This window comes from Adiantum capillus-veneris, chromosome 25, assembly GCF_014529385.1.
Source record: "Adiantum capillus-veneris isolate H3 chromosome 25, ASM1452938v2, whole genome shotgun sequence".
Lineage (NCBI taxonomy): Eukaryota > Viridiplantae > Streptophyta > Polypodiopsida > Polypodiales > Pteridaceae > Adiantum > Adiantum capillus-veneris.
The window spans coordinates 116,240,814-116,297,535 of record NC_140955.1 but is presented as its reverse complement, the minus strand read 5'-3'; the positions used below and the strand labels follow the sequence as shown (position 1 = coordinate 116,297,535).

Here is a 56,722-nt window from a genome sequence, read left to right as displayed (position 1 = left end):
AATTATGCCTATGGTTTTGAATTAATGATAAAGGAAATAAAGGCCTAAGGTTTGATCATACCCACAATATTTGATAAGTTCACCCTACTCCTTCCACGGCACTATCTAAAAGGAGATTTCTATGGAGGATGCCACTGAGGAGGAGCCATGGCAGGTGAGGGCATGCAAAGGAGGAATGAGAGAGAGAGAGAGAGAGAGAGAGAGGGAGGGGGAGAGAGAGATCAAATCAACACAATAAAAGGAACACACTATTGATATGTTTTGAAAGCCTTTACAATATAAATAGAGTTAAACTTCGCCATGCAAAACTCTAATGATAACCTATCTCTCCTTTGCATGCCTTAGGATATATTCCCATAGATGAATGGGCTTCAAACCTAACAATCCCCCCCTCAAGCCCAAACTAAATTTACCACTCTCATGATATCTTTAGTTTTTGGTGTGCTCATCAACCGTGAGTTTGAGGTTCTATCACAACGGACTCCTCGCCTAGCTTTGCCAACCACCTACATTTTGATATGCTAGTCGTTGATAAGCTTTTGGCTTCACCCGCCTGGCGCGTTTTGAGAAGAAATCTGCAGAGGCACTACTGAGGAAGAGGACGCCTTGAGCCCAAAATTGCAGGAGATAATGATGGTGTTTTAGAACATCCCTACCTGTGCCTCAAAGCTTTGCCTGCCTACTGATGCCTTGCTTGACCACATTTCCACCAACTTTCATCTATCCACGTGATGGTGTTTCAAAACACTATACAGCATGCTACTCCAGTGTTGTAGACCTACTCTGAAACCACCTGAAAGGAGATGGTTATGGAGGATGCCACCAAGGACGAGCCATGGCAGTTGAGGTCATGCAAAGGAGGAATGAGAGAGAGAGAGAGAGAGAGAGAGAGAGATCAAATCGACACAATAAAAGTAACAAACTATTGATATGTTTTGAAAGCCTTTATAATATATATACAATTTTCCATGAAAAACTCTATCGATAACTAATCTTTCCTCCGCATGCCTTAGGATATGTTCCCATAGGTCAATGGGCTTGAAACCTAAAAATCCTCCCCTCAAGCCTGAACTAGATCTACCACTCTCATGATATCTTGAGTTTTTGGTATACTCGTCAATCGCATGAGCTTGAGGTTCTCTCAAAGCCATAACCTGGTGCTACTGTTAAGCTGCCAACGAATGGAGGATTTGGTTTACTTTCAAACATTGGGTTCAAGGTGTACCCAATAACCTTGTGAGAAGTAGGACAACAGGCTGAGACCAAATGTTTTTGGGAGGTCTTACCACTTATGTGTGCCAGTGTCTATTACCATTACTTTTTTTTTTGACATGGCTATTATTGACAATTTATAGGCTAAAACAACGCTTTTAACATCCCTTGAAAGGCTTTTCACAAAAAATATTGACAAGAGACAAAACTTGAAGAAAACTATGACCCTGAACAAGGAAAAAAATTCAGGACTTTTCATATGTTGATGGACCAGGTTGTTGTTGCAAACTTTCAATTTGGGTAAGGTTCTTGAAACAAATATTCTCTATACTTATGATTGTGGATGTGTTGGAGCATGTTGCAAATCTTCCTTGGCATTTTGAACATGTTTGTGCATTGCCTCTACTGCAATCGCATTCCATAACCTTGAATATCTTTGCCTATTACCTTGTTGTTGACAAGAGCAAGGCTTGCCAAAGGCATCACCCTTCACACATGGTGTCTTTGAAAAAACTCTAAATAAGTGCCTGCAAAATTGCAAAGGTCACTACTTGCCTTGCTGTCATCAAGCCTTGGCTTGCTTAATCTGCACCAATCAATGTTTTGATATGCTGTGGAATTCCCAAGCTCTATTGACTTGCCCTCTCCAATAAGGTGCTACAGATAGCATTTTAAGAGGTTGCTTTTTGAGATGTCTTTTGCAAGATGACGTTTTGGAACACTCTGAGAAGGTAGCAAAAATTGCCAACAATCAGCAGGATTTTGGAACGCTCTGTAGAGAGGACTCCTTGCCTAGCTTTGCCAACCACCTGCACTTTGATATGCTAGTCGTTGATAGGCTTTTGGATTCACCCGCCTAGTGCATTTTGAGAAGCGATCTACAGAGGCACTGCTAGGAAGAGGATGCCTTGCACCCAAAATTGCAGGAGATAATGATGGCATTTTAGAATTTCCCTGTCTGTGCCTTGAAGCTTTGTCCGTCTGCTGATTCCTTGCTTGACCATGTTTCTTGAAACTTCAATCTATCAACGTGACGGCCTTTCAAAAAACCATACCGCATGCTACTCCTAGCGTTGTAGACCTTCTCTGATAGCCACGTGAAAGGAGATGGCTATGGAGGATACCACCGAGAAGGAGCCATGGCAAGTGAGGGCATGTACAGGAGGGGAGAGAGAGAGAGAGAGAGAGAGAGAGAGAGAGAGAGAGAGAGAGAGAGAGAGCAGCTTGACACAATAAAAGGAGCACGCTATTGATATGTTTTGGAAGCCTTTACAATATATATAGAATTAAACTTTATCGTGCAAAACTCTATTAATACCTGATCTTTCCTCTGCATGCCTCAAAATATATCCCCAAAGCTCAATGGGCTTGAAAGCTAACACTATCTTACACGAGAAAATCGGGAGGGGATCAACAATTGGAAGAGCAATCAGGAGGGGATCAATGGTTGGAAGAGCGATCACAGTTGGATACGATTTTGTAATTTTGGGGGATTTTGTAAATTTAGGACGAAAAGTAATTCAAGGAATCACGTGAATTCGAGGAAGCACATAAATTTGGGCCGCGCCACCGAACTTGAATCCACGACTTCCGCTTGTGGACCCATGTGTCCTAACCACTTCACTCATGTGTCTTTTTTATGTATATGGCACTTTTTGTAAATTTGAGTTTAGTTTTTGTAAATTTGGGCCGCCAAATTAACAATCCACGATCCACCTGCTCGCCGAAAGTGACCCCCAACGTAGATCCTCTCCCCCATGCCCATGTCATATAAAGACGATCCTACTCCTTCTCTTCTAAGTTTGGCTAGACCACATGTCCCCAAGTAGCTTGCACTTGCTCTATGTGTGTGTTAGTGTGTGTGAATGTATTCTTGCCAAAGACAAGTCACAAGGACGAGGGGATGAGTTGGCTCAAGATTAGCAAGAAACAAGTGTCAGTTGCATTTTACGTACAAAATTGGCACGAACTATTTGGTCTATTCAGCAACTCATTAATTAATTAGATGCGAAGATTCCTTCTCCCAGTTTTCTCAATCTAAATGCTCGGCCTTGGTCTTGGTTCCCGCTTGCACATACGCCCTAGGCACTACACAAATTTTCTATCCTGCTTTGCCATCGGCGGTTTGGGTGAGCCCATGGAGAGAACACACAGCTTGCCCTTGTTGTTGTTCCTGCACCCTGCACTACAATAGGTTGCACGAATATCGACGCGTGTACCGATGATAATAAGTATGTTTTAAAAATAAAAAGCCGTGGCATGAGTGTCGGTATCAACATCGGTATTGTATTGTCAGTATAAACGTCGGTATATTACTGAACGGAATATACGGTGATATGAGTGTCGGTATACCTGTTTAAATAAGCGTCAAAAATAAATAAAAAATTTCAGTGTTGATTCTGGTGTGCATATCGACACGTATTTCGATGGCCATTTCCAATGCCTATTTCGAGGGCATTTCGATGCCTATTCCAACGCCTAATGGGCAAAGAGGGCTGGGAACTAATGTTGCATGTATTGTAGCACCAGGAACCAACCCTCTCTACCCAAAGGAAGAGTGCAAAAGCAACCGCACTCCACCTACATTGTGACATTGAAGAGCGAGAGGTACATTCAGTACAAATGAGCAAAATTATAAGCATAACAAAACCACAAAAGCAAAAGCTTAAACATGATAAGTTTCCAAAAGCATAACCATAATGTTGACTCCTAAACCATAGGCACAACAACATGAAGATTTTCTAACATAACTAAGTATAACATTAAAAACACTTTCAAACAAGAATTGTACCATGATTTGAAACCCGTAACCATAACGACAAGAAAATTCTTAAACCATAAATATAACATGATTCAAAAACTGTTACCATATTCACAACATAATTACAAAAGCGTAACTATAACTTGATTGCCATACTATAACCATAACATAAGTGCCAAACCATATTTGCAAAACCATAAGCATAACATGATTGCGATACCATAATTGCAAAACCATAACCATAACATGATTGACAAACCATATTTGCAAAACCATAACCATAACCTGCTTGACATACAATAACCATAACATGATTGCCATAATTGCAAAACGATAACCATAACCTGATTGCCAAACCATATTTCCAAAACCATAACCATAACCTGCTTGCCATACCATAACCATAACATGATTGCCATACCATAATTGCAAAACCATAATCATAACCTGATTGCCAAACCAAACCATAATCTGCTTGCCATACCATAACCATAACATGATTGCCATACCATAATTGCAAAACCACAACCATAACCTGATTGCTATACCATATTGCAAAACCATAACCATAACGTGATTGCCATACCATAATCATAAACGTGAACGAAATACAAAACCATAAACATAAACGTCAAGCTATACATGTATACAATGAATATGGTCATCAAGATGACCACAACTACCAAAAATATATATATATATATATATATGGAGGATGTCACGCTCGTGGTAATGCCTCCCAGTCGATGGCCTCTCCGTCCTCCTACACTGGGTCAAAAGGGCCACAAGTCCATGCTTGTACCCATACTTCTTTCGGCAATTTAAAGTGTGCGTATAATACTTACAAACTCATACCGAATAGTGTCGTAGCCCCACTCCTAAGATGTGACACTCCATCAGACTCCAAATGTTCTCTAGCTGCATCTCTCTGCTATTGAAATCTCTGAGGTTGTCTTGTGTCTCTCATGCAATCCTCGCCCACCCCTCTACATCCAACCATGCCAACTTTGGACTGTCGGCCTTGTACCTGTCTCTCGCCTCTGGGCAATCTCCACGCTCAAGATCCAGTCATTCGAGACTAGATCATACCCCTCTATCGGTCTGTACTCTTTGTGAATGGCCCCAACGATGTAATTCTTTCTTCCATCATCCTGATCATCCCAAATCTCCATCATAGAGTGGCCAAACTGAATTGTACAGAGCTGTTGAATCCTCTATCACATGGCCTTTTTGACCCTATCCGCCACAAAAACTCCATCCTTGGTCTTGTACACCTTGTTAGGATCATGCTCATGTGATCCCCAAGGTGTATGTGGTGTGTCAATCAGTGAACTATCTACTAAAGAGAGTGATGGACGCTCTCTTAGTGGTGTGGACATATCGATACAACCGCTACCACAACAACCACCAGCACATAAATCAAGTTCACTTGTTCTCTTTTATTTCCCCGGAACTTAAATGGTCAATTTAAGATGGCAAATGCTTTTGGAAGGTTATAAATTAATTTTCATGACAATATCTAAATGTACAAGTGGGTGTGATTGAGAAAGAGAGAGGAAATGAGAGGGAGAGTGTGTGGGATGACTCAGGAAGGAAAACAAAAAGGTAGAAGGATGGGTGTGTGTGTGTGTGTGTGTGTGTGTGTGTGTGTGTGAGAGAGAGAGAGAGAGAGAGAGATAGAGAGTGGTGGAGGGGGGGGGGGGGGGGATTGAGAGAGAAAAGAGAGTGTGTGGGCTATTTGGAAGAGTATATGTGTATGTGTGTTTTCACAATAAGGAGGAAGAGAAGAGAGAGAGAGGTAATGGGCTGATTTGGGATAGCTAGATAGATTCATTTATCGTACACGGAGGTTAGCCATGACCTATGGGACCAAAAATAGAGCATTACAATGGTTTTTGAGTGAAGGCGTCGGGTACACATCAGTTATGGATTGAGGGTCCATTAGGAGGATAAAAGAAAACAAAAGAACCTAAGGGATCGGGTGAGGAAATGGAGGAGGCCTATTTGGGACTTTGAAACTCCACAGAGAGAGAGAGAGAGAGAGAGAGAGAGAGAGAGAGAGAGAGGGGGCTATTTTGAAAGAGCATGTGAAGAAGACATTTCCCCAAAAAAAAAGTGGGCTATTTTTGAAAGAGTGTGTGTGTGTGTGTGTGTGTGTGTGTGTGTGTGTTTTCACAGCAAGGGAAAAGGGGGGGTGGGAGAGAGAGAGAGAGAGAGTGAGTGAGTGAGTGTGTGTGTGTGTGTGTGTTTTCACAACAAGAGGGTAGGGGGTAGAGAGAGAGAGAGAGAGAGAGAGTGAAAGAAGAGTGTATGGGCTGTTTTGAAAAAGCATGTGTGTATGTGTTTTCACCACAAGGGAAGAGAGAGAGGTAATGGATTTATCATGCTAAGAAAAATCTTTGTTTAGCAACCAATCATGTGAATGAGTCACCATAAAGTTCCCTTTATCGTATTAAACAATGCACACTTATGAATCTTGCAGGTCTTTTGTTTGCTTGATACCTAATTTATTCAATTTTAGTACCCAATACACATTTATTATGTAAATAACTTCGTTCATGTTCTTCAATCTTCTAACTTTCGGATAGTAGGTTTGCTATATGATATAATGATAATGTATCTCTCCTTCTCAAGGTTCCAATGGTTCTCTCCATTTTAAATGTGGTTTTTAAATTAATGATCATGCTATGCAAGGAGGGTGTGTGTGTGTGTGTGTGTGTGTGTGTGAGAGAGAGAGAGAGAGAGAGAGAGAGAGCACTTTAAATGTTTTGTTTAGCATGTAGTGTTCAATGGTAGGTAGACAAAAGTGTTTATATGCGAATGTTTCGATCTAAATAATGTGCAACGAGCGAGACTCCCTCCGTCTTCGGTGAAGTGGTCGCCTCCAACGACAGAAAGAAATCAAAGATAGGCCATACCTCACAATACACATAGATTTATACAAAATGAAAGAAACCATCAAAAGTAAACATATCGCTTCTCATGGCATACATCATTTGGTTTGAATCAAGTGGATATGTTTGCCACAATTATTTGTGGTCATTTTGGTACATGGCACCGCCGCTGGTGGTGCTATACAGATTTTCCCCACATAGGTTGATTTACCACCTAGCTCATTGACTACTTTTTCATAGCCTAGTTTTCTACCAATTCAATTGGCAATCTGACCAATCAAAACATTAAAAACTTACAAACAATCACAAACTTTTTTTCGACCGTGTTAATTGGCATCTGGACGAGTTAAAAACAAAAAGAACTTAACACACAATACTGTTTAGATGCTTATGGAGCAATCAAAGCCCAATCTGAGTAGGAAAGAAGTGCACACACATCCAAAGCATCCCCAGCTTAGAGACTGGCACATGTGCACCGCAATTTGCTTAGGTGTCACTTTGTGATTTGCTAAAAAGTGTACCATCATTAGGTATTGTTTGTCTCCAATGCATCATGAGGTTTCAAAAATGAATTTTTCAACATAGAGCATGAAAATAAAATCCAAACAATATCAAACTTGGTATTCTCTAGTACTCTTGTCACCACGAATTTGGTGCAAGTTCACATTTAAAAATTGTTTGGATTTGCATAATCCTCCCAAAATTAATAATTTTCTTTGAAGTGCCTCTAAACTGGCTCCTCTACCCTAGCAATTCTCTCTTGTTTTTTAGTGCATTTTATTTTTGCCTTTGTAACATCGTCCAACCTCTCTTCCCACCTTTTGGAGATATATTTTGAGTGAGGAAAGCTAGTTTGGCTACTACAATTCATGATTGTTGTGAAACTGTGAAGCCAAGTGAGAGAGAGAAAAAATGGATGAGAGAGAGTAACAATGTTAGTGCAACTTTGCCAAAACTTAAAAAGTTGGGATTAAATACATTTGACATATAGCTAGATTTCTCTATTTGTTTCATCCTACCTCCCTTTTCCCATGGTAGCACATGATGACAGCCCTCATGTAATGCCTATGATGATGACTCTCATGACTGGAAAAAAAATTTAGATGAAAGCATACCAAGTTTTATATTCAAAGTGATGTGTAGACTATGTCGTAGCCTCCTACATGCCACGCCATGAGGACTACTGACATATAGAATTTCACATGTAGCCCTAATGAATAGGTAATAGGGAAATAGGATGATACTCTTTGCAAGTTGTAGATACATTTGTTTTGCACTCTTCGTAGGGTGCCTATTTGTTGTTGGAAGAGATGTCGCATGCTATAGAGATCAAACAAAGAGAGCTAGAGAGAGAGAGAGAGAGAGAGAGAGAGAGAGAGATGGTTGAGAATGGTGGAGACTGTAAAAATAGTAGGCACCTTCACTCAAAATGGCGGTCACAAAACTCAGGGGAACTGCTGAACTTATCCCTTTGAAATATCTAGGGCCTATCAATTTTTGAATCATGAACTCTACAAAAAGGTGAGTGACAAGAAGCCATAGTTATACATGTAGATTGTCTTGATAGGTAGTCCATTGTTTGATGTACTTGTTCTTGTGCACCCCCACTCCCCCTCCCACCATCGTTGCTTCAAGAACAAATATGTCTCTCTATTTTGTGTCTGGCTCTCTCTTGGTTCCTGCAAATATTGTAGAATTCTTCTCTTTCTCTCTCTACTCCGTGCGCCATGCTCTGAGAGAGGACAAGAGAGGTAGTCCTTGGCCGATGTTCTTTTGGAGCATGAGAGAGAATGAGAGACAGGGACTCCATGTGCCACTGAGAGAGAGGTACTCTTGCGCCATGCTATTCTCTTCTCTCTCTCTCTCTCTCTCTCTCTCTCTCTCTCTCTCTCTCTCTCTCTCTCTCTCTCTCTCTCTCTCTCTCTCATATCGTCCTCGAAGGTCAAATATGACCTATGGGACCAAAGTTACATGTGATTTAGTATGTGTGTGATTGATGAGTGACTCTCGATGCTCCAAAATTGTGGTGATGAGAGTCGCAATGGAGAGCCCACACTAAGTCATGGCTAAAAATGTGAGGGAAGCAAGTTCGGATGTCACCAAAAGCTGAAACACTCTAGTAGTGTGGTACTTAGACTCTCGAACTTGCAATAAGCATAATGTGCACACTCGATTTGACTCTTCTCCATTTCCCCAATGCCCTATCTCGCATCAAAGGGAGTGAGACCTAAGCCGAATGGCTGCGATAGTGCGTATCGCTGACAAGGGGATAGGCTCAAGCATGTAAGGTTGAGTACGGTTTCCTCTTTCAACAAAGAACATGGTTTTGTAGTTGGGGGCAATATGGGTGGTGTAGTATATGAAGCGGGACCCCCCAAATTTCTCCCAAGCCATAATACACCGGCGTTGTAGAAAATTTTCATTCACTTGGGAGTCTATTGAGGCATCATGTAGCAAGTGTAATGCATCCCATCTTCCAAACCACTTCTTAATATCTTGCATCCATTATGTGCTCAAGATCTTGCTTTTATGCGTCTTTTGAACTTTTTTGATTGCTTCCCATGCAATTGTAGGAAGTCAACGGGAGGGGTTTTGACGCATCTTTATTATGTACTCTGTCATAATAACTAATATCTAATTCTCCTAAATGATTTTCTCATGTTAAACTGATCATTTAATATGGGGAAGTACCAAGGGAGAAAAAGCTAAATTATTGGCAAGGCTAGCAAACTGGTCACAGTGGGGATCCAAAGGAGGGAAAATAGGGATCCAAAGGGGGACCATCTACAGAAGAGCAATGTGCAAGAAATGGGCTTCAAAGACCTAAGGTTCAGCCCATTAAGACTTCCAAAATGCTAAGGTTCCAAAATTCAAAGGTTAAGTCCAATGGTCAATGTTTAGGAAAATTGGATGCTCGATAGTGTACAAAAAGTCTTTGCAAGCTCCTAAAGAGGAGGGTGCGCCACGGCACTAAAGGGCACAGGTAGAAAGAGATGGGATCGGCAGCGCAGGTCGAAAGGGGGAATCTCGAGGGGGATTGAGGGTGGAAAAAATTGGGCGCCCATGGTGGGCATGGAGACTCGAACCCTCGCCACCACCGTGAGAGCCCAATGCGCTAACCGCTACGCCCGCGACGGGGAAGTTAACATGTGGGCAAACCGGCAAATGATAAATAAACGTGGACAGGTCCCCTTGCTTGTCCAAGTTTACCTTTTGGTGTCCTAGTTTACCCCAGCATCCTACGGCTGCGCGCGTCTTGAACTTCGTGTCCGAACTTCGCTGCCATGGATCCCACCGCTTGAGCTTCAATAAATCTCCCGTGCCCTTTAGTGCTGAGGGAGGGTGCGAGCCCTTTTAGTAGGGGATGAGAGAGAAACACACACACACACACACACACACACACACACACACACATGCAAGCCCCTTTACACAAAGGGCATAGTGGACACATGTCAGCTCCTTAGCCCAGTTGCCCCCAAGATGCATTCAAATCCTATTGGATGGCCATAGAGGTGGAACAATGAGAATTAGGCTAGAGTACTTTTAGTTTAATTCATTTAAAAACAATCAATAAAAGAACCAATAAGAATTAAGCTCTCTAGAAGACTATTGGCCAGTCTCCCAAGGGGTCAAATGAGCATTCAACAGCCCAATGGCTTGCCTGATTCCTATTGGCCAAAAGACTAAGGGGTCCAATGAGAGATTAATTGTATTAATTAATTACCTAAAGCTCTCATAAAAGGGGAAAGGGGGACACTTGTCACAAGGCTATCACTTATGCTTCTCAATTGTCATTGGATAAGCTTTGCAGGGTCCAATGAGGTGCCAGCATGAGTAAATTCCAAGAGGGGTCGACCAAGAGAGAGAGGGGGCTGAATTTGATAAGGCATTATCACACACACACTCACACAATATCATGTGTGAAGCAAGAAGACTCTCTCTCTCCTTCTCAAGCTTTAATGGAAAGCTCATCATCTACTCCAAGCTTGGAGAAGGGAGGCCTACACCAACAACTCTTGGCTTTGTGATGCAAATCCAACCAAGAGCCAAGCTTCAATGCATGCTCATTTCCTCTACCATGCTAATTACTAAGCTATGCTAAGCTATTATGAGTGATTATGAGAGGAGATATACTTCTTTCTCATAAGACTACTCCTTCTTCCTCTCAATCTACTCTCATACCCCGCTAGCTCTCACCATCTTTGAAGGTGTGTGAGGTCTTGGATCTGAGACCGTGAGGGAATTGATGTTTATTTTTAAAGTGTTTGCTTAGTGCTTGAAGCTTCCATCTTCATTGCACTAGCTAGTTATTGAAGGAACACCAAGGATTGTATTGTAAAATGTCTGCCTTGTTGGGGGAAACCTATAATACAAATCCTTTTGGAGGGGGGACCGGCTCCATATAAATCTGGTCCTCAATTGTTGTCAATAGCTTAATTTCTCTCTCTTTTGACGTATTGTTCATGTCTATCTAACTAAGTGTTATGCTTTTTATCTCTCCATCCAAGCACTCTTGCTATGCTCATTAGGAATCTATTTTAATGAGACACTCACTATGTTTATGCTATTTTCCGCTACACACAAGTTACTAGGCCATTAAATGTTACATACTCCACAACCCTTTCCCTACCCATAACCTCAATTAGAAGAGATCCCGACTCAAGAAGTAGGAGCACCACTGATTACGGAGAGTGTCCACTTCCTCTTCCCCTTCTTCACAGGCTCCACCAGCTCGATCCACAATGTGTGTAAGGTAGCTACCATTTGCGATGAGGCTTATGCTATTGCATCATGTGGTGGCCTCCTCAATCTCTAATCGGGTTCTCTCATTCACTACTAGCATCAGAGCTAATGAGAACGTGGTATTTGCATTGCCACCCTCTTGCGACTTCATTGTTGCACCATCTACCCTTGAAAGCTAGAAAATGGGAAGGTATTCAACAACAGTTACAACAGAAGGCAACATAGTTGGCCAAGTTATCAAAGGATGGGAAGAGGGCATCTTGGGTGGTGAGGGAGTCCCGCCCATGCATGTGGAATACATAGGCTCTAAATTCCACCATAGTTAGGGTACTTAATTCTTTCTCATCTCTAAGTCGCTCCCAATTCTGTGGTGCTGTTTGGTGTGGAGTTCATTGGGAAGGCATTTTAGTGTGCTCTCTGGAAAGTGATATGTGTATTTAAAGATTCTCGAGATAGATTGATGAGAGAATGAGAGAGAGAGAGAGAGAGAGAGAGAGAGAGAGAGAGAGAGAGAGAGAGAGAGAGAGAGATGTGTGAAAGAAATTTCTTTTGCGTTTGACAACATAAAGAAGCTTTAGGGATCGTGCTTGGAGACCCTAAAATTGTTGGAATTAGGGTTGCAGAGAAACGCACACAGCTTGGAGAAGACATGCAATGGAAAGATAGATAGCCCTAGAGTGATGGGCATATATACAATGCTCGGGGGAAAAAACCTCCTAAAGAGGGAAAAAATGCCCCGGCGGTCCTAGTGTGTTCACACACATCACTACCACATGTATATGGTAACAAATCCCCCCTGGAGTGATGCGGTGAACGAGAGCTGGCACATGTGTAAAGGGAAGTGCCATGCCCTGAGGACATGATCAGTCCACAAACGGGAGTAAGCCCAAAGCTTTGAGGAAATCTTCAAGCTTCTCACGAGACAATGCCTTTGTGAAAAGATCTGCAAGGTTGTCCTGTGTTGGCACATAAGCCAAGTTGATCTCTCCTGCTAAAAGCCTCTCCCTGACATAGTGGTAATGCACCTCAATGTGCTTTGTGCGAGCATGAAAAATTGGGTTCCTTGCAACTGCCAATGCGCTCTGACTGTCACTGTAGATAGTGTTGGCAGTGTCCTGTCCACACCCAAATCAGCCATAAGGCGTCTAAGCCATACACACTCAATTGTAGCTGTGAAGATTGCCCTGTACTCAGCCTCACAACTCGAAGTAGCCACAGTAGGTTGCTTCTTGCTCAACCATGATATACATGAACTGCCAAGCATGAAACAAAAACCACTTGTGGACACTCGCGTGTCAAAACAACCAGCCCAATCTGAGTCCGAAAACACATGTAAGTCTGGCGGCAATGATCCCCCCTTGGGATAAAACAAGCCAAGATGTAAAGTGCCACTAAGGTAGCGGAAAATCCTCTTGACAGCCTGCCAATGCTTAGACCCTGGGCTATGCATAAATATGCTGACCTATGAGACTCCAGACTAAATATCTGGCCTCGTGTTGCATACATAAATGATGCAGCCAACAGCAATTTGGTAAAGAGTGACATCAGCAGGATTGCCAGCATCATGTAGACTCAACTTCAAACCTGATTCCAAGGGAGTGGCAATAGGTTTGCAATCCTCAAGTCCAAACTTACATAGCAATGTCTCTATGTAACTTTTCTAACACAAGGCAATACCACCATCACACTACTTAAACTGTATACCCAAGTAATGACGCAACAGTCCCAAATCTTTCATCTTGAAAGTAGCATTCAAATCGGCCTTAATTTCAGCAATATGTGTCTCCTTTGGTCCAGTGATCAGCAAATCACTGACATAAAGAACCACAATGAGGAGTACATCACCCTCACGCTTCACATACAATGTTCTTTTTGTTGGAATATTACAAAAGCCTCGTTTAACCAAATGAGTGTCAGTTTTCTCATACCAACCACGAGGAGATTGCTTCAACCCATACAAAGCCTTCTTACATCTGCACACTTTGTCCTCTTGTCCTTTTATGAAAAAACCGCGAGGTTGCGTTACATAAGCTTCCTCAAATATGTCACCATTCAAGAAAGCAGTAACAATGTCTGATTGATGTACATCCCAACCAAAATGAGCTGCTAATGCACATAGAAAATGCACAGTAGTCATACGACAAGTGGGAGCAAAAGTCTCTTCATAATCTATGCCTTTTTGCTGTGCATAACCCTTTGCAACAAGTCGAGCCTTATGGCGATCGATCTCACCATTTGGCTTGCGTTTCATCTTGTAAACCCACTTCGTACCAATGGCCTTTTTGCCAGGAGGCAAATCACATAAAGTCCGTGTGTCATTTTCTATAAGTGCATCATATTCTGATTGCATGGTAGCCATCCAATTTTCTAAATTTTGTGCTTGATCAAAAGACAGAGGCTCCTCAACATCATGTAAGCTAGACACAGCCAAAGCATAACAATCTGATGCATAAGATGCATGGCGAGATCCTGAACGAGTAGGACTAGACAAAGGTGCATCCAATTTACTGTCACGCAAAGTGTGCACCAGCCATTTTGGCATACCTCTAGCTTGCTCATTTTCAGACCTTTCCTCATCAAGTACATCATGTACATCTGCATTAATAATAGGCTGATCTGTAACATTTTTAGAAACCCCTATAGGTTGTACATTTGCCTCATTGGAACTTACATTCATATTTCCACCACTGAAAAGAGGCAACAAAGTGTCATAAATGTCCTGTAAGCTTACATTACTACTTCTAGTACATGACAGCAATAGAATCTTCCACAAACACTACATCCCGTGAAACCAGAATACGCTTTGTTTGTGGATGATATAACCTGTAACCTTTTCTTTCAGCACTATAACCAACAAAAATACAATTGACAGCCTTATCATCCAATTTTGTGCGTTGTGTTTGTGGCACTAAAGCATATGCCAAACAGCCAAAAACACGCATGTGCTCAATAGAAGGCTTTCTATCATGCCATGCTTCATATGGAGTAATAGACTGCAAAGCTTTCATAGGACACCTGTCAAGTACATAAGTGGCACACATGATGGCCTCAAGCCATAAACAATGCGGCAAAGCTTGACTTTTGACCATACATCGTGCCATTTCCATCAGTGACCTGTTTTTCCTCTCAGCAACACCATTTTGCTGAGGTGTATAAGGCACTGTACATTGGTGTTTTATCCCACGACTAGCCAGAAATGCATTAAATTCATGAGACATATACTCCCCCCCTCGATCGGAACGGAGGGTGCCCATAGTACATTTCGAGACATTTTCAGCCAATAGCCAGAAATAAAAACTTCGGACTTCGCTTTAAGCGAAAATACCCATGCATGCCTGGAGTAATCATCAATGAAAGTCACGAAGTAAAGGTAATTGCCCAAGGACGGAGTTTGCATGGGCCCACAAACATCACTATGCACAAGCTGCAACCTGCATGTGGCCCGAACTGAACCATCCTTTGGAAACTTAGAACGATGCATCTTACCCAAAATACAGCCTTCACAAACATGTTTAACAGGTGCTACAAGAGGTGGCAAAGAAGCAACCATATCAGATTTCCGCAAACGCAGCAAACTGGCAAAATTCAAAGGACCAAAACGTGCATGCCAAAGTTTTGCATGTGAAATAGCCCTTGAATTTGCAATAGCATTTGCAAAATTTTGTCCACACTTGTCATACAAAGTGAGCTTATACAGCCCACGACACAAGAGGCCAGATGCAACAATTTCATCACCAAAACTGAGATCATGAACTGTACATCTATCATCCACAAATTTGACTACAAGTCCAAGTCTAGCAAGTGCGGATACAGACAAGAGAATCTTCTTGATCCCAGGTACATAAAGTGCATCAACAAGTGTGAAGGAACTGCCATTTGCAGCAGTAACCACAATATTTCCAACTCCCTGAACCGGATAAGAGGCATTGTTGGCACAAGTGACTGAATTCCCATGAGGGACACACTCGATAGAGGTAAACAATTCACGATGTGAGGTAATGTGCTTTGTAGCACCACTATCGAAATACCACACATGTGAGTCTGCAGCAACAACTGACAAGCATGCATCATGGACAACAGGATTGTAAGTGCACTCTACGCTAAAAGCCCATTCTGCATCAACATCAGCATTACAGTCTCCTTTTATAGAAGACTCTACAATGGCTGCATTTGTAGTGGAACCAGCATTTGCAGTGGAACCACCCTCTTTCTTCTTAGCCTCTTTGGCCTTCAGCTTACGACACGACTTGATCAAGTGATCATTAGCTTTACAATAATGGCAACACATCTTCTTTTTGCCCTTATCACCAGAATTTCCAGACGAATTGCTGCCAGCAAAAGCATTAGGAACATAATTTTTGCCACTCGCAGCAGAACCATAAGAAGTGGTTGCATTGCTGTTACCACCCTTTCTTTGAGAAGCAATAAAAGCTTGTTCAACTGCACGCTGTCTAGTCCTGTTTTTTCTGGAAAGTGACTCTTGCAACAACAATGTGCATAATGCATCAAACTTGACAACTTCTGGATTTCCTTGGGTCATAAGTCTCCAAGTACTAGCAAAAGTCTGGTAAGAATCTGGTAAGGCATCAAGAACAGTCTGCACAAGGGAACTGTCTGAAATGACTTCACCTGCAAAAATAAGCTGCTCATTGATATCCTTGACACTAGCAAGGAAAGTGTCCATATCATCTTCCTCATGCATAATCTTCAACTCCAGCTCTTTACGTAGCAAAGCAATTTTAGCCTCATTGTGGCTTGCATAAAGATCTGCTAGAATATCCCAAGCCTGTTTTGCAGATTTTGTTGAACGGATGTGAGGAACAATAGTGCGCTTCACAGACAATGCAATCAATGCATGAGCCTGCGCATCCTTTACATCCCAACGAGCTTGTTCTGTCATAGGCAAAACAACTCTGATAGCAGCAATCCTTGCAGCAATACCTGCAACATCCTCAACATTGCCTACATCCTCAGAACCAGGATGTACATCAATGCCCTGCACAATATTCGAGATGCCCTTTGACACAAGAACATGTTGCATCATATAAGCCCACATAGGGTAATTATCCCCATCCAACCTGTCCTCAGTAGCAAACATCTTGAACACATATGTGTTGTTGTTGTCAGTCATGGTAAATGCTGACCTGATGTGAAAATTGCCCGAAAATAGGAGAAACGGAACGGGAACAACACTTGCTATATAGCACAAACCGTCGAAGACTATAAGGCACCTGTTATGCAAAGAACGGCACTGACAGAATTTTTTGCACAAAATGACGAAATTGCATGTGCAAAACTGCCTGTAGTGGAAACGGAGCCGAAATGAGCCGACTGAGCAGACTGAGCTCTACAAGCTCACCCAAAATTTTTGTCAACCTGTGACGAATGCTTGCCAAACCTCATTGAAATCGGAGAAAGTGAGAAGGCATGTGCTGACGACTAAGCCCGAGAGGACGCAACCTGCTCTGATACCAATTGTTGGAATTAGGGTTGCAGAGAAACGCACACAGCTTGGAGAAGGCGAAGGAAGCTCAAGGCACACAATAGAGAGTGTGTTACTTAGTGTGCAATGGAAAGATAGATAGCCCTAGAGTGATGGGCGTATATACAATGCTCGGGGGAAATAACCTCCTAGAGAGGGAAAAAATGCCCGGCGGTCCTAGTGTGTTCACACACATCACTACCACATGTATATGGTAACAAAAATCCTCAAAAGAAAATAAGGTAGTGTTGTTAAAACAAACCAAAAACCTTAATCATTTGCAGAGTTGTTAAAAAACCTAAAAATGCTATTATGCTTACCAAATGAAGAGCGCTTTGGAAACGAAGGGAGCGCTCGAACCTCTGCAGGTTTATATGGGGGGGGGAGAGAGAGAGAGAGAGAGAGAGAGAGAGAGAGAGAGAGAGAGAGAGAGAGAGAGCTACTTCTCGTAGATCGAGGGGGGAGAAAGAGAGAATTTGGGCAGTCATCCCACAACTCGAAGCTTGAAGGGGAGATATTTCAAGAGAGAGAGAGAGATTGCCATGCAGCTGCCCACAACTCAAAGGAAGGGGAGGAGAGAGAGAGAGAGAGAGCTATTGTTCGAGGGGAGACAAGGAGAAGCAAATGCCTATGGTTGCATTTGCAGCCATGTGGCATCAATCTTGGCTTTTTAATAAAAGATACCGATATAGATATAGATGGCCTTTTTGTTTTAGGTGGATATGGATAAGAAACTAAAGTACAAGTGTTAACATGGAAAAGCATGCAAACATGTGTGTGTGTGTGTGTGTGTGTGTGAGAGAGAGAGAGAGAGAGAGAGAGGTACAATGACCAAATTCTCTTTACACCAATTAAATAAGGAATGATAATTTTTCAAATATTAAACAATGAACGGTTATCAAGTATGAGTATGTGTGTGTCTGAGGACCATGTGGGTGGAACACACATGAAGTAACACTACTTTCATTTCTCCAACACATTGGTAGAACTATGCCAATAGATCATCGCATGTGGATGGACTTTTAGTGGCGATACTCTCATCATCACTATAGCAATGTACATTGCTATTTGGGTAGGTCAAATTGGCACATGGCTAGAGGTTTTGTGGATCCTTGTTATGTGATTCAGCAACCCGAGTATACGTTGAATGGTCATGTGATCAACGAGGATTTTTAAACCCAATTGTATAATGGATATTTCTCTTTAAAGACTTTGAATTTTATGATATTATGTATGTCAATTGTTGACAAATTTGTGTGTGTATGTGTATATTGCTCTATAAAACAATATCACAACTTGTGCACACAAATTGCACCAGTGTATCCAAACCAAACCTTCTTATTTGTCAACCACCTGATGTGACATATTGATCCTTGTATGGTCAATTTCACAAAAACAAGGTGAGGAGTCACGATGGCCTGGTGAAGGTAAGGGGGAGGGGGTGTATTGTTTTGATATAGAATTGTATTGTCTATATACACACATGATTAGGCCCCTATCACACTAGGCCGTGTGTCCATCATGAGTTGGATGACCATGATCAGCATGCCCTTGCATGAGAAGAGTTCGGATTACAATAGCTAGCACAAATGCTGTCACACTGAGCGCGTGCGAGAAATTAGAAAATTTACTACGCGTCCAATCAAACGGCAGGATTAGTGTTGGGGTTGAAGTTGTGCGGGCATGGGAGGCCGATACAGTTTTGGAAAAAGTGTGTCTCTAAGGTATACGGCCAACTAAGTTGTGGAAACATGGACAGCATTCCAGTGTGACAGGTGACTCCGTCAGCACATCCGTTGATTGGTTGGGAAGAGAATAAACGTTGTCTGCATGTCCCAATGTGACACGGGCGTTTGAAACTAGCGGTTCCACACTGGCCTATTGATCGGTATGGTCCCCACCACTGCCTTCGACAACGGATTATGGATATGGGAAATGCACTTTCCCTTTGTCTCCATCCCCACACAAATGCACACACATCTACATAGAGGTTAAGGTTTCTGTAAATGTTGAAAGAAAAGGGGAGTTTTTTTATGGCCTTCAAAATGAAAAAAAATGAATCATCCTTAAGATGACACTTATTTTTTCCAAACTCTATAAAGAAGTAGTAGAGATGCCTTGTTTGTTAAGATGATGTATCTACTTGCTAAACCTGGCTCGAAAGGTGGAAAGTGGAGAGGGGTGGAGGTTCATGACAAGTTGTTAGCCCTGACGTGGACTATCCTAAAATTGGGGGGCAGTTCAAGAGAATTGGTGAGAAAATGCAATAGAGAAGTTGTAGATCTGCCACAAATTCCCTATTTGATAGAGACAGCCAAGAAGCTGAATAATAAGGGTTTGAATCGACTAGGGCACTTCTGGGACAATGACAACAAGAGTTGAAAAACCATCGACCTTCTGGTTACCCAATACCGGTTGAATAGCTTGGAGGTCTTGCTGGTCCACAAAGTGAGGAAAGAGCTTGACAACATAGTGATGCCTATTTGTGATTCGGAATTTGACTGGAACGCCTAGAAATGGCCCGAAAGCAGTCTCTTATGGAAACCCCATCCTAAAGACATTTACCATACAATGATGCATAAGAAGAATTGGTCTAGCCCCCTTAACAAGATATGGAAAAAACAATGGCCGGAGGAAAGGTGGGAGCAAGTAATGGAGAACATCTGGAAGCCAAAGGTGCCACAACACATGAAGGTATTTTTATGGAAGGTAATTTGGGGTGCTCTACCGACGGGGGTGAAGATTCAGGAAAGAGGGATTGGGTCAGATCGATGCTTGGGGTGTAGGTTGGCTAGTGAAGATCTGGCCACCTCTTCATGGATTGCCCAAGTATCAAAGGCCTCGCAGGGAAAATATGCAAGTGGGTCCAAACAACATGGAAAATTGGTTTTTACAAGACTGATCTATTCCTTGGAGGGAAGAATTCAGGTGGTCCTGCCATTCTCACCAGCACACAAATCGTCGGGTACTTCTTCTTACATAATGTATGGCAGACAAGGAACCGTCGTGTATTTGAAGGAGGTCTTGAGGTGGCAAGCTTCACATAAATTATACAAGAAAGCAAAGTGCTAATATGGACACTTGAACGCAAGCAACACTCGGAGGACTGGTCTAGGACTACTTGTGCCTTGTGGTCAGCAGGAGGGGAAATCTTGGCTTTCGATAATTAAAAAATCTTAGAAGAACATGATAATGGACCTTATGTATCAAGGATAAGGGGGCGAGTTGGTTGGGATGGCTGCCCTGATAGCTGGTGTAATTTTGGTCCCTGGATGATGTCATGGTTCAGCACGAGCATGACAAGACCTTGTAATTATTTGGGTTGTTTAATATAATTCACTCACAATTGTGAGTTTTGTTTTGTTTTTTTAAAAAAAGATAATGGATCTACTTAAGCAAGGTGAAAAGTGACATTTTAAGATAAAATAAAGTAAAAAAGTAAAATAAATAAATAAACAACAAAATAAAGAGACCCGATTACAAACTAAAAAGTAGATCTATAAGCATAGATAATAATTAAACAAATTCTTAAGAAAAAGTAGGTTCAATAAGAATAAAAAATAAAAAAATATTTTCATGGAATGTCCTTTGAGGAGGTCTTAAATGAAAAGATTCTTTTACAAATCAAAATATTACATTATTTCACATCATGTGCTTTTAGGGGGTCTTAAATGAAAAGATTTTTTTACGAATCAAAATATTACATTATTTCACATCATAGGATCAAAATTCTATGAATGTACTACTAAAGCTTTGTTCTTTAAGGTTTTCTAAAGCAGTTCAAATAAACAAAGATAAAATAAATTTTTTTATGAAATGGAGCCCATGCTCTTAAATGAAATGATTTTTGGCCTTCAGAAGGCCATAGGAGAGTGGGTGGATAATTGGTGTAATTTTTGGACAGTTGATTAAGAATCATGGATTGGTGACACATGTCAGGTGAGCTTGTTTTGAAATGTATATGGGTCTTTTCATCATTTTAACTTGGTCCCTTCTATTAATGCTCAATTGACTTCCTTGTTTAATAAAGGTTATATTTTCTTTTCATAATGTAAATGGGTCTTTCCATCATTGTAATTTGGTCCCTTTATTTAATGTTCACTTGACTTTTTTGGCCTGCTAAGGAAAGGCCTTAGTGTTGGGCTTGCTTAGGCATCCTTTGATGGATGGCATCCACGTGGACGGCCAACACTTTTGCACAGCAGGGGCTATAGGACGATGTGAAGGCGTGCACGTGAAAAATTCTGCTTAGAGCTGCGTGAGAAATTGTGCTTACAGCCTTAGAGACGTGTGTGACTCTGCGCGTCCACGTTTTTGCTGACGCTGCCCTCGCATTTTCTGCAATCTAGCTCAGGAGCTACCCACCGGATCAGGTGATGGGGGTGGGCCTGCTATTAGAATGGCGTGATCGGGTAGGGATAGAGGATGCGTCCAATATTGTCCAATATTGCAGCATGATGGCAAGAGAGCGAGTAGTGCATTCTGCTGTAGGGAAGTGAGATGCTATTGGCTAGGTGGTGTGGTCCTCTCTACAACTGCGCCAGGGGTAGGCTGGTGGTGGCTGCTAAGAGCCGTGTGTTGCACGTCAAGTGCGATGAGAGTTTGTGCAAACAAGCTGGTTGGTTCTGAGCCTCCTCAATGTGATTACCTGCCCTCTTTCGTGCCCCATATTTTCTCCATGCCTTCCTTCCAGCTACTCCTCCAGCTGCTCTTAAAAAAAGCGCCCCAATTCTGCTTTTGAATCCGCCACAAGCTTGACATCCTCTCATTATTTTTTGGAACAAATCTAGAGGAGCTTCCGGGCCAGCTCTTTGACTAGCTTGAGATGTCCTTCACATTTGTGGAGTCTGGCTCCTTGCTCGACATACACGGGCTGCCTGCGAGCTCATGGTGTTTTTGAGCCTCTTTTTCTCTGCTGGCACGGCCACTCCCCTCTCTTGCTTCTCGCCCTTTAAGTCGCCATCCTCAAATGCAAAACACTATGAGACCCCTCCCCTAACTCCTTGTGCTAACAGAGCCTCGGCCAACCCTACATTGGTTTCTCTTTTTCAATGCCATCAAAATCCAGTCATCTACTTAATGGCATGGATAGCATGTCGCTCGCACTCAGACAACGCTCACAACGAGTGCACCCTCTCTCTGCTTCTGATATCAAACTCTTTGAATCGCATCTTCAAGGCGCTCTCCTCATGAGAGACTTGGCTGAGTCCCACTGATTTCCCGATCTAGGGCTCTCTAGTGTGGATTGGCAAGTGAGCTACACTTTCACATTCTCCTAACATCCCAGGCTCACTAGGCGTTTATAGCACTTGGAGAGCATGGAGACTAGTATCATTGTTGAAGCCATTGATGATTAGCAATTAATGGTTATGGCACTCATTCTGATCGAGCTTTGAATTGTATTGCTTATTACTCCAATTTTATGGTCAAAAATTGCTGAAAGAACCCAATGAAGCCAATATTGTATGGGGAACCCAGAGGCAGTGCAAGGGGCTCTCCACGAGGTTGTGAAAGCATGCAGGCCATCGTGAGTCCTCACCTTGTTTGTTCTTAAATTATTTTTTTTGTTTAAAGTTTTATAAAGGTTATATTTTCCTTTTATAATGTAAGTGTCTCTTTTCATCATTGTAATTTGGTCCCTTTATTTAATGCTCACTTGATTTTTTTTTAAATCTTTGTTTAGTTTATAAGTGGTCTTTTCAATTAAGGATCTAATTACTTTCTTGTAGCTTTTTGATTTAAAACGTACTTTTTTCCTTGTAAATTTCCTTTTCATTCATAGACAATTTCTAGCTAAAAATTGTAAATTTTCCTTACATGAAAGAATTTTTCACCGCTAAGAAAAAAAAAATTCAACTTTTGGTTTTGATGTGCAAACGTCACCTCATCACTTTAATGCATGTATTATTAGTAGGGATTAGCTTTTTAAAAAATTCACAACTAAGATTTTTTTTTTCAACTTTTTGTTTTGATACGTAAATGTCACCTTGTTACTTTAGTACATGTATTATTATTAAGGATTAAGTTTAGACATTTTCAATATTCATTTCTATTCTAAAAATATTATGTATTTATTTCATTTAATAACATGCATCATTTTATTGTGTAATTTCTTTTATTGATATATTTATACAAGAATTAGATCAATCCCTAAACTCTCACTAATATTTTATATGCTTTATGTTTTCGTGAGGTCAATTAATATAACACTCATACATAAGGGCATAAGGAAACACAAAGATTTTTGGTGCAAGTCCTTTACCATTGAATTGAATTGTTGGATGTTCTCCATGTGGCATTTGAACGTTTTTGGATTTTAATGTGTGCACATGGGAGTGCCCCCCCACTCTCTCACTTTGTTGGAGTCGAGGTAGCTCGCTCTCTCTCTCTCTCTCTCTCTCTCTCTCTCTCTCTCTCTCTCTCTCATTTGTAGGCCGCCGTAAATCTTTACCTTGTTTTACAAACTAAAATAACAAAAAACAAGGTGAGGACTCACGATGGCTTGTTGAAGGGAAGGGGGGAGGAAAGATTTACCAAAACTAGGTCTTAATTAGTGTTGCAGTTGTATTGTTTTAATATAAAATTGCATTATCTATATACACACACAATTACAAACTAGCGGTTTCAGAACGGCTTACTGGTCGATTTGACCCCCACCATTGTCTTCAACGATGGATTATGCTATAAACGCCCTACCTAATGTCTTGTTATTTAAGGACTTCTTTTTTAGCCTCTTCTGGAAACCTCATTCTAAAGGCATTTACCATGCACTAATGCACGAGGAGAACTGGTGTAGCCCCCTCAACAAGTTATGGAAGAGGCACTGGACGGAAAAACGGTGGGAGGAAGTCATGGAGAAGATCTGGAAGCCAAGGTGGCCTCAGTATATGAAGGTTTTTTTGTGGAAAGTGATGTGGGGTGCTTTGCCGACGGGCGTAAAGATACAAGAAAGAGGAATCGGGTCTTCTCGTTGCTCGGGGTGCAGAATAGCTTGTGAAGACCTAGCCCACCTGTTCATGGGATGCCAAGCTATCAGTGGCCTGGTTGGAAAAATATGCAAGTGGATTCAAAGGACTTGGCAAATTAAGTTCTTCAAGAATGAGCTGATCTTTGGTAGTAACGGGATGGGAAGTCTCACTATTATGGTTTGCACTCAAATAATCAGGTACTACTTCTTTCACCATATTTGGCAAGCAAGGAACCGCCGAGTGTTTGAGGGGGATCTGGCTGTGGCAAGTTTTTGTGAAATCATACAAGAGAGCAGAGTGACGATCCATATGATCAGAGGAAAACAAGCCTCAGAGGACTGGTCCAGAACCATACAAATCATGATGACATCTTGTAATAAGTAAAGCCTAGGAGTAGCAGTTGCTCTGCCAAGCAGAGAACTTGTAATCCTCTGACCCTCAAGGCTCGATCTGAGCTTGAGGTTGATGTATATTTCTGATGTTAATACTATCCACTCACAATTGTGAGTTTTGAAAAAAAAAAAGGACTTCTTTTTTAATGCCTTCATAAAAAGAGATAGGTTTAATAAACATAAGTACGTAAATATATAATATATAGATATATGTGTGTGTGTATATATATTTATGTATGTATGTATAGAATTTAATAGAATTATGTAAGGTGAAGCTTCACTTTAGCATTCTAAAAAAATAGAATGCAAGAGAAGTGAAGCCATGTGAGGATGCGAAATGAAAGGTGAAATAAAAAGATCCATTTAATATTATAAAATTTAAATAACATTTAAGGTAAGTCTCAATCATGCCTTTTTTTTTCTCTAATCGATACTCGCTCCCCACAAATGGGTTATATATTATGGAGGGGCCCCAATAATAAGGTAAATGATGTACATTGCACATCAGTATTTTGAAACAAAATAAAACAAAAAAGAAGTAAAATACAAAGACACATTAAAAATCAAAACAAAAGAATATTTTAATGCTTTCAAATAAGCATAGAAAATAATTAAACAATATAGCGAAGTGATTTTTTTTGAAATCCTCAAATGAGAGAATTGTTTATCAATATCTCAGTGTTTGAGAAAGGTGTGTCTGAGCTTAGACTTAAGCCGATTGAAATCGAGATTAGCCGGTTGCAAAGGATGGTAAAGGGAGCAAAACCCGATAAAATATAATAGAAAATAGTTCGAATATTTTACAAATTTGAAAATTTCTACTAGTATTTTCAGTTTGTATTTGTCTAAGGAGGAAATTTACCACTTAGACAAAAAGACTTTCTCGAAGACTGCATCAAAAGATCAAACTCCTATGAATATTTTGTTTAATGTTTTGATCTCTAAAGTCGTTTTCAAACATGTAGACAAAGTAAATGCTACTTTGGAGAATAGCTTTCTATTCCAGAGTTTTAGCTTTCTATCCACAAGACTTTTGAATCCCTTGGGGACACTTGTCTCTCAAAGAAGGTGTAAGGAAACAATTGAAGGGACAATAAAGTTATTTTACAAAGACCCTTACCATGTGGCACTCATCCAACCAAAGAATCCAACAGCCTCGATGTTGCAACAACCTTGCACAATGAACCCCACGGCCTTCCGGAGGCCAAAAAGTGAAAGAGGATGAAAAAGTCTTTGTGTGACTCAATTTTCAATGGTCCTCTTTAAAGAAAAAGGTACACAAATATCAACACCTTTGACAAAAACCTAAAAAAATATTAAAAAACAAACAATTGTATACGTGTCCTCCATCCGATCGACTTACATCCACGGTCCACAATTTGCACCCAAAATCCACCCACCTCACTATGGTCTTCTGCAGACCAAAAAGTAAAATAGATCAATCTAACATACTAGTACGAGAGAATACTGACATCTCCCCTGCAGACTTGTTTAACAATCGTTTGTGATCACATACAATGTCGAATGTGCAAAAAGGTGACTACCACTAAAAGTGTTTAGTGAACAATACGTGTGGAAAGCCATTTCTAGTGAATTTCTTTTTTTGGTTTTTGCAAGGAAAAAAAGACTAGTAAAAGGGAGAACATTATGCATAAAGTAATTTGCACACACTATGTTTTATTTGTAGATGCCTCTTGTCCCATCTCTAGTTATCTTCCAAAAGCTTCCATTAATGAAGCGGCCTACATAAATGTTAACATCGTGGATCCTTAGAAATTCTAAGATAGAATTGTTGCACACACCACAAAGTCTTAGAATAAAAAACAGTCTATTTGTTCTCTCTCTCTCTCTCTCTCTCTCTCTCTCACACACACACACACACACACACACGCGTGCACACACCTCTATGCATTATTTCTACATGTAGACTAGGGGCCTTTATAAGAAAAAAAAAGAAATAAATTTTAGGCACTTGAATCTCCTTCCATCTATATCTTTGTTTTTTTTTTTTTTCCATAAACGCAATGAATATATTAGAAAGGATCAAGAATTACGTGTTGGCAGCCACCACAGGACGTTGTTGCCAAGCAAACCAATCATAGGGGGAGAGGACCTCCTAGGGAAGGGAGACAAGTAAAACAAGAAGCCTTGGATACATAAATCTATCCTCTTATATCTCCGTCTTTGTTATGCTAATACTTGAGATGATCTTAACTTTTCTCTCTCTCTCTCTCTCTCTCTCTCTCTCTCACACACACACACACACACACACCTCTTCTCATTTTATGAGTGCACTACTAGTTCTCTTTAGGAAATATATTTTCCACTAGCCTTTTGATTTTGCCCTTGCCAGTAGTCATATGTGGTTTTTTCTTATCTTGCCCTTGAACATGCTTTGTATTTAATCTTGTACTTTCTCTAAGAATTGGCACCATTTGGGTTTGGGGTTTTTTTCCCAAGTAATAGAAACCAACCACTTTTGAGAGAGAGAGAGAGAGAGAGAGAGTGTGTGTGTGTGTGAGAGAGAGAGATCTACCTTTGAAATGGGGAAGTTAGGTAGTGAGAGGGGAGATAGTGACTTAAAAAACAAGGTCTTAGGAAAGAACTTAACAAGTTGAGGTTGTGGTCGCCTTCGAAAGTTAGGCCTTACAAGGGGAGAAAGTGAGGTCACCTTGGGAAGTTAGGGGTGGCGTGCATACTCATAAAATGCAACTTAATGTTGATTGTGTATTTAGCATAGCTATGTGATAGGCCACACATCAGCCTTAGGAGATACTAGGATAAAGGTGATGGCTAGGCCACATATTAAGTTAGTGTGGGTACCATGAGAGAGGTGATCGATTGGCCACATATTAGGGTAGAGGAGACATTAAAAAGATGGTCTCGTATTTAGGGACATGTCTTGTCAAAGTTGACGATGCAAAATCGTAGAGCAATGGGGAGAATACGAGAGAGAGAGAGAGAGAGAGAGAGAGAGAGAGAGAGAGAGAGATTGTTGAACCAACCAACTTGACAATGAGTTAGTGAGTATACAATGGGGGCAAGGTGTTGCGTATATACTAGCTTGGGGGCTCTAAGTATCCCCTTAGTAAATTGCCCTGCCCAAGACTTTGACAAATAAGTAAAATAAATACTTAAAACCAAAATAAATATTGGGATCACATTGGGCTATTCACTTGAAATGCTCTAACTTTAACAACCTCTCTACATCTCATAGTGGACATATGTAGGAAGACCAAGTTGATGAAGAAGCTACCATGGAGTCCCCAACAAAGGATCGTTTCCACTAGATATACCTCGGTTATGCATCCTCCAACTTTTTTACCTTAGAAGAATGCCATCTTGAGCAGCATTTGCCTCATAGAAAATTGAATTGTAGACCTTATTACATCCAAGAATCCCCATTTGTGAACTGTGAACGAATCATGTCCAAAAATTCCTAAACAATGAACTTTGAAACACATCTTAACCCCATAATCCAGCCAACAACAAAGGATTGTCTGCAACATATCCATAGTGTTTTGTATACGTCATGTTTGTTCCTTGCCAGATGCATGTGCCTTGAACTCAAACCCATGGGTTCAAACACCCATAACTTGAACTCCATCACATGGGTCCCAATCACTTGTAGGCAGCTTCGTTTGCCTCTCTCCGCCACTCACAAGCCTCTTTTGTGACTAAAGCTAGTTGTGGCAACTATCACCTAACTAGAAATCTCACATCATGGCCACCTTGACCGCCACCACGTGTGCCATGCTAATCTCCTCTATCAAATCTTTATCACCATTGTCTCTGTCCAGCTTGCCTTTGCCTTCGTCCTCTTGTGAGTTCTTGCTTTTGCCTTCGGCTTTGCATTCCCAAGCCAAACAAAGAGTCTTCTCCCATTTATAACAACAGCTCTCAGACCTCGTGGGTACTGAGGCAACTAAATTCTAATTGAGCGCTTGTCCTGCCATCCTCATCAAGCTTTCCTTTGCATGCGTCCTCTATCGAACTCATGCATTTGCCTTTGGCTTCACATTCCCGAGCCAAACAAATTGACGGCTTCATTGAGAACTTCACTTGTGCATAGGCCACTAACTGAAAACTAGCCGATGCCCTATCCATAGCCTTGGGTTGGTGTTGGTCGTTGTTGATGCCGAAGTTACATGGAAACAAGCCCTTGCTTATGCCTTTACTACCAAAAATGTTACTCTTTTGGCCTTTCATTTCCATTCCTTTCAAAATGCCATTTCTAGTCAAAAACCGGCAAATCCATTCTTCCCTTGGCATATCAAAACGCAATCAAAAACATCGCTTGAAGCGTTTAAAAATGCTGCTCATTTACAGCCCACTGACGATCTCCCACTCCAACAAACTGCCATGATGGAGGGCTATATTGCTAGCATCTCAAAACACTGAAGCAAAAGGCACAAGGGCACTCGCCATCGATTCCAACTGCCTTTCAAAACATAAGTAGAAGTGCCGTCAGACACCTCCCAAAACACGAAAAAAAACCAACTTGTAGACTCAAAAACACAGAGTGTTTCAAAATGCTGCTATGTGCTTGCTAAAGAGAAAACGCTAGGAACATAAAAAAAGATGCCAAGAACATCCCATCCTCTTCTTCTATTCCCCTTCTCTGTGGCAATCTCCTCCCTCCTTGCAATCATTGAGCCAAGTGCTCTGATACCATGTCAATATATATATATATATATATATATATATATATATATATATATATATATATATATATATATATATATATATATATAAAACCGAAAAGATGTTTGAGTTTAGCCTTATTCCTAACTAGGGGTCTAAAGCTACAAAGACGTTCCGCCTTCGAGGCGTAGCTAAGGCCTCCTTAAATCAGTAGAGGAGTGCCTGCGTCGGCTCCTTTAGCGGGCTAGGACGGTTGATGCAGGGCTCTTCTTTCTCAACGGAGTCCTCGTTCCTCACGAGTCAGGGCGATGTTATATATATATATATATATATATATATATATATATATAGAGAGAGAGAGAGAGAGAGAGAGAGAGAGAGAGAGAGAGAGAGAGAGAGAGAGAGAGAGAGAGAGAGAGAGATCATCTTCACCAGACGCCCTTTTTTTGCATTAAAAATCACATGGTACCCCTACTCACTTTAGATGCTCTAACTTTAACACATCTACCCCCAAAAATTGACACTCATTTGCTCCAGTCTAAAAGCAACTCTAGTTGTGAGCTTAAGTGGTTAGCGTTGTTGAGTTGAAGTCTAGACCTTTGGATCGTGAGTTTGAGCCTTGCTGACAGAATGGTCTCCAAATACCCCTCATTAGATATCCAAATTTTTACACGAGAAAATTGAATGTGGCATCGTCCTTCCTCTTCGGACGTTGTCATTTCTCCTGCAAGTCCTTGCTCCGGACAACATTCTTTTGTACCTCTTCAAGCTCAAATTGGTAGAGCATATTGTGTGTGCAAGCCCTCTCTCAAGTTGGGTGCATCGCCTCGACACTAAGTATATCGAGCATTTAATGTGTGGCGATGAGGGGATCAACGGCCGTGGGATCTTGATGCGAAACCTGGATGGTGCAAAATTCAAGGCGGTACAAAGACTCTAGCAGGCTGTGCGATTCGAGATTCAAACCCACAACCTCGTGCCCCGATTTTGTGATGTATGAGCTAACCACCTCACCCACTCACACGTTGTGTACCCTCAACCGTTTTTATGAGGTTATATTGTGAGTTATCATGCACTACCCGAGTTTTTGGCATGCCTGGGCCTGGCCTATATCTCACACGGGCATGGGAGGAGATGGGATCTACAGTGGGATGATTGAGGACCATAGATGCTGGGCTTCCGTGGACAATGTAAACTCGGGAAAAATGTAAACTTGGGTACAATGTAAACTCGGGTACCCGAGTTCCTAAGTTTACTTCGCCCCCCCCCCCCCCCCCCCCCCCCCCCCCACCCCACGGGATTGAACCCACAACCTAGGGTCTGAGGGCCATGTGGCCTATCCACCACGCCCGCGCACATCACTGTGGAATGTACACGTTTTCATGGAGTTTTGACGTGCAAAAGTATCGGAACGAGCAAAAGTAAACTCGGGTATTTTTGTAAACTCAGGTACCCAAGTTTACAAAAATACCCGAGTTTACTTTTGCGACAAGATCTACGGCATGCGCCTAATGTCGGGGCCCAAAAGTGATGGGAGCCTTTGATCCCATCTTCCATGCCCGTGTTAGATATAGCTGAGGATGCCTGGGTATAGTTTTTGACACGGCACTTATGGTTGCGATCGGCTCGATTATCGTGCGGGAAATTCATCCCTTCACCCCCTTCACGCTGAGTAACACCTTCGTGCTAGATATTGGTCTTCTAGTAGAATGTTGAATGCACGCTCAGTTCCAGCGAAATCTAGCACCCCTTTACTATATTTCAGTACAAGCCGACTACAGAAGGCAATGGCGTATATGACCAGGTTGGATGCCCCACCTCCCATTGCGTGCCGCGCTTTGTTCGCTCCTGATCAGCTCTCGCCATCGCCATCGCCATCGCCATCTTTGCTTTCTTCCTCGCCACCACCATCGGCAGCACTCTCACCGGCTCCTACCGGTAGGCGTGCCGCTATTAAACCCTCGTTCTTCCATCCCTTCTTTTCAACGATACCATCGCCACAGCTGAAACGTCAACGCAACTCAATTTTCAAACGCTTCAAAGCAAGTTAAGTCTCCCCGTTCGCCCACGCACGTTCATCAAATTTATCACCGTAACTGCGGTTTTACGGGTTCCCCAGCAATTACGCAGTTGCGTTTCCTTCGCAACAGCCCCGTCTCACTGCACTTTCTGACAGGTACTGCATTGCCAGCCTTGCTTGCTCAATAGCTAGTTTAAAGTGCAAGATCTCGCTTTTTGGCGGCTTGTGGTTTTCAATAATTTGCTTTGCAGAGAATGTAGGAGTTGAAACCTTGGGCGAGTGAAAGGAGGGTGTTCTGAAAGAGAGTTCTGGCTGTCTTGTGACCCATCAATCACACCGTTCACCAGGACAGTAGCTCTTTACCAAGCCTGCAATTTTGCTGTTCAGTGAATCGATTTGCCAAAGAGGCACAGGATGTAAACTCGGGACAATTCTGTTGCGCTACGTTAGAATAAGTTGTGCAAGTTACAGCTTCTTTGGCGTCTCTTACAAAGAACAACTTTTATGACAGTGTCTGTGACTTCAGAATGCATATCAATGGGCGATCGAGCCAGGAAAGCAGCAGCAAATGGCAGCAGAAGCATTTGGCTTGTTTCACCCTGTCAGAGATGAAAATATGGCTGGGTGGTTTTATGTTGTTATTTGTGTTCATGGTTATTCTGTTGAGGTTCAGGGTTTTGGAGGGACCCTTAATGCGTCCGTACCTGGACATGCTAGAGAATCAGCCATCTCTGTTCTTTTCCTCAAATAATAGTGCACAAGGCAAGCTTCATTTAGATGCTGAAGAATCTTCAACCACAATTGAGCCTCCTAAACAAATAGAGACTGCCAAGGACCCACCGATCATCCGGTTGGTTCTTTCTCATGTTAAGCATTCAGCAGAGGCTTCAGTATTGTCTTTATGGAAGCACTTAAGCCCAGTGCTCTCTCGCTCCGACTGTTTTCCTGAAGCAAAGCGAGGGATGGAAGAGTCTGAGAATAATTGGAGAGAAATGATTGAAGAACACGTGATAGAAAGTCTGCACAAAGGACATGGGTTTGTAAATAGAACTTCAGAGAAGCAGTGCCCTTATTCTCACAGTTCTGTCAATCAGACATTTGTTGATGGCCTAGATGCTGAATTGGAAATTCCATGTGGGCTAGTGGTTGATTCTTCCATCACGATTGTTGGCATGCCATGGGGTGCAGAGATGAATTTTGCCATTGAGCTTCTGGGGCCTAAGTTGCCAGGGGAACCAGAACCTTCTGTTGTCCTACATTTCAATGCCCGACTTCAAGGTGACAGGATCACGGATGAGCCTGTCATAGTTCAGAATACATGGAGTAAGGAGCATGATTGGGGAGATGAGGAACGTTGTCCAAACTCTGAGTCCGTCTCCCGTAAAGGTAATACATTCATTATTAGAAAGCACATGGGTCTATTATGGCTTTAGTCACTAGATTAGCTCGATCAACGTTTCCTACATTCAATTAAACATTAGTACAGAATCTGGGACTCCGTTTGTGGTCTGAAAGAGTTTTGATTTCTGCTGCAGTTGATGGGTTGGATACCTGCACTGAGCAAGTTGGGAAAGCTGTCATAAGGAAGAACAGCACCAGTTTGAAGGGGCCAATGGTTGGCAATGATAAATCCTGGTTTCCGTTCATGAATGGCTTACCATTTGCAGCCACATTATGGGCTGGATGGGAGGGATTTCATATGACAATAAATGGAAAACACGTTTCTTCATTCGAGTACAGGCAGGTAATGAGTTAGTTGCACCTTTGTAGCTTCAAAGGAATCTTTGCAATAGATTTTCATACTATATAAATCAGATTGTTCCGTTCTTGTTTCAGAACTTGAAACCTTCATTGGTGAATGCTGTCAGATTAAAGGGCAGTGTCAAACCTATCTCAATATTAGCAACTGGCCTACCAACATCGGAAGATATAACACATGTTGATTTAAAGTTTTTGAAAGCACCTCCTCTTGTACGGAAGCAACGCAATGAGCTTTTCATTGGTGTATTTTCTACTGGAAACAACTTTGATCGGCGTATGGCCGTTCGGCGTTCCTGGATGCAGTATGAAGCAGTTCGATCAGGGAAAGTTACAGTGCGTTTTTTCGTTGGACAGGTATATAGAGGATGTCAAGCAGTTTCTTTTTTGTTATCTTCCAAAGGTTTGCTGTTTGTAATTTTTTCACCATTTGTTTCCCACCATTCACCACCTTTTTTAAATGTGGACCTGTGTAGAACCTGTACTCCTCACATGCTAGTGTCAGATACGCTCAGTTTGACATGAATACTTTTGAATGCGGACCTGTGTAGAACCTGTACTCCTCACATGCTAGTGTCAGATACGCTCAGTTTGACATGAATACTTTTGAAGTGTGGATGCACTTGCCAAAGGATTTGGTTCACCAAATCAATAGCCGCCCTTACTACTGACATACTAACCTTGGCGAGCTTGAACGTGCTGAAGCCTTTGAAGCTTTTGTTTTTGAGACGTTTTGCAAGATTGGGCCTGGTGCGTAGAGTTTTCATCACCACTTGAAATTGGAGGGCATTTGCCAGCGGAAGTAACAGCTGGAATAGACTTTTATACGACTAGAGACGCTCTAGAACACTTTAGAATACTCGAATTGAGAGATAAACGAACAATGAAGATTCGACGCAAATGAGATGGAGTTCTCTACTCAAATCCATTGGCCCCCTAATGTAGGCGTCCCTTGCGATAACTCTTTTTATTTTTGATAGTTGGTTTACAACTCGAAGCGTGAGCCCCATGGCAAACTTTGAGTGTTTAATGGCTCACCCATCCCTACATATTTGTAGGCTTCTGGCCTCTTGCTTTTACTAGCACTAATAACTCAAGGGCCATTTGCTTTCATAACTAGTACCCAAGACTTCTGAAAAATCAATGCTTTCAAATCTTGTTTTTCAGAAACTGCTGACATGTCAAGCCATTGAAGATCCGAGCCAACGTTCTGATCTCGGCCGAGGGGTCTAAACCCTTGAAGCCGTAGTGGAAGAAGCCTTGACCTACTTACAGTTCCTCGTCGAGAGGCCCAGTTTTACAGAAGTTTATGGGACCCTGTCCGATAGGGGCCAAGTTCCTAAAGCTTGAAAATAAAGCAGCAGACACTCTCACAAGATTTACTTGCGTAAATCTTGATGACGTGCTAGCTGTATGGATCCCATGCGTTTTGCGCTGACTTCCACGTGGCATTGTATAGATTTCCGCAAATCGCATTGACAGCTTGTTGACATGGCACTGTACGAAATTTCCAGATTTGCGCTGCCAGTGTTTGAACCGGATGTTTTTGAAGACCAAATGCTTTTTAGTTGATGCTTTTCATGCATTGCTTTTGGATGGGCCTAGGGCCTTTTTATCTGATTTGTGGGCTCTCTCTCTTGCATTCTACTGCAGGCGGATGCAAAGCAGAGCCACAACGTTATACGAAGTTGAAGCAATATAAAGAAATACTAAAAAGGGCGCCATTTTTTGTGTTGGAACTCTGCCACTCCGCGTCTCGTGTGGTCTCTCTCTCTCTCACACACACACAGTCAATTGTTACTGAAGTGCTTAAAAGTTTGTTCCGTTTGTTCTTTTCTAGTTGGTACATGATGCCCTCCCATTACAATGGTATCAGAGCCTCAGTCGTGTGCTTTTTGGAAAGCATACCGGTCCTACAAGGAACAAACAGAGTGTTATGGATTTGGCAGAGTACCTGCAGTTTCTTCTTGACGAGCTTCGCGACCAGATGGTTTACCCCTTCCTCCAGCACTAGAAATAGCAAGAGCCTCTAACTGGCAACCCTCTCAACCGTCTGTCTTCAGGAACATGGTGCACCCATCTGATCTTGATCTAGTGCAACCGCCTCTGCCACCGCCGTTGCTACCTGTCACAGGACGGGCACCACGTGCCAATAGAAAAGAACAGACTGAATATACTTTCAGCTCTTCAATAACAACCGAATTGAGAGAGAGAGACTACACGCGACACGGAGTTGCAGAATTCCACCCCAGAGAGTATTGGCTTCAAACCTTGGCGCCCCTTTTGGTATTTCTTTATATTGCATCAACACAGTACAAGCCGGTACTCCAGACTCTACACCTTCTCTAGGAAGCATGCCAAAGAATGAGCCCATGGCCTCATATTTAAAGGCCCTAGGCCCAAAAGCAGTTTACATGAAAAGCCTTCAAACTCAAAAGCATATGATCTAAAAGCAATGCCCAAAAGTGCCAGTGTAAATCACGAAAATCTGTACAACTGCCACGTCAGCAACGCAAATCGCGGAAATCCGTACAGGCTGTCACGTCAGCATGTTAGCGCAATTTCCGGAGTGTCCATATGGTTGCCACGACATCAGTTGTTGTGCAAGCCTTTGTGTGTGTGTGAGTGGGTCTTGCTTTATTTTGATTCCTTTATGTCTATGGGGCCCCACCAGACGGGGTCCCATAAGTTGGTAGGACTTCTTCTTCTGCTGTTGCTTGTTCTTCTTAGGGTTTAGGCCCCTTGGCCGTGATCTGAAGGTTGGCTCTGCTCTTCACTGACTTGACACGTCAGCAGTTTGTGACACCACCACATCCCCCACCACTAGTGTCACCAGGGTATAATGGTTGGAGCCCATATGGATATCCTTATTATCCATATGCAGGGTATGCGCCTAATTAGCCAAAGCATTTTAAAGATGCGATACGATGATAAAATTTTTCTCCTTTTTTGGAGTGTGAGATCGGAAGAAAGGTTTCAGTTTCTTCAACAATTCGATAACATCTATGCTTTGGGAAACTATACGGAGGAATCGATGATTTTTTGAGCAGCGAGTTTCCTTAAAGATAATGCTATGCATTGGTGGAGTTCAATCGCTCCAAGGACATGGCAAGCTTATAAGAAACGCTAGGCCTTCAGATGCAAAAACGCTAGATCTGCTGATGTGGGGGAGTCTTGCTGAGGTGTCTGTTGAACCTCGGTTCCTGCTGCCTCTTCTGCCAGAAAGTGCTAGCGCTAGGTTTCTTATATACATGCTTGGCTAATTTGCCCAACCCAATTCCCAACAAAAGTCACTTAAAAATAATAAGTGAAAAATGTCAAAAATAGGGAAAATAGGTCTATGCACTGTAAAAATGCTCCTGATGGGTTCTGACTGAATCTGATGATCATGCTGTGTGCAACCAGAGGATATGCATCTACTCTTAAGTGTCTGGACATGCACGGTCTGCGAGCAGACTACGAAAGTGCCAGATCACTTCCTAATCTAACTGAATTGAACCCATGTCATGAAGTAGCTTGTCCACGTACACAAAGGGTTAGTTGTGCACGTGACATCCCCTCCTTTTCAAAGTGGGAGGTACTGGTACCGAACTGTATGGCGTCGAGGGAGATCGCCAACAACTTCTGGAATCTTGGAAAGGTCTCTTCGCCGGCCCACTCTGATGTGTGGGTCGTGCGATACTTGAACTTCATAAAGGTCTGCAACGCTTGCTTCTTTTGGCCGTGCTGAAAGCGACACAAAGTCGTATGTAGCTCCTTCAATGCTTCAATGTCGTCTATAGTCATGCGTCTACCTTCTTCAAGAATCTCCAAGGATGAAAATTCCTGAAACCACTTTTAACACAAAAACATGAAGATATTCATTCCACGTAAAGTGACTGGAAAAATTCAAAAATTCTATTCTTTCGAAAAAAACTGTTCATGCAATGCAAATGAACAAAGTGACGAAGTGTCAAACTGTTCATCAAACACATGCAAACAATGGGGTCAAAACTTTTCTTTCTGATCTAAATCAATCAACTGTGGCAAAATCACAATGGAAATGCCGATGCTTGATGCTTAATCCTTCTTGTGCTCTTTCGGATACTGTCATGTCAAGGAAGAGACATGGAATGTGAATTCCTTGGGTGCAAGCATTTCATCTTTTCACGAGTAATCCGCATACATCCGTGCTCATTCATGAGTGAATCGTGTTCAGCGTACAATATGTCATGCCCATGAAAAGGAATCACATAAGGACGGTGAATAAAGTACATGAAAGCATTACGAATGAAACACTCGAACAATGCGAGTCAGCATTCGAACACATAATACTTCCTGTGGGGGTTCTTTGGATCTCGACTCGAGAGCCAAGATCGGTTTTGCGTGATCGATCGAATCTGCAATGAGGTTAGCTTCACTAGAAAAAGTAGCAACTAAACCATCATCCTCACATCTTTGTCATGCAAATCATCATGCTCGTGAGATAATCACATCTTGATCATGCAAATCATCATGCTTATCATTATCATGCAAATCATGCGTGTCTTGCTTTGGAGAAGACGAGACTGAGAGAGTCTCCTTTTCCTGAGAGAGTCTCCTTTTCTTGATTCTTGTCAATCTTCACCTGCACATTAGAAATGAGAGATGAAGAATGAACAACTTGCTTCCCACAAATGACAATGGGAGAGTCACTTTTAGCATTGAAAGTGAACGTATTAGCTGCCCAATCAATGAGAGGGTTATGCTCACGAAACCATCGAATGCCTAAAAACATATCACATCCTGAGAGAGGAGAGACTACAAATTTTCTGCGGAAGGACGCTTGTTGAATAGTGAACAAAACATCAAGGCACTCTTTTGTGATGAGAGAGTCCATACCGAGAGCGAAGCCTAACACCTCAAAAGGAGATGTCGTGCTAACCTCCAATCGGGCTCTTTCGACAAGAGTCACTAATCACATCATGCATACTGCCTGGGTCAAACAATATGACAAAACGCTGACCCTTTACATGACCATAACACTTAATGAGAGACTCATCAATGGGAGGATCATGAGAAACTTGGGTCACACTCGTGTTCTCATTTATTGCATTGACAGAGGAAGTGGGGTCTGTGGGTTCTTTAGATTCATTAGATTCAAGCTTAGGACATGTTCTCTTTATGTGACCCTTGATGTGACAATGAAAACAACGACCTTCCTTAGAATAAGTGCTTTGCTTTTCCGATGTGATGTATCCTCCTAAATTCCTTGTTCTACCTTTTCATGTGGAGTGAGCTTAGGTTTAGCAATTGTGTTAGCCTTACCCTTAGGTTCATTTGGAGAGTTCTTTTCTGAGAGACTATTGGAAGATTGGTCAGAAGAGTTACTGTTCTTACGATTCTTACCATTCTTACCGTTCTGAGGGTTCTGAGAAGTCTGAAAGGTACTTGTTGAAGTCTTGTTTTCCTTGGGCTTTCCCTTGTGCTTCATCTCCTGTGCGAGAGCAATCGCTACCGCCTTGTTGAGATCGATTGGGTCGAGGACTTCGACATCAAACCTGATATAGTAGTCCAACCCGAAAATGAAAGCCTCCTTGGGCTCATCATCCGATTTGCATAATTGGGTGCCGAGCTGCAAAATACGATTAGAGAAAAACATAACTGGCATACCATTTTGCTTGAGATTGCGCCAATCGTCTTTCAACCGTGCTAGGTACTGTGGGGGCATAAACTGCGCCGAGCTTGTCTTGGAAGTCGGCCCAATTGAAGGAAAGGGGCGTGCCTTCCTCGGCTTCCTCTAGGTGCACGGTCAACTGTGCCTCTTGCCATGCGTGGTACTAATTAATGGCATCACGGCAAGGTACATAGCTGCCGTCAAAACCTTGCTATTTCCTGTATTCTTAGTTGTCGCAAAATAAGCATTAAATTGATGCAACCAAGAATGAATAACCGTAGCATCCATCTTACCATCATACTTACTGAACTGGATCTTCTCTGTGATGGGGTTGTTGGAGTCCGAATCTCAGCTTGCGCCACTTGATGAACTACCAACATCTTTGGCCGGCTCGAACTTCGAGGTGAGAACCTGTCGGACCAACTCTTGCATGTGTAGGTCTCTCTAGATCTCACGCTGGGTCCCAAGGCCGCTTGTCTTTCTTCGGTCGCCAAGCGCGCTTGCTCACGCTCATGCTCAATAGCTGCCTGTCTTGCTTCGGCTGCCAAGTGCGCTTGATCGCGCTCACGCTCCAAAGCTGCTTTTTTTTCTGCTTTTCTTTCTTTTCGTTCCTCGGCCTAGAGTCCAAGCGCGCTTCACGATCCAAGGTTTTTTGTTTGTTTTGGCGTTCACGCTCCACGGCTTCCTGTCGTTTTGCTTTTCTTTCTAGTTGTGCCATCGCAACGTGATTCGCTTCTTGTTGTTGTGCCATCATGTCCATCATCGACTTGACCAAAACTTCCATAGGAGTTGGTGCAATCCGTGGCGTAGAGGGGAAGGGGGAGGGTCAGAAAAACCTCCTGGTAGGGAAAATTCTTCGTCGCCACTTTCATGCTCATCACCTTCTTGCAAAGTATCCATTTTTGTTCGGGCGATGACCATACACTGAAGTCTTGGGTTCTTAAGTTCACGAGGAACTTGGGTTCTTGTGGTTCTGAGTCTTGAGGTTCTTGAGGGTCTTGAGTTCTTTGAGGTTCTTGAGGGTCTTGACGTTCTTCTTTCGCTTGCAATCTGTGTTAGAGAAGGATCTTCTCTTCACCCAAGCTCCTCTTTCCCGTGGGCGCACCCCTTGGCAGACTTGCGCTCACACCAAGGTTGCTTTTTCCCACCTCGTTGATTGGCCGGCTGCTAAGTGCACGATCCGCTCTCAATGAGTGAAAAGAGGCACAAGGGGAGGCTGGAGAAGCCCTTCTTTCTTGGGATTCCTGTCACTCTTCAAAAACACGATCAGGACTCCACATGCCCAAGCAGACTTGGATTACGTGCGACCGCAACAAGCAAAAAAAATAATTATGTGGTTCTTTCCTTGAGTGACATAGAACACTGCGAAAGCTCTGATACCGATGTAAGGTGCAATGGAAGTGAATGTTGAACTTTGCTCAAGATGAGTGCTCCGAACTGTGCTCAAGGTTCCTTTTACTTACGGAAGGGAGAGCCTTCTGTTCCTTTAGTGAGAGAGTGCAGGGGACACAAACAAAGTGATGAACACTGTGAATGAAGGTGCTGAGACTGAGAGATAAGAGAGAGAAGAATACGACACCAGAATGTTGTCAAACCCTCCTTCGAAGGTCCCTCTCTCTATGGCGAGAGCGGTCTACTATTGATTGCACAAATCTCTACAATGCTTTGGACTTGCCGACGATGTTGACGACGATGAGGACGACGACCAGACGGGCTGAGATCTGAAAACGCTAAGGGCTGAAATCTGCAAATCTTTTATTTGTTGAATTTTGACTCTACGTCGGTGACGATGTCGATGCAACGACAACGCGCTGAAAACGCAGAAGCTGAAATATGCGTTTTCCGGGCTGAATCTGCAAACTACGTTGGATCTGACCGTGTGGCGAGGATCTACTGCGGGAAGGTGAGATTTGCGAGGTTTGGGGGTTGTTCTGCTGTGTCTAAATGCTGAAAACTGAAAACGTTGGTCTATCTTGAGGTTCCGTCGCGGTAGATTTGCAAAATGCCGAGGCTTATATGCAAATAAAAAACGCTAGGGCTGATTTGTCCAGATGCAAAAATGCTAGGGAACTCTGCTGTGTCTTGCTGTCGTCGGGCTGATCTACCGTGCAAAACGCTAGGCTGATGCTGTGGATGAAAACGCTAGGCCTTCAGATGCAAAAACGCTAGATCTGCTGATGTGGGGGGAGTCTTGCTGTGAAGGTGCCTGTAGAACCTTGGTTCCTACTGCCTCTTCTGCCAGAAAGTGCTAGCGCTAGGTTCCTTATATACATGCTTGGCTAATTTGCCCTACCCAATTTCCAACAAAAGTCACTTAAAAATAATAAGTGAAAAATGTCAAAAATAGGGAAAATAGGTCTATGCACTGTAAAAATGCTCCTGATGGGTTCTGACTGAATCTGATGATCATGCTGTGTGCAACCAGAGGATATGCATCTACTCTAAGTGTCTGGACATGCATGGTCTGCGAGCAGACTCACAAAAGTGCCAGATCACTTCCTAATCTAACTGCACTGAACCCATGTCATGAAGTAGCTTGTCCACATACACATAGGGTTAGATGTGCACGTGACACTGGATCTTGTCAGAATGGGACAACTTGTTAATGCTTGCCACGGAGACTATGGAAGACTATAACCAAAGGTTTCTCGACGTCTACCTTCCGATGTCTTTCTTCAAAGTGATTCCCTTGGAGGTTAGTGGAGCGATACACAATTGGACTGCCATCACTGTTACAGGAGTATTGTCTGTCTAAACAAGTATCCACAATGCAAGAGCTTATGGACCATGCCATAGTCGGCTACAAGCTAATGTAAGGCAAGCTAGAGTTTACTACAGAAGCCATAGCTACTCGGAACGAGGACTGGAACGTAACGGGAACGGGAACGGGAACGGGAGGGTGCGGAACGGGACGGGAACGGGAGGGAGGAGGGGGCCGGAACGAGAACGGGGCCCGAATGGTAGACCAAAGAAATCATATATATTATATGTATTATAGGCTCATATGTTAGTGAAAACTATAAGCTAAGCTTTTGAATTCGACCATCCTAATTAGAGCCATATTTAGACACATTTTACGATTACGGAGCTTGAGACAAGGATGGAGTTGAGAGAGAGAGAGAGAGAGAGAGAGAGAGAGAGAGAGAGAGAGGAATGGAGCTTGAGACACGAGAGGGAGGGATGGAGCTTGAGAAAGAGAGTACAAGCCACATTTGTTCTTTAAGGATGTTGCGTTTTCCGCCAAAAAAGAACAGGTAGAAGCTAGAGCTCCATGTCCAAGCTTAAAGCTTTAGCAAGGAGAGTAGCTCAGTAGAGATGTTGAGAGCTTGAGGAGGAGGTGAGACGATGTAAGGTGCAGGGGAATGAATGTTTGAACTTTGCTCAAGATGAGTGCTTTGAACTGTGGTTCCTTTTGTCCTTATGGAAGGGAGAGCCTTCCGTTCTTAATGAGAGAGTGCAATGAACACAAACAAAGTGAATGGACACTGTGCGTGAAAGTGTATGAGACTGAAAGATAGAGAGAGAAGAATACGACACCAAAATGTTGTCAAACCCTCCTCCGAAGGCCCCACTCTCTATGGCTAGATTTGTCTACTTATGATTGCACAAATCTCTACAATGCTTGGACTTGCCGACGATGTCGACGACGATGAGGACGACGACGAGACAGGCTGAAATGGCGACGATGCGACGACGACGCGCTGAAAACACAGCTGCTGAAATCTGCGTTTTCCGGGCTGAAACTGTAAACCTTGTGGGAACTGACCGTGCGGCGAGGATCTGCTAGGGAAGGTGAGACCTGTGAGGTTCGAGACTTGATCTGCGGTGTCTAAGGGCTGAAAACTGAAAACGCTGGTGGTTCTTGATGTTCCGTCGCGATGATCTGCAAAAACGCTGAGGTTGTGATGCAAACCAGAAACGCTAGGGCTGAAATTGTCTTCTGCTGTCGCCGGATGTCCTGCAAATGCAAAACGCTAGGCTGATCTGCTGTGTCGTGTCGACGCCGGGCTGATCTGCTGTGCACAAATCACCAAGGCTGGTCTTGTAGATGAAAAACGCTAGGGTTGTCCTGCTGATACAGAAAACGCTAGGCCTCTTGGGTTCTTCTGAGAAGTTGCCTGTTGAGCGAGTGCTCTTGCTACCTCTTTTGCTAGGAAGTGCTAGCTTTGGTTTGCTTATATATTATCTTAGCAAAATTGGCCTACCTACTTTCCAACAAGTCACTTAAAATAATAAGTAAAAAATGTCAAAAATAGGGAAAATAGGTCTATGCACTATAAAAATGCTACTGATTGGATCTGACTTGAATCTGATGGTCATGCTGTGTGCAACCAGAGGATATGCATTTAAGTGTATGGACATGCACGGTCTGCGAATAGACTCACAAAAGTGCCATATCACTTCCTATTGTAGACTGACTAGACTGAATTGAACCCTGATCATGCTGTAGCTTGTCCATGGACACATAGGGTTGGATGTCGTGACATTCCCTCCTTTTCAAAGTGAGGTACTGGTACCGAACTGTATGGCGTCGAGGGAGATCGTCAATAGCATCCGGAATCCTGGAAGGGACTCTTCGCCGGCCCACTATGATGTGTGGGTCATGCGATACTTGAACTTCATAAAAGTCTGCAACGCTTGCTTCTTTGGGCCGCGCCGAAAGCGACAGAGTCTTTTGTGGCTCCTTCAATGCTTCAACTTCGTCTAGAGTCATGCTTCTTCCTTCCTCAAGAATTTCCATGTCTGAAAATTCTTGAAACCACTTCCAAGGCAAAAACATGAACATACCCATTCCATGTAAAGTGAGTGGAGAAAATCTTGTCTTCCTAAAAGACCGTGCATGCAATGTAGATGAACAAATAGACGGAGTGCCAAACCGTTCACCACACACACGCAAACAATGAGATCGAATCTTTCTCTTCTGATCTAAAGCAATCAACTGTGGCAATTCACATCAGAAATGCCCATGCTTGGTGCTCATACTTTCTTGTGCTTTTTCTACAACTGTGTCGTGCCAAGGAAGAGACATGGAATGTGACTTCCTTGAATGCATACTTTTCAGCTTTTCATGAATAATCCGCATACATCCGTGCTCATTCATGAGTGAAACGTGCTCAACGTACAATATGTCATGCCTAGGAAAAGGGATCACATAAGACGCTAACTAAAATACAGGAAACGATCACTAATGAAACACTTGAACAATGCGTGTTGACGAATCATTCGAACACATAGTACTTCCTGTAAGGGTTCTTTGGACCTAGGCTCGAGAGCCAAGATCGGTTCGTAGTGTTTGATCGAATCTGCCTGGGGGGGGGGGGGGGTTGTTGTGGACCTCGACTCGAAAGCCAACCGCAAACTCTCACCTGTGCGTAACTCTCTCTCTCTCTCTCTCTCTCTCTCTCTCTGTGTTCCCCTCTTTTGTCCCTTGTGCTGCGTGCAACGGTTTCTTTCCTTACATTTTGTTTGTTGTTCTTACGCAGTTTTTGTTTTGTTTTTCTTGGTTTCTGTTTGTTTAAATTGCTTCCTTGTATGCGCCTTGTTTCTCTTGTGTGTGATGCTTGTGCTTGTGGATCTACATGTGCTTGGGATGAGTGCGTTCTGCATGATTGCTTGTGGGTGAGGTGTGTGTGCGTGTAAGTTTGCCTGTTGTGCGTGTGTCACGTGACACATCCAACCCTATGTGTCCGTGGACAAGCTACAACACGACAAGGGTTCGGTTAGTCCAGTCAGTCTAGATTAGAAGTGTTCTGGGACTTTTGTGAGTCTGTTCGCAGACCGTGCATGTCCAGACACTTCATATCCTCTGGTTGCACACAACATGATCATAAGCATTCCCATTTGAATCCATCAGAATCCTTCAGGGGAATTTTCCAGTGCATTTAGCCTATTTTCCCTATTTTTGACATTTTTGACTTATTATTTTTAAGCGACTTTTGTTGGAAAGTAAATAGGGCAAATTGAGTAAGTTTGTATATAAGCAAACCTAAACTAGCACTAATTGGCAGAAGACGCAGCAGGAGCACATGCTCAACATGCAACTTCTCAGCAGAACCCCCAAGAGGCCTAGCGTTTTTGCTCCACAACCACCACCTAGCGTTTTTGGACCAGATCAGCCAGCGTTTTTGCACTTGCAGATTCCGGCGACAGCAGACATCAGATCAGCCTAGCGTTTTGCATTTGCAGGACAACCGGCTGCAGAGCAGAGCAGATTTTCAGCCCTAGCGTTTTTGCATCTGCATCATACCCCAGCGTTTTGCATATTCTCCACGACGGAACCTCAAGAAACACCAGCGTTTTCAGTTTTCAGCCCTTAGCAATCGCAGAAGAACCCCCGAACTTCACAGATCTCACCTTCCTGCAACAGTTTCTCGCCGCACGGTCAGTTTCTGCAAGGTTTACAGTTTCAGCCCGGAAAACGCAGATTTCAGCATCTGCGTTTTCATCGCGTCGTCGTCGTACCGACATCGTCACCGAGATAGAGTCAGAATTCAGCAGATAAAGATTTGCAGATTTCAGCCCTTACAGTTTCCAGATTTCAGCTCGTCTCGTCGTAGTCCTCATCGTCGGCAAGTCCAAGCATTGTAGAGATTTGTGCAATCATAAGTAGACCGCTCTCGCCATAGAGAGTGGGGCCTTCGGAGGAGGGTTTTACGTCTCTGGTGTCGTATTTCTCTTCTTTCTCTATCTCTCAGTCTCATACACTTTCACACACAGTGTCCATTCACTTTGTTTGTGTCCATTGCACTCTCTCATTAAGAACGGAAGGCTCTCCCTTCCATAAGAACAAAGGAAACCTTGAGCACAGTTTAGAGCACTCGTCTTGAGCAAAGCGCAAACATTCATTCCGTTGCACCTAACGTTTGTATCACTCAAGGAAAGAACCACAAGAATCACTGAATTTTCTTTGCTTGTGGAAGTCGCACGAACCCAAGTTCGCTTGGGCGTGTCGATTCCTATTCGTGTTTTTGAAGAGTGACAGGAACCCCAAGAAAGAAGGGCTTGTCCAGCCTCCCCTTGTGTCTCTTTTCACCCATTGAGAGCGGACCGTGCACTTAGCGGCCGGCCAATCGACGTGAGGTGGGAAAAAGCAACCTTGGTGTGAGCGCAAGGCTGCCAAGGGGTGCGCCCGCAGAAAGGAGTAGAACTCGGGTGAAGAGAAGATCCTTCTCAAACGCAGTTGGCTAGCGAAAGAAAGGCTCAAGAACCTCAAGACCCTCAAGAACCTCAAGAATCTCAAGACCCCAAGAATCCAAGTTCCTCGTGAACTTAAGAACCCAAAAACCCACAAGAACCCACGACTTCAGACTGGTCATCACTCGAAGCGGAATGGATACTTCGCTTGGAGGAACTGAGCATGAGAGTTCCTTGTGAACTTAAGAACCCACAAGAACCCACGACTTCAGACTGGTCATCACTCGAAGCGGAATGGATACTTCACTTGGAGGTGCTGAGCATGAGAGAGGCGAAGAAGAATTTTCCCCACCGAGAGGTTTTTCCGACCCTCCCCCTCCCATCTACATCAAGGATTGCTCTAACTCCTATGGAGGCTTTTGATCAGATGTTTATGGAAAGGAAGTTAGAACGCGAAAGCAAGATATGTAGAAAGAATGGTAGAAATGGAACGCAGACACGTAGAAAGAAGAGCAGAAAGAGAAGCAGAACGAGAAGCAGCAAGGAAGGAAGCCAAAGCAATACAAGAACATAGCGACCGACAAAACAAAGAGTTCTGGCGACTCTTCTCAAGTTCAGGCACAGATGCAAGAGATTTGGGGAAAGGAGACTCTCAGTCTTGTCTTCCCCAAAGCTAAACTCACATGATTTGCATGATGATAAGCATGATGATTTAGATGACAATGACAAGCTTGATGATTTGCATGATCAAGATGTGATTTCTCACAAGCATGATGATTTGCATGATCAAGATGTGATTTCTCACAAGCATGATGAGTTGCATAAAGATGATGTGATTGTTCACAAGGATGATGTGTGATTGGATGCTTTTTCTAGCGAAGCTAACCTCGTTGTAGATTCGATCAATCACGAAGAACCGATCTTGGCTTTCGAGTCGAGGTCCAAAGAACCCCCACAGGACGATTCTATCATTCAGGAAGAACCGATCTTGGCTCTCGAGCCTAGGTCCAAAGAACCCTTACAGGAAGTATTATGTGTTCGCATGATTGATACACACGCATTGTACGAGTGTTTCATTCGTGATCGTTTCGTGTATTTTCGTCAGCATCTTTATGTGATCCTTTTCCTAGGCATGACATATTGTACGTTGAGCACGTTTCACTCATGAATGAGCACGAATGTATATGGATTGTTCACGAAAAGCTGAAAAGTATGCATTCACGGAAGTCACATTCAATGTCTCTTCCTTGGTACGACACAGTTGTAGAAAGAGCACATGAAAATATGAGCACCAAGCATGGGCATCTCCGTTGTGAATTGCTACAGTTGATTGATTTAGATCAGCACGACAAGATTCGATCTCATTGTTTGCGTGTGTGTGGTGAACGGATTAGCACTCCGTCTCTTTGTTCATCTACATTGCATGCACAGTCTTTGAGGAAGACAAGATTTTTTCCACTCACTTTACATGGAATGGGTATGTTCATGTTTTTGTGTTGGAAGTGGTTTCAGGAATTTTCAGCCATGGAGATTCTTGAAGAAGAAAGAAGCACGACTCTCGACGAAGTTGAAGCATTGAAGGAGCCACAGAAGACTGTGTCGCTTTCGGCGCGGCCCAAAGAAGCAAGCGTTGCAGACCTTTATGAAGTTCAAAGTACCGCACGATCCACACATCAGAGTGGCCCGGCGAAGAGTCCCTTCCAGGATTCTGGATGCTATTGGCGATCTCCCTCGACGCCATACAGTTCGGTACCAGTACCTCACTTTGAAAAGGAGGGGATGTCACGTGACACATCGAACCCTATGTGTCCGTGGACAAGCTACACCACGACAAGGGTTCAATTAGTCCAATCAGTCTAGATTAGAAGTGTTTGGCACTTTTGTGAGTCTGTTCGCAGACCGTGCATGTCCAGACACTTAGTGTAGATGCATATCCTTTGGTTGCACATAGCATGATCATAAGCATTCTCATCAGAATCCTTCAGGGGAATTTTCCAGTGCATTTAGCTTATTTTCCCTATTTTTGACATTTTTCACTTATTATTTTTAAGTGACTTTTGTTGGAAATTAGGTAGGGCAAGTTGAGTAAGTTTGTATATAAGCAAACCTAGACTAGCACTAATTGGCAGAAGAGGCAGCAAGAGCACACGCTCAATAGGCAACTTCTCAGTAGAACCCCCAAGAGGCCTAGCGTTTTTGCTCCATAGCAACCACGCGTTTTTGGACCAGATCAGCCAGCGTTTTTGCACTTGCAGATTCCGACGACAGCAGAACATCAGATCAGCCTAGCGTTTTGTATTTGCAGGACAACCGGCTGCAGCAGAGCAGATTTCCAGCCCTAGTGTTTTTGCATTTGCATCGTACCCCAGCGTTTTGCATATTCTCCGCGACAGAACCTCAAGAAACACCAGCGTTTTCAGTTTTCAGCCCTTAGCAATCGCAGAAGAACCCCCGAACCTCCCAGATCTCACCTTCCCGCAGCAGTTCCTTGCCGCACGGTCAGTTTCCGCAAGGTTTACAGTTTCAGCCCGGAAAACGCAGATTTCAGCATCTGCGTTTTCAGCGCGTCGTCGTCGTACCGTTGTCACCGACATAGAGTCAGAATTCAGCAGATAAAGATTTGCAGATTTCAGTCCGTCTCGTCGTCGTCCTCATCGTCGTCGACATCGGCGGCAAGTCCAAGCATTGTAGAGATGCAATCATAAGTAGACCGCTCTCGCCATAGAGAGTGGGGCCTTCGGAGGAGGGTTTTACATCGTCTCTGGTGTCGTATTTCTCTTCTCTCTCTATCTCTCAGTCTCATACACTTTCACACACAGTGTCCATTCACTTTGTTTGTGTCATTTGCACTCTCATTAAGAACGGAAAGCTCTCCCATAAGAACAAAGGAAACCTTGAGCACAGTTCGGAGCACTCATCTTGAGCAAAGCGCAAACATTCATTCCGCTGCACCTAACAACGTGTTTACTGCATGTTCTTTTTTTGTTTCATTTTTTATTGTTTGATGGGTGATTTAGGTTTAAAATTGGTTTGGTGGGTGCGTTGGGCAATTTCTACCTCGCCTTAAGATTTGCCCTATATACTGCTTCCGCTTGCAGGCTGAAGAATGTCATAGCCTTGTTGATCATTGCCAGGGATGGGTAGAGGCTCTTGGGGCGGATTTTTGTGCAGGGTCTCCCTGCGGTGATGTCTCTTCTGTTGGAATGCGCATTGTATACGGCCTTGGAGATCCGAGTTCGCTATCGGAGATTCTTTAGTGGAGTTTTCGGCCTTCTCTTGCCATCGAGGTGGCCTGTTTCTGCTTTAGCTCTTTGCTACTTTCTTCCCTCACTCCCCTGCTCCTAGCTTTTGTTGTATCACCCATCTTTTGTAACTTTGTATCATTGGTGGTTTTCCCCTATGGTTAGTAATCATTGAATATCTAAGGAGTTTTTTCACTATCAGATTTTTCATCCTTGTATGCCCACGGGTTGATGTAATGCCTTTGGGTGTGTAACTCTGATTATGTAATACAAAAGGGTACCAAGCCCCACTTCGTTTGAGAGAGAGAGAGAGAGAGAGAGAGAGAGAGAGAGAGAGAGAGAGAGAGAGAGAGAGAGAGAGAGAGAGAGAGAGAGAGAGAGAGAGATGAAATGTTATATTAACGTCTTCAAAAGGCCAAAATGACCTATGAGACCAGTCTGTTACAAAATAGTGAATCTGATATCATTGTATTAGCATCATGCAAGAATAAAGAAAGTACTTGCTCTGGCAACAGAGCAAGGGGACCCTTGAGGGTTTGGGACCCGATATTCCGTGTCGTGTCTTTTCTCTCTCTCTCTCTCTCTCTCTCTCTCTCTCTCTCTCTCTCTCTCTCTCTCTCTCTCTCTCTCTCTCTTTTGTTTAGTTCAGTTCTTTCAAGTGAAGTAAAGTGTCCCTTGTGTTTGTGCGGAGTACTAGATCCGAGCTACATCCATAAACACTTCCGCTGCACCAGACATTGGTATCAGAGCTCTGTGCGTGCTTTGGCTTTGCGAACTCAAGGGAAGAACCTAAAGAAGAACCCCAAAAGAATCAAGAACCTCAAGAACCCAAGAACCATCAAGAACCCAAGCAGAACCAAGAACCCAAAGAACCTCTCCCAGTTTTTTTTTCTGAAGAATCTTTGAGTCCCGACCATGGACTTACCAGATCCCATCTTCATTGCCATGCCTTTGAAGGAAGATGACCATTGGATACACGACAACCCATATCTTTGTTGGGGTGCTTTAGCTATGGAGGCATGGTGGTGCAGGTGGAGATGCAGCAGAAGGCGAGAGAGAGAGAGAGAGAGAGAGAGAGAGAGAGAGAGAGAGCGATGTCGACTCAGCTTGAATAAAACAACGCTACTACTTTTTTATTAAAGGAAGCCTTTTACATAGTCTTTGGAAAGGTGATATCAACCACACCTTTTCCACATCCAAGCTCAACTAATTTGATGGCCTATAGCTGTATGCTTTGAGTCTTGTTCTCACGGGCTAACCGACACGGACTTGAACCCAACAATCCCCCCCTCAAGCCCGAACTAGACAAGCAACTCATGATACCTCGAGTTTTTGGTGTACTCGTCAACTGTGAGTTTTAGGTTTTCTCTCAACCAAGGATTTCTGGTGTATCCATAACCTGGTGCTAGATCAGTAACCCCCCCTTGAATGGATAGGGTGTAGGTCAAAAAATAAGTTAGCTACCAAAAATGGAGTTTTTGGTTCACTGCCAAACCTTGGTTTATGGTGTACCCAGTATCCTCATGAGAGTGCAACAAAAATGGGTTGAGAACTGATAAAAATTGGGAGGTCTTACCACTTATCTTTGTGGTAGTGTCTATAACCCGTACAATTTATTTTGACTAAACCACATGAAAAGAGTTGATCTAGAAATTTCCTCATCAACAAAATATATTGGAGATTCAGTGTCTCCCTCAACCACATGAATTTGAGTTTTACCCTTTTGAAAGCACTTATTTGACGGATGATTTGTTTTACCACAGTGAACATAAGGATTCTTCTTGAAATAGTCTTTCGTCTGATGATTGTTGCGTCCACAAATGGCACAAGATCTGGTTCCATTGAATGGTCGAGATGAAGCTGTTGTAGTAGTACATTTAGTGATTGCATATGCACTGGAAGTATCAGAAGAACTGGTGGGGGGTACGGCATTCGAGACTGTATATGCACTGGGAATAATAGTAGAATTGGTACTAGGTACCCTGCGTTCTTCTTCCTACAATGAATTGATGATACCATCCAAGGATAGGCAGCGGATCTTTCTCTTTTAAAACAGTAACAATCTGATGAAATTTGTAAGTCGAACTTTTTAACAAAATGGCTATGAGATCTTCTTCTGGTACTGAAGCTTCGACATAAACAAGTTGAGTTCTAATACTCTTCAGTCTATTGGCTAAAGCTGCAATATTTTCATCTTCACGCATGCGGATGGAATATAATTCCATTTTTAAACTCATTTTTGAATACTTAGCTTTGGCACCGAAAAGCTTCTCTAACTCTATCCAAGCAGCACTTGAAGAATCAACATCGTCCAAATAATGAATAAAATCGTCTTCTAAGGAGGTTAGGATAATACCAAAAGCTTGTTCGTCTTTCCTTTGTAGCTCGGCAGATAATGCCCTTGTAACTGCAACGGATGTTCCAGATTCGTCGGCTGCGAGAGGCTTGACCACGTTCCATAAATTTTTGCACATCAAATACCCTTTAACTTTGATCTGCCAAGTGTGGAAGCCGGATCTGTTGAATTTATCCACCTTTGAGGCCATATTCGATATGTCAAGGATATCTTGGTCTTGTTTGCTATGCTTGCAGATAACGATCGTCGACCTTGGTTAATAGAATGTTGAATTGCCTTTTGCCAAACCTTCAACACTGCTTGAAAGAGTTGGCAGCAACTGAATTGCATTAAATAGCCTATTTGTAGTAGCTTAAACGTGAACACTGAGCATCGAGCATCGAGCACCGAGCGTGAAATCCCTTTTGCGAGCACGGGGGTGTGACATCCCTTTTGCTTAAAGGGTTAATGGACATTGGCCACTTTGATTAAAGTGTGAAACTGGATAAAAATAACAAAAACTCAAACTATCATGGCGAGTTCTCTGTAGGCGACAGCGCCGTTTACGGTTTGCTTCACAACAGGCGATGGCGAGTGTTTTAGCAGAGGCTGATGTGTCGAAAAAGCCTTACAATAGCAGGGCGATCATGTTGATGCTGTTTGTGGTTGGTTTGCTGCAGGTCGTCACGTTGCTTTCTCTCTCTGTAAGCGGTAGGTCCCGCGAGGCTTCTCGAGCACAGCCCTCGAGGCTCTGATACCAGTTGTTGGGGTGCTTTAGCTATGGAGGCATGGTGGTGCAGGTGGAGATGCAATAGAAGGTGAGAGAGAGAGAGAGAGCGAGGTCGACTCAGCTTGAATAAAACAACGCTACTACGTTTTGATTAAAGGAAGTCTTTTACATAGTCTTTGGAAAGGTGATATCAACCACACCTTTTCCACATGCAAACTCAACTAATTTGATGGCCTATAGCTGTATGCTTTGAGGCTTGTTCTCACGGGCTAACCGACACGGGCTTGAACCCAACAATCTTGAGTACCAGGATCTACTTGCCTCCTATGCGGACATGGAAGGAGTATCACCTTGATCTCTTTTCCCGATCCCTGCATTAGGCATTATGTTCTTGGCATCTAGCTACATCCATTTCCCTCGTCATTGAAACCTTGGAGAAGACTCTAGAACCACACCTCAGTCCATCAGCACGGGGAATGCTTTCTCCACAGATATTGTTTGGGTGTCAGCAAAGACCAGACAAAGTGGTCACATAAATTTGTTGGCTAGTAACCCTTATGATAGGTATTTTCATCCCAAGCAGTACCCGTAGAACCCACAGTACCTGCAGAACCCACAACACCTGCAGTACCCATAGTCACCTGTTTTGGAGGAGTTTTCATCTGTCTATGCATCCACATGCATCACAAGCACTCAGCATCAGAAGTACTGATAGAAGTTCGACAGCTGTGCCTCACTTTTAACAGGGGGGATGTCACGTGCGCACTTCACTTGCGCCACGTGGACATGCTTCTGCCATGGTCTAGCATCAGTCATAGCCTAGCGTAGGACCGAGCCTGGCACTTTGTGAGCCTCTAGCAGGACGTGCATGTTCAGGCTGGTCATAGTTGCATACCCTCTCTTGCATAGTATAGCATTTTCAGCATATAGGATTTTGTACCGCTTGAACCACCTCTTATGTGGTCACTTATTTATTAAGTGACTTGGGGGCAAATAAATGAAATCGTGTGCTGCCTATTAGCCTGCTCGACCCAGCCTTTGGTGGGTATATAGGCAGCCAGGGGGCAGCATTTGTAAGGCAGGAGTCAGAGGAGGAGAAGCACCTGCAGTTTCTCAGCCTCTTGGGCATTTGCAGCAAGATTGCAAGCCCCTCCTCATAGGCCTTCAGCGTTTTTGGGCAGCAGCAGAGCTTGTGCCTGCTCTGGAGTCATCAGGACCAGCGTTTTCAGATTTGCAGCAGCCAGCGTTTAGCATCATTTTAGCCTCAGCATTATCAGAATTCAGCAGCCAGACAGTCAGTGTTTTAGCCCAGATTCAGCCAGCTTTTCAGTCTCAGCTTTTAGCCTCATCGCATCGGTGTTTTCAGTTCAGCCATCGCCGCATCGGCGACAGCAGAATAGTGCCCTTGTCGTCGCCATCGTCGACACAGTACACCATAGTACCCGCAAGACCCTTAGCACCTTGTCGTCGACTTCGCCGTCTTCGGCATAGAACCTGTCGTCGAGATCTCTGTCTTCGACATAGACCATCAGTAGCCCATCGTCGTCGTCATCTCCGTCTTCGACATAGAACCCGTCGTCGACCTCTCTGTCTTCGACATAGTTCCCATCAATACCTCGTCTTCGTGTCATCATCATTGTCGACATAGTCCCCATCAGTACCTCGTCGTCGACATCATCGTCATCGACATAGAACCTCTATACCTCAATACCCTAGTACCTCAAAACCCTTCCGTGTCACAGTACTAATACCCAGCATCAGTAGCATCAGTACCCATTAGCATCAGCATCTCAGCATTCATTCATTGCATCAGCATTGTGCAAGAATAAAGAAAGTACTTACTCTGGCAACAGAGCAAGGGGATCTGAGGGTTTGGGACCCGACATTTGGTGTCATCTCTCTCTCTCTCTCTCTCTCTCTCTCTCTCTCTCTCTCTCTCTCTCTCTCTCGTGTCTTTCTCTTTCGTTCAGTTCAGTTCTTTCAAGTGAAGTAAAGTGTCCCTTGTGTTTGTGCGGAGTACTAGATCCGAACTAAATCCATACACACTTCCATTGCACGTGACACTAGAAAACTCCCATATATCATCATCTAGTATAGAGAAAGGTGACTGTCCTCTGGATGCAATATATACTGACGTACTGGGGGGAAGTAACATATGGCAATGTATAGAAATCGGCCTGTGTCACCTCACCCACATGTATCTAGCATGATCATCTCTCCGTACAATATGTAGTAGTGGCTGTAACTACTCCCTAAATAGCACTGCTGCTCCTCCTGAACCTCTACTCCCATGCTCAGATCTCGCGACTGTTTTCTGGGCTGTCCATGTGGCATAAGCTGTCTAGGGGCTTGATGAGTCTTTGAGAAGCTGTTCTCAAAGGCACCTACATCAAGTCGAAGAGACCCATTACAGGTCCAAACTGCTATTTTAAGTTTGGTCCCATAGGTCTCAAAACCTCATTGGGAGGGTTGGTCCAAAATGATGACCTTCCCTCTGTAGAAAGATAACTTTCTTTCCTTCCTGGCTGTCAAGATGCGTGGCATACATTCCCGCATGTGTACTAGCTGGCTCTGAGTAAGGTCATCCCGTAAAAAGATACCTGTCCCTTTGAGGGTTTTACTTATAATAATGAACTCTCTCCTAGCCTCCAAAGTGGAAAACGTAAGATTAGAGCAGCCTCTTTCGAGGCACCTTCATTATTGGCATGACACTTCTTTTCCCAACTCTCCAAGCACCTGTATGTTCAGGGTTGGTGATGGCCATGAGCCTGCATAACACCTGGGTCTCTTCTTCTACATTTTTACTTTGCTTGAGGCCTGTCACCCTCACATGCAGCGCCCTAACTCTCCGTGTGTGTGTGTGTGTGTGTGTGTGTGTGTGTGTGAGAGAGAGAGAGAGAGAGAGAGAGAGAGAGAGAGAGAGAGAGTCTGGCAGCATGCAAACAAGCAAGTAAACAAGGAGATCTGGAGGGAAGCTGTGACTTATGGGGACATTCAGTTGATGCCTTTTGTGGACTACTATAACTTGATAACTATAAAGACAATTGCCATCTGCATTTTTGGGGTATGTTCTACTTTTGTGAGCTTTGGATACGCAGCAATAGCCTCTTATTTCACCGTGATCACTGATAATGGTCCAAATGGCAGACGGAGCAATTAAGATCAAAGTACATAATGAAGACAGATGATGACACTTTCGTGAGAGTAGATGAAGTGCTTTCAGTTTTGAATAAAGCACAGGAGAAGAAAGGCCTTTTGTACGGTTTGCTTGAGTTTGATAGCGAGCCACATCGAGATCCTAACGACAAATGGTTTATTAGTGCAGAGGTATTTATGTTGCTATTTTGCATCTTTTTAAAACAAAAGATTTTTGGTGGATAAGGGGGTCTTTTTTCTCTGCAGAACCTTCTAGTGAGGGATGGTTTTCATGAATTTGCATCGTCGCCATTTGCAGAGTTTTTGCTTTTGGGAAAATTACAAAAATAATGTTTGCAAGATTATCGAAGGGTATTATTGGAAAAGTGTGAGGGCATTTTGATAGTGTTTGGTAAGATATGAGGGGCATTCTGGGAAATTTTTGAAATTTGAGGGGTATTTTGAGAATTTCCACTAACTCCAGGCATATTTTGGTGATTTTCCCTTTTTTTGGGTGCTTTCAAAGAGTCGGTCTGGATTGCAGGAATGGCCTCATCCCTCCTATCCACCATGGGCTCATGGTCCTGGATACATCATTTCAAGGGACATAGCCAGTTATATTGTACAGGGTCATAAGGACCGAAGTCTTAAGGTCGGTTCTGCTCCGTTTCACCTTTAGCATGTATGTAAGGCGATTTCTCTGTCTAAGTTGGATCATGTTTTGGTACAGCTCTTCAAGCTTGAAGATGTATCCATGGGAATATGGATCGAAGAGTACAAGAAAAAGGATCGTGAAGTCAATTACGTTAATGATAATAACTTCAACAATGCAGGATGCAATGATGGATATGTCATTGCACACTATCAGAACCCTAAGCACATGACATGCTTGTGGGGCAAGCTAAAGGAAGGGGCAGGGGCTATTTGCTGCAATGACCCATGACGACTGCCCATTAACCTGTCCAATTTTAAAGAGGCGGCACTAACGCAGAGTGTAACATATCATTGTTGCTTGACCCTTTTTGGAATGGCAAGAGTGGTATTTCTAACCCACACACGGGAAAGCTGAAACCCCCACCCCAGGGGGCAACATTTTGGAAGGTGTCAGATGTAGTGCCTTCTGCTGATCAAAATGGATGTAAAGGTGCCCTGAGAAGGGTGATGTATAGCATTCTCAGAGTAATTTGTATAGCAATTAGTCATTCTTGAAGGAGACTTGTTCTTGTCTGGTGTAGTATGTGCTCTCCAAGGGTACATGAAGTCAGACGGCATTCTCATAAATTGTTATTTGCTCATAAGTTGATTTTTTTTTGGGTATTATTTGCTCATAAGTTGATATATTTTACGAACCCTGCTCTACTTTCTTTACACGATTATTGTTCTGTTTATAAGTTGTCCTTCAAGCATCTTTATAAGTTCTCCTTCAAAAAATTTCTGAGAGAATCTATTCACTATGCAGAAATGTGGTTAATTATTCAAAAATGGACAGTCACAAACGTGCATGGTGCAATTCTGCACGATGCTTTTTCGCTACACCTAGTGTTCCTCTTGTGCATGGGAGATGTCGCTGGTTGTGAATGGGTTGGTTGTGGACATGAAAATTGTAAGATTTTACACTAGTTCTGTAATTGGATAAT

At 43.0% G+C, this 56,722-nt stretch overlaps 2 protein-coding genes across 3 annotated transcripts; both read left to right on the top strand.

The window, feature by feature from the left end:
• Positions 1–30,805: 30,805 nt before the first annotated feature.
• LOC147425520 (uncharacterized) lies at positions 30,806–31,399 on the top strand. Its single transcript, XM_086500413.1, has 3 exons — positions 30,806–31,142; positions 31,216–31,272; positions 31,368–31,399. The coding sequence occupies exons 1-3, from the start codon at positions 30,806–30,808 to the stop codon at positions 31,397–31,399; spliced, it is 426 nt and encodes a 141-aa protein (XP_086356539.1).
• LOC147425519 (beta-1,3-galactosyltransferase GALT1-like) lies at positions 31,372–56,402 on the top strand. Of its 2 annotated transcripts, XM_086500411.1 has the most exons (7): positions 31,374–32,502; positions 32,652–32,860; positions 32,953–33,231; positions 54,886–55,014; positions 55,098–55,277; positions 55,630–55,737; positions 55,816–56,402. In XM_086500411.1, exons 1-7 carry the CDS (start codon positions 31,644–31,646, stop codon positions 56,026–56,028), a joined length of 1,977 nt encoding a protein of 658 aa, XP_086356537.1. In that variant the 5' UTR covers positions 31,374–31,643; the 3' UTR covers positions 56,029–56,402. The 2 variants fall into 2 exon arrangements, with proteins under 2 accessions (XP_086356538.1, XP_086356537.1); XM_086500412.1 differs by lacking the exons at positions 55,630–55,737; positions 55,816–56,402 and adding an exon at positions 55,353–55,602 and having other exon boundaries at positions 31,372–32,502.
• Positions 56,403–56,722: the final 320 nt, after the last annotated feature.

Excerpts from the sequence above, each read along its gene's own strand:
- LOC147425519 (XM_086500411.1), top strand. The coding sequence starts at position 31,644 with ATGCATATCAATGGGCGATCGAGCCAGGAAAGCAGCAGCAAATGGCAG. Across the intron at positions 32,503-32,651 it reads TGAGTCCGTCTCCCGTAAAG|TTGATGGGTTGGATACCTGC; the intron begins GTAATACATTCA and ends TTTCTGCTGCAG. Across the intron at positions 33,232-54,885 it reads TGCGTTTTTTCGTTGGACAG|CATGCAAACAAGCAAGTAAA; the intron begins GTATATAGAGGA and ends AGAGTCTGGCAG.
- LOC147425520 (XM_086500413.1), top strand. The coding sequence starts at position 30,806 with ATGTTGAATGCACGCTCAGTTCCAGCGAAATCTAGCACCCCTTTACTA. Across the intron at positions 31,143-31,215 it reads TTTCAAACGCTTCAAAGCAA|CAATTACGCAGTTGCGTTTC; the intron begins GTTAAGTCTCCC and ends CGGGTTCCCCAG. Across the intron at positions 31,273-31,367 it reads CTCACTGCACTTTCTGACAG|AGAATGTAGGAGTTGAAACC; the intron begins GTACTGCATTGC and ends TTTGCTTTGCAG.